Source organism: Pelobates fuscus, chromosome 2 (genome assembly GCF_036172605.1).
Source record: "Pelobates fuscus isolate aPelFus1 chromosome 2, aPelFus1.pri, whole genome shotgun sequence".
Taxonomy (NCBI): domain Eukaryota; kingdom Metazoa; phylum Chordata; class Amphibia; order Anura; family Pelobatidae; genus Pelobates; species Pelobates fuscus.
This window is the reverse complement of record NC_086318.1, coordinates 4,096,855-4,157,802: the sequence shown is the minus strand read 5'-3', so window position 1 is coordinate 4,157,802 and position 60,948 is coordinate 4,096,855. Positions and strand designations below refer to the sequence as shown.

At 41.6% G+C, this 60,948-nt stretch overlaps 1 protein-coding gene across 1 annotated transcript; it reads left to right on the top strand.

Moving 5' to 3' along the window:
- Positions 1-9,215: 9,215 nt before the first annotated feature.
- Positions 9,216-29,507, top strand: GPN1 (GPN-loop GTPase 1). Its single transcript, XM_063440761.1, has 14 exons — positions 9,216-9,356; positions 10,369-10,462; positions 10,540-10,579; positions 12,469-12,535; positions 13,057-13,094; positions 13,306-13,384; positions 14,637-14,731; positions 14,857-14,902; positions 15,614-15,760; positions 15,869-15,951; positions 17,414-17,453; positions 17,626-17,716; positions 27,368-27,478; positions 28,999-29,507. Exons 1-14 carry the CDS (start codon positions 9,231-9,233, stop codon positions 29,082-29,084), a joined length of 1,143 nt encoding a protein of 380 aa, XP_063296831.1. The 5' UTR covers positions 9,216-9,230; the 3' UTR covers positions 29,085-29,507.
- The last annotated feature ends 31,441 nt before the right edge of the window (positions 29,508-60,948 follow it).

The window sequence follows — 60,948 nt, the reverse complement described above, 5'->3', positions numbered from 1 at the left end:
AACCCTCGACAATGCTCTCGTGGCTCGTGAGAGAAGGAGAGGGCCTACTGTCGGGCTGCAGAAAGTGGAAGATAAGATATTGTAACTAAAACAGGGACTATGGCCGTTATGGTCCTCAGAGTTCTAGATGGGAGGCGTGCCAGACAACGCAATCTGACTAAGTTTATAGTAAGTTTATAAACCCCAGATAACGCAATCTGACAGTTTATAGTAAGTTTATAAACACCAGACAGCGCAATCTGACTCAGTTTATAGTAAGTTTATAAACCCCAGATAACGCAATCTGACAGTTTATAGTAAGTTTATAAACCCCAGACAGCGCAATCTGACTCAGTTTATAGTAAGTTTATAAACCCCAGACAGCGCAATCTGACTCAGTTTATAGTAAGTTTATAAACCCCAGACAGCGCAATATGACTCAGTTTATAGTAAGGATGTGAATGGGCAAAAAATTGTTTCGTCCGGTTCGGACTTCCGAAATTCAGGACTTCGGCAATTCGGGAATGTGGCAATTCGTGACTTCGGTACTTCGGTTCGGCACTTCCGAAATTCGTGACTTCGGCACTTTGGGACTTCGGCAATTCCCTAACCCTAACCCTACTCTAACCCCACCCCTATCCTAACCCCACTCCTCACCCTACCCCACCCTACCCCCAACCTTCCTCTACCCCTAACCATACCACTAAACCTAACCCTAAACTAACCCCAACCTTCCTCTACACCTAACCATACCCCTAAACCTAACCCTATCCCTACCACTAGTAGGGGTAGGTTTAGGGTTAGATTACTGTCATCATTCCCTTAATTTTCCCTTCCTCTTCTGTTTTGCCACTTTTTAGAATTCCGAAGCACTTAGGCACTTCGGAAATTCAGCACTTCAGCAATTCGGGACTACGGCAATTCGGTTCAGCACTTCTGAAATTCGCATTGATAATAAATTGATGAACATGGCTACAAAGGAGCTTGGACTGGCTGCCAACAGCCTACTGTTCGGAGAAGCATTCATTGCTGAATTGAAGAAGCACTTGTCCCTGTTCACTACGCTATATAAGGCTCAATCATTCTTATGTCAAGTGTTCCACCTACCTCCTATCCGTGGTGTTTATGGAAAGGCAGGTTGGCAGAGAGGCCGTGCTACCAGCTGGTTCTGGGCTTCCGGCCCAAGGCCTATCCCAAGCTCTACGAACTTCTACCCTGTGTCTGAAGCCCAGACACTGTCCTTATATAGAGGCCCGCACAGATCCAGAGGTTCCAGAGGACGTGGACGTTTTCCCTAAGGTGGGTTTCATGTTCCGCTCTCCCTCCATTACGTTGACTGCAGGCAGGCTCTCTCTTTTCGTTCAGAATTGGGAAGAGGTCTCGGCAGATGCATGGATTCTTCATATGGTCCAGGGTTACGTCATCATCAACCACACCTTCTGACACCACTTTGGGTTTGCGCAGAACATTGTCATACTTGTGCAAAACTTCATTTGGAACACAACTGCAGATGCAAGAATAAACTTGACACTGTCACTTTAAGAAAGTTTGATTTATTAAAATAAAGTATTATGACTTTAGCAATCCCCTGTAGCAATATGATTTGAAAATAATAAAGCATAAGCAAAGTTAAATCCTGCTTAATGAGGAAAATATAATACAGTCCATTAGACATCAATTAATGAAAAGGAGAAAGGCAATTCTTATTTTAGAAGTATGTCAGAGTCCTTTAGATTTAGTAACCCTACCCCTACCCCTACCTCTACCCCTTACCCTTACCCTAACCCTTACCCTAACGCTACCCCTTACCCTAACCCTACCCCTACCCCTACCTCTACCCCTTACCCTTACCCTAACCCTTACCCTAACGCTACCCCTTACCCTAACCCTACCCCTACCCCTACCTCTACCCCTTACCCTTACCCTAACCCTTACCCTAACGCTACCCCTTACCCTAACCCTACCCCTACCCCTACCTCTACCCCTTACCCTTACCCTAACCCTTACCCTAACGCTACCCCTTACCCTAACCCTACCCCTACCCCTACCTCTACCCCTTACCCTAACCCTAACCCTTACCCTAACGCTACCCCTTACCCTAACCCTACCCCTACCCCTACCTCTACCCCTTACCCTTACCCTAACCCTTACCCTAACGCTACCCCTTACCCTAACCCTACCCCTACCCCTACCTCTACCCCTTACCCTTACCCTAACCCTTACCCTAACGCTACCCCTTACCCTAACCCTACCCCTACCCCTACCTCTACCCCTTACCCTTACCCTAACCCTTACCCTAACGCTACCCCTTACCCTAACCCTACCCCTACCCCTACCTCTACCCCTTACCCTTACCCTAACCCTTACCCTAACGCTACCCCTTACCCTAACCCTACCCCTACCCCTACCTCTACCCCTTACCCTTACCCTAACCCTTACCCTAACGCTACCCCTTACCCTAACCCTACCCCTACCCCTACCTCTACCCCTTACCCTTACCCTAACCCTTACCCTAACGCTACCCCTTACCCTAACCCTACCCCTACCCCTACCTCTACCCCTTACCCTTACCCTAACCCTTACCCTAACGCTACCCCTTACCCTAACGCTACCCCTTACCCTAACCCTTACCCTAACGCTACCCCTTACCCTAACCCTACCCCTACCCCTACCTCTACCCCTTACCCTTACCCTAACCCTAACCCTAACGCTACCCCTTACCCTAACCCTACCCCTGAGCGCTTTTTGGATATGTTGGGCGCTCAGATCCAGGCTATCTGGGGATATAGGACTTGAGGGGGTGCCTTGTTGTTAACTGTATGTTTTGGCGTGTTATTACTGAATATGGCCTGGACCTGAGAGTTAACATAATTATGTTGTGTATTTTATCTCAGTCTACTCTACAGTGGGTCCAGTGGGAAATGACCCTGGAATGTGTGAGGGTCCCTTTAATTTATAAATATTTGATAGGAAATGAAAGCCCTGTTTCCCCTGAATAAAATTATATTTAATAAGTGAGGATCCCTTTAATATAGAAATATAATAAGTGAGGGTCCCTTTAATATAGAAATATTTGCTGTGAAATTAAATCCCTGTTTCCCCTGAATAAAATGATATTTAAAGGACTACTATAGTGCCAGGAAAACATACTGCACCCTCAGGGCCCCCTCCCGCCGGGCTCTAGGGGGTGGAAGGGGTCAAATCTACCTCTTTTTCCAGCGCCGGGTGGGGGACTCTCCTCCTCCTAACCTCCTTCTTCTCGTCGTCATTGGCTGAATGTGCATGCGCGGCAAGAGCATTCTCTGGCGTCTTCTCACTGAAAATCACATTGAGAAGCGCGGAAGCGCCTCTAGCGGCTGTCAATGAGACAGCCACTAGAGGCTGGATTAACCCTATTATAAACATAGCAGTTTTTCTGAAACTGCTTTGTTTATAGAAGAAAGGGTTAATCCTAGCTGGACCTGGCACCCAGACAACTTCATTAAGCTGAAGTTGTCTGGGTGCCTATAGTGGTCCTTTAATAAGTGTGCGTCCCTTTAATATATAAATATTTGCTGTGAAATTAAATCCCTGTTTCCCCTGAATAAAATGATATTTAATAAGAGATGGTCCCTTTAATATATTAATATAATAAGTGACGGTCCCTTTAATATATTAATATAATAAGTGAGGGTCCCTTTAATATGTTAATATAATAAGTGAGGGTAACTTTAATATATTATTATAATAGGTGTTGGTCCCTTTAATAAATTAATATAATAGGTGAGGGTCCCTTTAATATATTAATATAATAAGTGAGGGTCCCTTTAATATATTAATATAATAGGTGAGGGTCCCTTTAATATATTAATATAATAAGTGAGGGTCCCTTTAATATATTAATATAATAAGTGACGGTCCCTTTAATATATTAATATAATAGGTGACGGTCCCTTTAATATATTAATATAATAGGTGAGGGTCCCTTTAATATATTAATATAATAAGTGAGGGTCCCTTTAATATATTAATATAATAGGTGAGGGTCCCTTTAATATATTAATATAATAGGTGAGGGTCCCTTTAATATATTAATATAATAAGTGATGGTCCCTTTAATATATTAATATAATAGGTGAGGGTCCCTTTAATATATTAATATAATAAGTGATGGTCCCTTTAATATATTAATATAATAAGTGAGGGTCCCTTTAATATATTAATATAATAAGTGAGGGTCCCTTTAATATATTAATATAATAGGTGAGGGTCCCTTTAATATATTAATATAATAAGTGAGGGTCCCTTTAATATATTAATATAATAGGTGAGGGTCCCTTTAATATATTAATATAATAAGTGAGGGTCCCTTTAATATATTAATATAATAGGTGAGGGTCCCTTTAATATATTAATATAATAAGTGAGGGTCCCTTTAATATATTAATATAATAAGTGAGGGTTCCTTTAATATATTAATATAATAGGTGAGGGTCCCTTTAATATATTAATATAATAGGTGACGGTCCCTTTAATAAATTAATATAATAGGTGAAGGTCCCTTTAATATATTAATATAATAGGTGATGGTCCCTTTAATAAATTAATATAATAGGTGAAGGTCCCTTTAATATATTAATATAATAGGTGAGGGTCCCTTTAATATATTAATATAATAGGTGAGGGTCCCTTTAATATATTAATATAATAAGTGAGGGTCCCTTTAATATATTAATATAATCGGTGAGGGTCCCTTTAATATATTAATATAATAAGTGAGGGTCCCTTTAATATATTAATATAATAAGTGAGGGTCCCTTTAATATATTAATATAATAAGTGAGGGTCCCTTTAATATATTAATATAATAAGTGAGGGTCCCTTTAATATATTAATATAATAAGTGAGGGTCCCTTTAATATATAAATATAATAGGTAAGGTTCCCTTTAATATATTAATATAATAAGTGAGGGTCCCTTTAATATATTAATATAATAAGTGAGGGTCCCTTTAATATATTAATATAATAGGTGAGGGTCCCTTTAATATATTAATATAATAAGTGAGGGTCCCTTTAATATATTAATATAATAAGTGAGGGTCCCTTTAATATATTAATATAATAAGTGAGGGTCCCTTTAATATATTAATATAATAAGTGAGGGTCCCTTTAATATATTAATATAATAAGTGAGGGTCCCTTTAATATATTAATATAATAAGTGAGGGTCCCTTTAATATATTAATATAATAAGTGAGGGTCCCTTTAATATATTAATATAATAGGTGACGGTCCCTTTAATATATTAATATAATAAGTGAGGGTCCCTTTAATATATTAATATAATAGGTGAGGGTCCCTTTAATATATTAATATAATAGGTGAGGGTCCCTTTAATATATTAATATAATAGGTGAGGGTCCCTTTAATATATTAATATAATAAGTGAGGGTCCCTTTAATATATTAATATAATAGGTGAGGGTCCCTTTAATATATTAATATAATAAGTGAGGGTCCCTTTAATATATTAATATAATAAGTGAGGGTCCCTTTAATATATTAATATAATAAGTGAGGGTCCCTTTAATATATTAATATAATAGGTGAGGGTCCCTTTAATATATTAATATAATAAGTGATGGTCCCTTTAATATATTAATATAATAAGTGAGGGTCCCTTTAATATATTAATATAATAGGTGAGGGTCCCTTTTTAATATATTAATATAATAGGTGAGGGTCCCTTTAATATATTATATAAAAGGTGACGGTCCCTTTAATATATTAATATAATAGGTGAGGGTCCCTTTAATATATTAATATAATAAGTGATGGTCCCTTTAATATATTAATATAATAAGTGAGGGTCCCTTTAATATATTAATATAATAGGTGAGGGTCCCTTTAATATATTAATATAATAGGTGAGGGTCCCTTTAATATATTAATATAATAAGTGAGGGTCCCTTTAATATATTAATATAATAAGTGATGGTCCCTTTAATATATTAATATAATAAGTGATGGTCCCTTTAATATATTAATATAATAAGTGAGGGTCCCTTTAATATATTAATATAATAGGTGAGGGTCCCTTTAATATATTAATATAATAGGTGAGGGTCCCTTTAATATATTAATATAATAAGTGAGGGTCCCTTTAATATATTAATATAATAAGTGATGGTCCCTTTAATATATTAATATAATAGGAGAGGGTCCCTTTAATATATTAATATAATAGGAGAGGGTCCCTTTAATATATTAATATAATAAGTGAGGGTCCCTTTAATATATTAATATAATAAGTGATGGTCCCTTTAATATATTAATATAATAGGAGAGGGTCCCTTTAATATATTAATATAATAGGAGAGGGTCCCTTTAATATATTAATATAATAAGTGAGGGTCCCTTTAATATATTAATATAATAAGTAAGGGTCCCTTTAATATATTAATATAATAGGTGAGGATCCCTTTAATATATTAATATAATAAGTGAGGGTCCCTTTAATATATTAATATAATAAGTGAGGGTCCCTTTAATTTATTAATATAATAAGTGAGGGTCCCTTTAATATATTAATATAATAAGTGAGGGTCCCTTTAATATATTAATATAATAAGTGATGGTCCCTTTAATATATTAATATAATAAGTGAGGGTCCCTTTAATATATTAATATAATAAGTGAGGGTCCCTTTAATATATTAATATAATAGGTGACGGTCCCTTTAATATATTAATATAATAAGTGATGGTCCCTTTAATATATTAATATAATAAGTGAGGGTCCCTTTAATATATTAATATAATAGGTGAGGGTCCCTTTAATATATTAATATAATAAGTGAGGGTCCCTTTAATATATTAATATAATAGGTGAGGGTCCCTTTAATATATTAATATAATAGGTGAGGGTCCCTTTAATATATTAATATAATAGGTGAGGGTCCCTTTAATAAATTAATATAATAAGTGAGGGTCCCTTTAATTTATTAATATAATAGGTGAGGGTCCCTTTAATTTATTAATATAATAGGTGAGGGTCCCTTTAATATATTAATATAATAAGTGATGGTCCCTTTAATATATTAATATAATAGGAGAGGGTCCCTTTAATATATTAATATAATAGGAGAGGGTCCCTTTAATATATTAATATAATAAGTGATGGTCCCTTTAATATATTAATATAATAGGAGAGGGTCCCTTTAATATATTAATATAATAGGAGAGGGTCCCTTTAATATATTAATATAATAAGTGAGGGTCCCTTTAATATATTAATATAATAAGTGAGGGTCCCTTTAATATATTAATATAATAGGTGAGGGTCCCTTTAATATATTAATATAATAAGTGAGGGTCCCTTTAATATATTAATATAATAAGCGATGGTCCCTTTAATATATTAATATAATAGGTGAGGGTCCCTTTAATATATTAATATAATAAGTGAGGGTCCCTTTAATATATTAATATAATAAGTGAGGGTCCCTTTAATATATTAATATAATAAGTGAGGGTCCCTTTAATATATTAATATAATAGGTGAGGGTCCCTTTAATATATTAATATAATAAGTGATGGTCCCTTTAATATATTAATATAATAAGTGAGGGTCCCTTTAATATATTAATATAATAGGTGAGGGTCCCTTTAATATATTAATATAATAAGTGAGGGTCCCTTTAATATATTAATATAATAGGTGAGGGTCCCTTTAATATATTAATATAATAGGTGAGGGTCCCTTTAATAAATTAATATAATAAGTGAGGGTCCCTTTAATTTATTAATATAATAGGTGAGGGTCCCTTTAATAAATTAATATAATAAGTGAGGGTCCCTTTAATTTATTAATATAATAGGTGAGGGTCTCTTTAATATATTAATATAATAGGTGAGGGTCCCTTTAATATATTAATATAATAGGTGTGGGTCCCTTTAATAAATTAATATAATAAGTGAGGGTCCCTTTAATTTATTAATATAATAGGTGAGGGTCCCTTTAATATATTAATATAATAGGTGTGGGTCCCTTTAATAAATTAATATAATAAGTGAGGGTCCCTTTAATATATTAATATAATAAGTGAGGGTCCCTTTAATATATTAATATAATAAGTGAGGGTCCCTTTAATATATTAATATAATAGGTGACGGTCCCTTTAATTTATTAATATAATAGGTGAGGGTCCCTTTAATATATTAATATAATAAGTGAGGGTCCCTTTAATATATTAATATAATAAGTGAGGGTCCCTTTAATATATTAATATAATAGGTGAGGGTCCCTTTAATATAATAATATAATAGGTGTGGGTCCCTTTAATAAATTAATATAATAAGTGAGGGTCCCTTTAATTTATTAATATAATAGGTGAGGGTCCCTTTAATATATTAATATAATAAGTGAGGGTCCCTTTAATATATTAATATAATAAGTGAGGGTCCCTTTAATATATTAATATAATAAGTGAGGGTCCCTTTAATATATTAATATAATAAGTGATGGTCCCTTTAATATATTAATATAATAGGTGAGGGTCCCTTTAATATATTAATATAATAAGTGAGGGTCCCTTTAATATATTAATATAATAAGTGAGGGTCCCTTTAATATAGTAATATAATAAGTGAGGGTCCCTTTAATATATTAATATAATGGGTGAGGGTCCCTTTAATATATTAATATAATAAGTGAGGGTCCCTTTAATATATTAATATAATAGGTGACGGTCCCTTTAATTTATTAATATAATAGGTGACGGTCCCTTTAATTTATTAATATAATAAGTGAGGGTCCCTTTAATATATTAATATAATCGGTGAGGGTCCCTTTAATCTATTAATATAATAGGTGACGGTCCCTTTAATATATTAATATAATAAGTGAGGGTCCCTTTAATAACAGAGAGGTGCATTATGGGGAACAGTCACATTTCAGGGTTTGTTTTGGACACTTGGCTCTGTCCATAGGGGGTTAATCCAGGACAGCGGAGAAGGATTGTTTGTGTAGCTGGACTGGTTACTAATAAAGTTATTGTTGTTCTCAGTCTTTATAGCACTGAGCACCGCGTTACCAAGGGAACAGTCCTCCCGCCCGTCCAGCTGTGTCAGATTACAGGAGACAATCTAGCTCATAGTATCACACTTTATGGTCTGTCAGAGTCTGTTCTATCGGTGCGGAGCTCTATGGTTGGTGGAGAGGACGCTCTAGCCGCGCTGTCTATGGTTCCGCCGGAAGCTGTGTGAGCAGCATGGCGGAGAGCGGCGGAGTGATGGCGGCGGCCGGGGCCGGGGCGGAGGGAGCGCAGGCCGTGCAGGACACTCTGTGTCTGATCGTACTGGGAATGGCCGGCTCCGGGAAAACCACCCTGGTACAGGTCAGAGTCTCTAGTGTTTATACCTCGCATGTCTTATTATTATAGTAATAGTAAATATCACTAATAATAAATAATAATAATAATAAATAATATAATAATAAATAATAATAAATAATATAGTAATAGTAAATAACACTAATAATAAATAATAATAATATAAATATAATATAATAATAATATAATACAATATATAATACAACATATAGTAATAATATAATATAATAAAAAATAATTAATAAATAATAATAATAATAAATAATAATAGTAAATAACACTAATAATAAATAATAATAATATAATACATCATATAATAATATAATAATATTCATATAATAATATTATAAATATAATAATGATATAAATATAATAATATAATAAATAATATAAATATAATAATGATATAAATATAATAATAATATAATATAATAAATAATAATATAATATAATAATAGTAAATATCACTAATAATAAATAATAATAATAATATAAATATAATATAATAATATAATACAACATATAATAATAAAATAATATAATATAATAAAAAATAATTAATAAATAATAATAGTATAGTAATAAATAATAATATAATAATAGTAAATAACAATAATAATAAATAATAATAGTAAATAACAATAATAATAAATAATAATAATATAAATATAATAATATAATAAATATATAATACAACATATAATAATAATATAATATAATATAATAAAAAATAATAAATAATAGTATAGTAATAAATAATAATATAATAATAGTAAATAACAATAATAATAATAATAATAATAATAATAATAATATAAATATAATATAATACATCATATAATAATATAATAATATTAATATAATAATAGATCCATTAATACATACAGGGGTCCTACAGTAACACTCGCTGTGTGTGATGCTCTTGAACCATTAACACGTACTGTATACTGTGGCATTTTATTCAGAATAAATATGGTGTGTGGCAGCTGAATCTCTGACTCTCTTGCCTGTCTTTCAGAGACTGACTTCGTATCTACATGGGAAGAATTCCCCACCATATGTGATCAACCTGGATCCTGCAGTCCATGAGATCCCTTTCCCGGCTAATATAGGTACAGGATTCCTTTCCTGGGCCGGCTCTGAGTCGTGATTGGAGCCACCTGTAACCAATGTCGCTGTTTTGTTGTAGATGTCCGAGACACTGTGAACTACAAGGAAGTTATGAAGCAGTATCCTTAGCACTTTACAGGTTGCATTACAGTAGAGGGAGGTACAGTAAGTGCAGTAGGTATACAGTATGTATATTTTATATAGTGCTAACAGGTGTACTCAGCACTTTACAGGTTACATTACAGTAGAGGGAGGTACAGTAAGTGCAGTAGGTATACAGTGTATGTATATTATATTTATATAGCGCTAACAGGTGTACTCAGCACTTTACAGGTTACATTACAGTAGAGGGAGGTACAGTAAGTGCACTAGGTATACAGTGTATGTATATTGTATTTATATAGCGCTAACAGGTGTACTCAGCCCTTTACAGGTTACATTACAGTAGAGGGAGGTACAGTAAGTGCAGTTGGTATACAGTGTATGTATATTATATTTATATAGCGCTAACAGGTGTACTCAGCACTTTACAGGTTACATTACAGTAGAGGGAAGAACAGTAAGTGCACTAGGTATACAGTGTATGTATATTGTATTTATATAGCGCTAACAGGTGTACTCAGCCCTTTACAGGTTACATTACAGTAGAGGGAGGTACAGTAAGTGCAGTAGGTATATATTGTATTTATATAGTGCTAACAGGTGTACTCAGCACTTTACAGGTTACATTACAGTAGAGGGAGGTACAGTAAGTGCAGTTGGTATACAGTGTATGTATATTATATTTATATAGCGCTAACAGGTGTACTCAGCACTTTACAGGTTACATTACAGTAGAGGGAGGAACAGTAAGTGCACTAGGTATACAGTGTATGTATATTGTATTTATATAGCGCTAACAGGTGTACTCAGCCCTTTACAGGTTACATTACAGTAGAGGGAGGTACAGTAAGTGCAGTTGGTATACAGTGTATGTATATTTTATTTATATAGCACTTTACAGGTTACATTACAGTAGAGGGAGGTACAGTAAGTGCAGTAGGTATACAGTGTATGTATATTTTATTTATAAAGCACTTTACAGGTTACATTACAGTAGAGGGAGGTGCAGTAGGTATACAGTGTATGTATATTTTATTTATATAGCACTTTACAGGTTACATTACAGTAGAGGGATGTACAGTACGTGCAGTAGGTATACACTGTATGTATATTATATTTATATAGCAATAACCGGTGTACTCAGCACTTTACAGGTTACATTACAGTAGAGGAAGGTACAGTAAGTGCAGTAGGTATACAGTGTATGTATATTATATTTATATAGCGCTAACAGGTGTACTCAGCACTTTACAGGTTACATTACAGTAGAGGGAGGTGCAGTAGGTATACAGCGTATGTATATTATATTTATATAGCGCTAAGAGTTGAACTCATTGAGATACAGTAAGTGCAGTAGGTATACAGTGTATGTATATTTATATAGCGCTAAGAGGTGTACTCATTGAGGTACAGTGCGTGCAGTGGTTAGTGTATACATTATTCCCATTGCACATTAGTGGAGGTTTCTGGTTATATCGATCGATGTTCAGAATGTATTGCAGATCCTCGTGTCGTAGAACTTTCTAATTTGGGTGTGTAATAGGATGAAGGCCTTTATTTTACATTCATATTTTCATATTTTTTAAAATATTTTTTTGGATACACTTTTAAAATTATATTTGTAAAATATAAATATATTGCACTTGAAAAGCTTATCCAAAACTATTAAATCAAGGTATGACGTGGTAATTGTAGTGTTTACAGTGTATGGGTGGTGCTTGGGCTGTTTCTGAATTGGTTTTACATTTGCAGAGTTCACGTAAGTCATATTCAGTTAAGGGGCTTCACAATTTCCAAATCTGCCTTTTGTTTCTGGTACATGGTGGTTTGTTGACCTGGAACGTGGTCTGTCAGCTCTTGGACCATGACGCATACCCTCATTTATGTTCCTGAACTAAAGTAACAGATATGGACTGGGACCGAATGGTGGCATTGTCACTTCTCTCAATCTGTTTGCAACACGCTTTGATCAGGTGCGTACCCAGGAAGTTTCATAATATTTATATCACCTTTCTTTAACAAGTATGTACTTGGTGGTCTTGACTTTTAATTGTTCTCTCCTAAACAAACTGGTCAGCACAATTAAAATGTCCTCTCCCAATGTTGGTTTCTCCTCCTCCATAGTTTACCCGGCTGTGCCTTTTAATGAACTGGATTGGGATACTTTTTATCACATTGAATGGTTGTCATAATTTCTCTCAAACGGAGTGCTCCACCTGCTGGTCCCCTGTCAAAGCACGCTGCCTGCTGGTTTGAGGCAATAAGGACTCTAATTATTGGCAGAACGGTCCAGTTCTTTCCTGTCCGATAGCCTGATGGTGCTCTGCGTAGACTTGTAAATTGGAGGAGGGGAGAATTGGCCACTGGTTCCATTTATATGCATGATCTGTAGCCATGCAGTGTGCAAGGAATGCGCTTGTTCTGATTAATGTCAATTTGTGCGATTGGAATGTTACAAAGTTGCTGTGTAGTGATTTACTCGCTGTCCCTACAGGTGGTAAAATTCATAGAACGGCGACAGAAGGATTGTAGGTAAGGAGTCTATATTAGTGATTCCCAACATCTTTCAGTATCTCCTATCAAAACATGACTGGGTTCTCAGTACACATTGCCTCTCACTACACTGCCTCTTTTACTCTCTCTGTACTGGGTTCTCTCCTGTGGCTGTCTCTCCCCTCTCTGTACTGGGTGCTCTACTGTGTGTGTGCAGATTACCCTCTGTCACGTGGCTGTCTCTCTCTAGGTATGTCCTGATAGATACTCCAGGACAGATTGAAGTATTTACATGGTCTGCATCGGGCACCATTATAACAGAAGCTTTGGTAAGTCTCTGGGCAGAACCGGGCTAACCTTTACCTGGGTTAGAGAGGGGAGTGCTTAGGCTGGTGCAATCTGTTGGCGGGCAGTTAAACCATTCTATCATTTTATATGGGCAGGGGGGGTTATCTCTGCTATGTGTATGGGGGGGGGCGGTCATTCTATTTAGGTTATCCCTGCTATGTGTACGGGAGGGTATTATTTAGGTTATCATTGCTGTATGTATATAATGTCTGTGTGTGTGTAGTATTATTAACTGATAAGTCTGCGTTGTGACGTACCGCTTGGCACCCCAACCGGGTACCTCCGTCGATCGTTGCTTCCTAGAACTTGCGAACACCATACCTATCATAAACCCCACAAACCACCGCAGCTTGGTTGGGGTTTTGCTGTCCTCCACTCACCCTGGACCCACGACCAGGAGTGGGTAGACCTCTCCTAGTCCAGAGAGCGAAGCAGGCTGCTCTTACAAGAGCAAGTGTTGTGATCCAAGGGAGAATGGTGATTATAGCAATCCCCAGAGTGTGAATATAGCTCTCCAATTCCCCAAACATGAGCCTAGACTTCATGAAGGGTAAAACTAATCTTGTTTAATGGTAGCCACAACTGGCCTTTTATGACAGTCCCCATGCAAGGGGTACTCCGCCCTGGACCTGTGAGTAAACCACAGTAGAAATAAATACACAATCACATTGGCTCTCAGGTCCAGGACACTCCCATACATAATCAGATAATCCCTCCTCTGTGCCTGGGAGATAATTGGATTAGATTAGTACAGTTCCTGATCCAATTATCTCCAAGCACAGAAAAAACATACGTTTTTACAAACCCCCCCAAAATACCTTAACACATACAAAACCCCCAGAAATGGTACATCCCCTGATAGCCCTGATCTGGGTGACCAACATATCCAAAAATCACCCAGATCGGTTCAGGAATTTCCTGGAAGTCTTATTTTTGACCGACCGGGCACATGGCCATGGCACTTGGCCTATGCCCAAAACAGATCCAGGGAATCAGGGCTAACGGTTGGTCTCTGTCTGGGCTACAAAAGTACATAACTCACATGAACAAAGCCTTTTCAAGTAAATTGGACAAGGGATATTGCAGGGCCCATAGTCTTGAGGCTGGCCAGCTGGCCCCTCCAAGAACCCGTGATGAGGTTCAGTTCGTCAGATGTGTGATTGGGGGGGTACTATAACTGATAAGTCTGGGGATTTTCTGCTTTGAAGGGTGATGCATTCTGTATTCCTTTAGGCCTCATCCTTCCCTTCTGTGGTCGTGTATGTGATGGACACGTCTCGAAGCACAAACCCTGTGACGTTTATGTCAAACATGCTCTATGCGTGTAGGTAAGTGACAGCACCCTGGGGGTGCCAGCAGACTCCTCTAGTCGTAGTGTTCGGTGATAATGGATTGTATAGGGTGTTACTGTTCGCTCATTCTCTAAGAGCTTTCTGGTTTCTGTGTTTTTCAGCATTATGTACAAAACAAAGCTTCCCTTTATTGTCGTTATGAACAAGGTGAGTTGTAGTCCACACTCTTGCTCACCGCGGCGGCACTCGCGTTCACACTGGTTCCCCGCGTCAGCATTCCGCATGCACGCTGCTCGCTCCCCCCCCCCCCCCCTTGGCGGCAGTTTGCATGCACGCTGCCCCCCCCCCTCCTCGGCGGCAGTCCGCATGCACGCTGCCCCCCCCCCTCCTCGGCGGCAGTCCGCATGCACGCTGCCCCCCCCCCCCTCCTCGGCGGCAGTCCGCATGCACGCTGCCCCCCCCTCCTCGGCGGCAGTCCGCATGCACGCTGCCCCCCCTCCTCGGCGGCAGTCCGCATGCACGCTGCCCTCCCACCCCCTCGGCGGCAGTCCACATGCATTGGTTCACAGTTTGGTGCAGCAGAGTTAATCACACGTGCGCTGCAATGTCTTCAGCTCTTTCTGCAGTGGAATGTATATATGAAGGTAGCATGCTAAGGACCATAACAACCTCTACGGACAGTAAATGTCAGTATCCCTGCACCAACTCCCACCTTCGCCATCCAAGTTGTGCGAATGGCATGTGTCCTTACTTTCTCCCGCTATACCACTGCTGCCCGAATTTGTGATCAATGGCCTAAAGGTTGTGGCACATGTCCTTATTCAAAAAACTAAATGGAGCTGTAGAATGGCACTGAACTCCATTTCTCATAAACTCCTTCCAGATGGATTGATAATTTAGATAATCTGTGTCTTGCAGACAGATATAGTCGATCACAGCTTTGCCGTGGACTGGATGCAGGATTTTGAGAGTTTTCAAGATGCTCTGAATCAGGAGACGTCTTATGTCAGTAACCTGACTCGATCTATGAGCCTTGTTTTGGACGAGTTTTATAACGCTTTGCGGGTAAAGTATATATTTAGTTATTATGAGTGTATACATGATGTTAGTGGGCGCTGTATGTTGCTGGAGTGTGTAGTGAGTGTTCACTGAAGTTGTTATGGTCCCTGGCAGGTAGTGGGAGTGTCTGCAGTAACTGGAGCTGGGATGGAGGATTTCTTTGCCAAGGTGGCAGAAGCCGCGGAGGAATACACAAGGTGAGTGCATTGTTCTGATATCTGTGTGTCTGGGCACAATTTCTAATTTAATTTTAAATACCTCTGTGTAAAACGGAACAACATGGGAAATGCCTTGTCCTGGCAGGGACTTTTCTCCACTGGGTCACCAAGGGTAGAATTAGGAACCTAATACTGCCAAGTAAATAGCCCACCTCCTCCCCAGTAACTGGACGACACACAGTTCTAAGAGTACAACTGAAGTTTATTCTGCCTCACACGGCTTTTATGCATTGGCCCTAGCATGGAGTTTCTCGGTCAAAATTACAAGGGTCTCCTTCTCAAGAGCCTTTGTGTTTGAACTCTGTGATAACTCATTATCTCCCAAACACAGCAACTTACATATTTTACAATAATTCAAAAATATATAAAACCATACAGGAACCCCACATATTCCTGAATAGCCCCTATCTGAGCGTACAACATATCCAAAAAGTACTCAGATCGGTTTGCTAGAACGAAAGTTATTGTTGAGCGGGGTTTCGGGGGTTCCTGTTCTGCTATGGAGCGAGTGCTCCCCCTGTTCGGTAGATCCTATTTCCCGAACGCCATGTCTAGGTGGTCGGGAAGTAGAACAGGCAGTGGTACCATCTTTGCCCGTTTTCGCAGAGACGTGAGGCCGAAAAGCGTTCCAGGCGTTCGCCGACCAGCTACCGCTGCCTGCGTTCGGGATACAAAATTCAGTGGACCATGTGTGTTCGGTTATACCCACCCAGGGAAATCACTCAAGCGAAGTTGTCAGGACGTTAATTTGTGATTAACAGCCAGGAGAGGTCAGTGTTCACTGAGGCATAACAAGGGGCCACACACCAGTCATTCGGGAAACGGACAACCGAACATAGGGGAATGGAGTCTGCTACAATGTCATTCTATGGAGACGCAATGACCTGCGAAAATCCTCTCCAAGATTGATGCACATGGATTTCTATCAAAAAACTGAAAATATCCCATTCCCTTCGCCCATATTCAGCATCACGACAGCGCCCATGTTTCCTTGTATATCAAACTAGGATAAAGTAATCACGTTACATCAGGACAAAAGGTACAGATTTCATTAGAATTGGTCATTTTTAGAAATGAACCTTGTTACACCCCCCTTGGCTGGCAATCAGACACCCGGTTCTGTTACTTCCTGGTTTGTTTAGCTCACTTAAGATAAACTCAAGAGGCAGCAATTGCCCAGAGCACCTGCCGTGCAAAGACTTCTCATTGAGTGAATTCTGCAGCAATTGCTCTGGGCTGTTTCTGCACACCTGTACAGCCTCTCTATCTCCGGGTGGTTGGGTGGTCTCATTGGCAGCCTTTGAACAATACTTTTTACATTTTTTTCAATCACATTTTAGTCCTGCGACTCTCGCTGGTGTCTGGATGCGCACGGTGCTCAGTGCGTTTTGGAAACTATGATTCCATTGTAACATGGAGCATAATGTGTCTCTCTTTTCAGGGAATACCGACCGGAGTACGAACGGCTGAGGAGAGCGGCGGTAAGTTGATGTCATTCCATGGTCCATCATTGCTTTCAGCCACACTGTGGGGTTATGAAATGATGGGACCTGGCTGAGAATAGTTTACTTTCCTTTTCTCTGTGCTCTTAAACCCTGCCTCCTACACCTCTCCCAGAATGGGATTATCACCATGCCGTTCCTTACTTTGCAGGAGGAGGAGAAGAGACAGGAGCAGCAGGACCAGTTGGACAGGCTGCACCGTGACATGGGATCTGTTGCCCTGGATCGCGGACAAGGCCCAGGTAATGTGATAATTGTCCTGCTTACACTGTGTGAGATTTCCCAATATTTACACCACAAGTGAAAGGGAGGGCAGTGGGTGTCAGCCTTCCATGGATTAGAAATAATGACAAAACCACCAGAGGTGGTGCCATAACTTCCTAGCGCCATAGTAGGTAGCGTATGCTGTACTGATAAAAGCTGCAGTAGTTATGGTGCCTGGCATGGCCTCCTAAGAGCACTGTGTAGAATATTATGTTACATATAACACCCGAGGTCATTCACAGAGGTCTACTAGGGAAGATGGATTGGTTACAACAAATGTTTGTTTCATATTTAGACAATCCTACGTACCCTGATAGTGGATACTGTTTTAAATAATTATTGTAACGAGACCCTATATCCTGAGTGGTGTACCTCCTTTGTAGGTTCCGTAGAGAAGCAGTGATTATATCTTGGTATATCTTGCCTACCCAAACATCAGTTGAGACTTGATGAAGGGTACAAAATGAACTGGTTCATTCAGCCAAACGCACACACATTTATACCCAGACCCCCAGCATGGGGTTTCCATGGTATTCAATACAAGCCCCTCCCAGAGATCTATGTACCTGGCAGATAATTAGCTTACTGGTCTTTAACACAATTATCTCCCAAGAACAGAGAACCAAACACAAAAACCTAAAAGTGCCCCAAAACATCATAAAATCCTATAATAACCCCCAAACTGCCCAGATCTGAGTGCCCAATTTGTCCAAATACCGCTCAGATCCATGCAGTGTAGGGGAAACGCCACCGGGACAAAGTTCAGACCGATCGTAGATGTGGTCCTATGCCCAAAATAGTTCCAGAGCGATGTGTGCTCTGGATGGTCAACTTTCGGGAGCTCCTGAGGATGAACTACTAGGTGCTCCGCCTGGCTCACAGAAAGCGTTTGTTCCTTTTAGTCTCATGCACCTTCCTTCCAAAAAGCGCCCTCCTGACGGGTTGCAACATGGCTCAAAACCCCGGACCAAATTGCCCGGGAAGCGCAAGGTCACCTAGCCGAAAACAGTTCAATAACATTTGCAGCTAAGTACAGCTGAGGTGACCGGGAACCACAAAGTCCACAAGCAGAAATTGGTTCCATAGCAGTGGCGTTTGAGGACTGTTCGTGGGTTAGTTCAGTTCGTGAGAGGGGGAAAGTGCCTAACCAGGGGCACCGAAGGAAATCTGCTAATGACAACTGGGCAGGATAACTCCCGAACTGGGTCTCCGACAGTCGGTGGGCAGGAGGCTAGCTTCCACACTCCTCCAGGAGTTTGTGGCAAACGTACATACAAGAGCAATATAGCAGTTTTAGTGTATAGATCATTCCCCTGCAATTTCACTGCTCAATTCAGTCATTTAGGAGTTAAATCCCTTTGTTTCTGTTTATGCAGCCCTAGCCACACCTCCCCTGGCTATGATTGACAGAGCCTGCATGAAAAAAAAAACTGGTTTCACTTTCAAACAGATGTAATTTACCTTAAATAATTGTATCTCAATCTCTAAATTAAACTTTAATCACATACAGGAGGCTCTTGCAGGGTCTAGCAAGCTATTAACATAGCAGGGGATAAGAAAGTCTTAATTAAACAGAACTTGCAATAAAGAAAGCCTAAATAGGGCTCTCTTTACAGGAAGTGTTTATGGAAGGCTGTGCAAGTCACATGCAGGGAGGTGTGACTAGGGTTCATAAACAAAGGGATTTAACTCCTAAATGGCAGAGGATTGAGCAGTGAGACTTTGGGGGCATGTTCTATACACCAAAACTGCTTCATTAAGCTAAAGTTGTTCAGGTAACACAGCCTCTGTTATTGCAACCTTTGTTCAACATTTTCTAGAAGCTGCTCTGGGAATAAAGGAACACTATCTACTACCATACTTGCTCCCCTTCTACCTCCCCCCCCCCCCCCCCCCAAATGATGGGCTTAAAACCCTTTATCCACTCACCCGAATCCAATGCCGAAGTTCCTCGGCACTGGCTCCTTCTCCACCAATTCTGACGTCATAGTGATGGGGAATCTAATGCGTATGTATTAGACCTTCCCTATTGGAAAGCTCCGACTGTGCTTTCCTGTGGGGTAGTGTTATAGGTTTTAATACTTGTATATGTGACACGTCTCCCAACCATTTACCCCATCCAGTCTACAAGCAGTTCCTATAGAACTCAAATGTAGTTTACCTGAGGACTTTGTATTTGCTAAAAATCATACCGATTTTATGGGTTCACAAATGGTTGGGATGTAACAATGATATATGTAGAAGTTCTTCTTTAATACCAGTTTCTGGTATTGAGAAAAACAAACAAACCGTATTTTCCGTGTTTGTGTTCTGGTAACACACATTTATTATTTTATAAATCACAATATCCTGATTTTGTATCTTACAATGACATTACTGAACTTGAGCAGGTAGATCTTTTAGTTGCCTACATTTTGCATCCAAAAGAATGTTTAACCAAGTTGAAATTAAAATAAAAAGTTAACCCCCTACCCTACCTCTCCCCATGTTCTTACCAATCGCCGCCGTTCCCCCGCCGGCAATCGGTCTTCTTCTGAGGGGACAGCCCGGACAGTCCCCCCTCTGCAATTTAGAAGAGCGGTCACATGGCCACAATCTGTGTCCACCGTGCTGCCAGCAAGGGGACTGCCTGAACTGCTGGTGAAAAAGTTTTTAGTTTTTTTTCATTAGTATGACGTTAATAATAAAATACTTTGTGTGTGTGCGTTTCCCTTCCACCTGAAGTCTGTGGATAGTTAATACAATGTTAAACAAAAATCTGCCCACCAGTCAGGCCATAAGACTTGCATTCCCACAGAAAGCCAAAATCCGCAGTGATGTTACTAGTGCAAAGGATTCTGGGTGGGCATATGCAAATGAGTAACAAAGAATCACATTTTTGCCTCATTCCATTTTAAACATGGATTCATTTTAATCTGTGCTTGCTGTATACAACTGCTTGGAACACCATTTAGGAAAAGATGCAGAGCCAGTAAACCACTCATGGACAGCTGTTTCGTTGTTAATGCAACTCATCAGCACGAGGCTGGTTACTGGTTTGCTTATTGAGGCTTGGTAGTGTTTGGGAAGCAAAATCTGTGGGATTGCCGGTCCAGGTAAGCGGTACCTTAACGGCTGTTTTTTGTCGGATGTACCCAGTAAGTCCATGGTCGTTAGGGAGATATACATAAAATGTCATTCTATGTATATTATATATAATTAAATGTCATTCTATGTATATTATATATAATTAAATGTCATTCTATGTATATTATATATAATTAAATGTCATTCTATGTATATTATATATAATTAAATTTCATTCTATGTATATCTCCCGAACGACCATGGATGTACTGGGTACATACGACAAAAAACGGCCGTTAAGGTACCGCAGTCATACCTAGTATGCAAATAGGAGCCCTGGGCTTACCTGGACCGGCAATCCACGGCGATCACGATCGGAGGGGACTGCCCAAGACTCAAGCAGTCCCCCTGCAGCAGCTCTCGCCCTCCAGGGCCCTGTGATCACCATGATAAAATCACCGCAATAGGAGTATAGTAGCTGCCATCTGAGGGATTAAAGGAGCGGTCAGGCAGTCCCACAGGCTGCTTTAAAAAATAAATAATATAAAATGCTTTAATTATTTTATAATATATTATACAATATTGAACAGAAAAAAAATATATATATATATTACAGAATCCAGCGCACTCGCTTATTCACTAAACAATGATTTCAAATCTTAGAGATTGTAATAGTTTATTTAAAAACACCTCACCTAGGCAAAAGATAATGGAGATTACATTATATGATCATATATTGCATAAGCCTGCCACAACGTCAAAGTCAGGGCCGGATTAAGAGCACACTGGGCCTGGTGCTGACAATTATGATGGGCCTAATTACGGAATCTTATTGACCAAAAACATTAAAACAATCATACCTCCCAAGCGTCATGTATCTGATGGAGATGGTGCTGGAGGGAAACTCATAGGATGCAGCTATAAGAAAACACATACTCTATGCTAATCTCTCTCTAATTTATATCTTTCATCTTTCAATTAAATCCATAACCCTTAACAGCAGTGTCCAGTGAAGCAGGCAGTCAATGGGCAGGGTAAAAGGGTGGCCACTGGTGCGAATCACGTGACCAGACCTGCCAAAAGGCGAGAACATGCCCAAAAAGGGGGCATGTCTGTCCAAAGAATTTGAAGAACAGCCTGACATGAATGCATGTCAGGCTGCCCGCCAATCATGCAGGCTGTCCAACTAAGGGCATACTATGCAGGCAGCACCCTGAGCTTAACATAAATGCGTCTAATGATGCGCTCACTCAATGCTTTCTAAGGACTGTCCCCTAGCACTCGCTGGTCCACTTGTCTCCTTACCTTCTTACTAGCAGGCAGAAGTTCCTGGTAAATAGTCTGAGACAGATAAAAGGTGTATGTAGTGAGTGTAGATGAATGGGGACATGCCACAGTGTTAGAGAGACCAACGTCTGCATTACCTAAACTAATTTTATTGTCAGCCAGTCCACACAAGTTTTGTTCCCACACATCCCTCTTAAGCTTCCAAACTTAAAGGGACACTATAGTCACCAGAACAACTACAGCTTATTGTATTTGTTCTGGTTAGTAGAATCATTCCATTCAGGCCTTTTGCAGTAAACACTGTCTTTTCAGAGAAAATAACTCCACTGGCCACTCCTTAGATGGCTGCTAGAGGTGCTTCCTGGGGCAGTACTGCCTAGTGTGCAGCACTGCCATTCAGTGTCTCCACCCTCGGCATGCAGACACTGAACTTTCCTCATAGAGATGCATTGATTAAATTTATCTTTATGTGGAGATGCTGATTGGCCAGGGCTATAACTTGTGCTGGCTCTGCCCCTGATCTGCCTAGTTGACAGTCTCAGACAATCCTATGGGAAAGTATTGTAATTTGCTCAGACCACCACTTCTGATGATGTCAGCAGACAGTCAGTTCAGAGGCAGAGCTAGCAGCTGCAGACTTGAATACAAGTTATATTTTACTATACTTAGGGAGGCAAGAAGGGGGCAGGGTGGTGGTTTTAACATAATAGGGTCAGAAATACATGATTGCGTTCCTGACCCTATAGTGCTACTTTAAGCAAGAGTATGTGAAGAGTAGTTAAGGTTGCCACCTTTCTTGGAACAAAATACCAGCCTTAATCCTTTGTATAATCACAAGGAGTGACATCAGAGAAAATTCTGTAAAATCACCAACAAACTACTCAGTTTGATTCTGCTGTATAGATGGATTGCTCCCAGTGTCTCAGTCTCGCAAGTCACCCAGTGTCTCAGTGTCCCTATGTATCACAGTGTCAGTGTCCCCATGTCGCCCAGTCCCCTAGTCTCCCAGTGTCTCAGTGTCCCAATTTCTCCCAGTTTCTCAGTGGGTCCCCATGTCACTAGGACACTGAGAGACCCGGGGACACTGAGAGACCCGGGGACACTGAGAGACCCGGGGACACTGAGAGACCCGGGGACACTGAGAGACCCGGGGACACTGAGAGACCCGGGGACACTGAGAGACCCGGGGACACTGGGAGACATGGGGACACAGACATTTAGGGAAACTGGGAGAAATGGGGACACAGACACTAGGGACACAGACACTGGGAGACATGGGGACATTAAAACATTTGGGGACACTAAGACACTAGGGACACAGAGACATGGGAACACAGACACTGGGAGACTAGGGGACACTGGGAGACTAGGGGACACTGGGAGACTAGGGGACACTGGGAGACTAGGGGACACTGGCTGGGAGACAGACACTTGGGGACACTGGGAGACATGGGGACAGTTGTGGACTTAGACATGGTGACACTAGGCACACAGAGACATGGGACACAGACACTTGGGGACACTGAGACACTGGATGGGGGACACTGGGAGAAACAGCGTCCCCATGTGTCTCAGCATCCCCATGTGTCTCAGTGTCCCCAAGTGTCTCAGTGTTCCCAGGTCTCCCAGTGTCTGTGTCCCCGTGTGTCCTAGTGTCTGTGTCCCCATGTGTCTCCTAGTGTCTCAGTGTCCCCATATGTTCCCTAGTGTCTCAGTGTCCACATGTGTCTCAGTGTCCACATGTGTCCCCTAGTGTCTCAGTGTCCCCATGTGTCCCTGCTGCCTTTCCCCCCCATCCCTCACTTATCTGAGCTGTAGAGCTGCTTTCTGGACTCTGTGCTGTGTTGCTGGTCCCCACGGATCAGTGAGTAGTACAGAGAGGCAGGGATATGCATAGACATAAAATACTAGACGCCGCATTGACTGCTACTTCCTATTAGCGCTGATGAGCTGTGGGGCCGCCATCTTGGATCGGTCACAGTGTGATCTGCAGCATAGACATATATAGAATATATATGTCTATGATCTGCAGCGCAAGGTCCTGAAAGTAAACATGGTTAGTCTTAAAATCCACCTGGAGGGTGTATAGATCCAGTAGCATGATGTTTAATCCTGGGATATTAAATAAAATTAACTGACATTTTCTGCTTTAAGACCTCTGTGGTTATTTACGTTATCGACTAAGTTTACTCAATACATTGAAATTATTTGAATTTCCAGATTTAAACTATGCGTTGCATTTGGATTTAGGTTTGCTAAAATTATAAGTTTAGTGAACTAACCCCACAATCTATCATCTTAATATACATGTTTTAAACTGGGACTGGATCTTTGCCTGATTTGTAATGTATTTACTTTTCACCTATTTTTAACTAATATGGATTTTGGAACAGTGCAAAATAAAATGTAGATATCTACAACTCTTTATTATTGTGAGCTCTGTCTTTTGCACTTTGAAGTCCGCATGGAGATAGCATAAAGAGAATAGGAGAAATCAAACAATCACATCACTATTTACTAAAGTGAGATTTGTCACTAAGGCAAAGTAAATTAAAAAAATTAGGGACAGAAGTCCTAATATATAGACATATAATACCACACCGGGTGCCCGCATTTCATGGCCCCCCGAGGTCAATGCGGCGTCTAGGTATTATATGTCTATGGGGATATGCTGTAACTTTCTATCCCTGCCTCTCTCCACACACAGTGACCCCTACTGGCCGGTGCTGGTATTGCAGAGTAATCTCCACTTATTCTGAGAAAAATACCTGCATTTGTATTGCCAGTATTACTGCAATACCGGCACGGCCAGGCAGTCTCAAATACCGGCTGTGCCAGTAAAATACCAGTCAGGTGGCAAACCTAAGAGCAGTGTGTGTGTAAAAAAAAAAAAAAAATGTAAAAAAAAAATTTTTTTTTAAATATTTTTTTTTTTCAATGGGCCTATTCCATGGGCCTGGGCCTGGAGCTGCAGCTCCATCAGCCCCTATGTTAATCCGGCCCTGGTCAAAGTACCCCATATTCGGCAGGTCCTATCCTAGTAGCAGCCTAATGCTTGCTCTTATGAGATTAATCCACTTACTTGGGAAATACTTCCTTACTGGGACGCTCTGCAAGTCGAGGCTAAATAGGGTCCTGGAATGAGGCACCTGTGACAGGGAGGGGTGCAAAACCAAGGAGCTGGCCTGGACTCCCAAATATATAAAAGAAACCAAGAGGGATGCACTCACCTGAACATGCACTCACCTGAACAATGATTTAAAATCTTAGAGATTGTAATAGTTTCACCCAGGCAAAAAAAGAATGGGGTACTTTGACGTTGTGGCAGGCTTATGCAATATATGATCATATAATGTAACTAAACCCCCATTATTTTTTTGCCTAGGTGAGGTGTTTCTAAATAAAACTATTACAATCTCTAAGATTTGAAATCACTGTTTAGTGAATAAGCGAGTGCTCTGGATTCTGTTTTGGGCCCCAGCAGCACCCTATAATGTAGGCATGTTAAGGTGAGTGCAGCCCTTTGGATTTTGTTTAAATGTGTATATGTATCTTACATTAGATTCTGTAAGGTTGTATGTTAATGGTGCAGGAAAGATAGGTTCCAGATTTTAAAAAGTGGGTGGTCGGGTTTTTAGCAGATATCATCCTAAAATAAGAGAGAAGTACAGATACAGGCAATATTGACCTAGCTTGTACTTCTCTCTTATTTTAGGATGATATCGGCTAAAAACCCCACCACCCACTTTTTCAAATCTGGAACCTATCTTTCCTGCACCATTAACATACAACCTTACAGAATCGAATGTAAGATACTCCAATATATATATTTTTCTGTTGAATATTTGTTGGTGTGGGTTAAGGGGAACCCACACAGGCGTTAGAGTATCACATACAGGTTGTACCATGTTTGGGATTTTGCACCCCTATTGTATATGTCGTGTTATAATTTATTTCCTATATATGTATAATATAAACACACACTCACACTCACACTCACACTCACATTGTATTAGTGTTTTTTTTTTTTTGTTTTGTTTTAAACCACCTTATCTAGGCAATAATAATGTGGGTTTAGTTACATTATTTGATCATACATTGCATAAGCCTGCCACAACGTCGCCCATCTTTGGCAGGTCCTACACTAACAGCCTAATGTCTGCTCTTATGAGATTAACCCACTTACTTGGGGGAAAAATTCCATCTGGGGCTCTCTGCAGTACAAGGCTAAATAGGCCCTGGGATGAGGCACACACACACACACACACACACACGTGTATGTGTGTGTGTATAATAAATATATATATATATAATTATATTCTTAACTTGCTATGTGTGTCAAATCACCATTTTTTTTTTTTAATTTGGCATAGATTGGTGGTAAAATGGCTGCATGAAAAGAGTCAAAATACACCAAGTTTAATACCTTAGGTTGTCTTCTTTTAAAAAAATATATACATGTGAAGGGTTATTCCTGGATTCCTGACAGATATCAGTGTTACAATGTAACTTGCGTTAATTTTGAGGGAAAAAAAATGTTTTGGAAATAGCAAAGTGCTACTTGTACTTATAGCCCTATAACCTTCCCAAAAAGTACATGTTAACATTCGGTATTTCTAAACTCAGGACAACATTTAGAAACTATTTAGCATGGGTGTTTTTTGTTGGTTGTAGATGTGTAACAGATTTTGGGGTCAAAGTTAGAAAAAGTTTGTTTGTTTATTATTATTTTTTTTTTTTTTTCATCTTATATTACAATATTTTTTTATAGTAAATTATATGATGAAAATAGTGGTATCTTTAGAAAGACCATTATTGGCGAGAAACGGTATATAATATGTGTGGGTACAGTAAATGAGTAAGAGGAAAATTGCAGCTAAACACAATGTAAGAAATGTAAACACAGCCCTCGTCCCAAACAGCAAGAAAATTGGAAAGCAATCTGGTCAAGGGGTTAAACTTCTTCTTGGTGCAATAAAATGGTTAAAAGAAATAACACACCTGGTCACTGCAGGGCCTGTGATATCTAAACCAATAATGTCCAGCATCTGAATGCCAGTAGAGGCACATCTTGCATACAGCCTGTCTCATTTGCTTCTCCTGGGGGGATCTTTGCACATTCAAAAGAATAATAAAGATTAGCTGTCAACCAATTTTCGTTTACCCCTTGTGCTTTGTACTCTTTCACTGCTATGGGAACATGCCTTGTGTTTAGAGATTGACCTCAGAATACCATGCAACCTTTCCCAATTGTAAGAGAAACCACCTTCTTCCAGGTTTGGACGAAATGGCATTAGGACCTTCAGATCTGATCCTTTCACGAGGTAACGTGGATGATGATGACGACGAGGCAGAGGACAGCGATACAGACGATATAGATCACTCTGGTAGGTCTGCTATATTATTTGGGGCATTAGATGCTTAGTGGTCTGTCTCCACGCAATTTAAGGGGTGCAAGGTGTAAGACTGATTAAAGGGACATTCCACTGCCATAATGCATGCCTTTTTTTATATATAATTGGAGTAATATCCAAAAACCATGTGCACAAGCTGAAGATCTCTTGTCTGCAGCCTTTGCAAGACCTCCCCTTGTAACCCCGCCCAGACTTTGTGTCTGTCCAATCACAGGATTCCCAATGCAGCTCAATGAGAAGTCTTTCTAGAGGCAGCAATTTCCCAGAGCACCTGCCTTGTAATTTATCTCCACTGAGCTAAACAAATGAGGAAGTAAGAGGACCGGTTGTCTGATTAACAGGTGTGGGGGTGGGGATGGGGATGTAATCAGGTTAATTTCCAATTTCTATTGAAATCTGCATTGTTTTTTATTTAACAAAAAGGTCAAATTCTTAACACAGTAAATTGCTTAGGGGTCCCTTTAAGAAAATGTTGGTGTTGATTTTGTTAGACGTGAAGTCGTTACTGGGCTCGCGGACTGATCTTTTCTAGGTGTTCTGACTGAGCTGTGTGTCCCTCATTTAATTGTTGCAGGGTTAGTTTGATGCCATGCCTTTCCAAGTCCCTCCTCTTGTTTTCAGTCTCCTGTCAACAGACTGATTTGTAATGGTTACTGAGCCACCCTGCACCCTTAATTTTCATAGATAATGTTCTAGGTCATAAGTGTCCAACCTTTTGGCTTCCCTGGGCTGCATTGTGTGAAGAGGAATGGTCTTGGGCCACACATGAAATATATAATATAGTTAATGTGTATAATTAATAAAACCTTAAAAGCCATTTTCTCAAGTTTGATAGTTGTTTAGTAGATAACTCCCTTATTTGGTATCCTTAAACATATACATTTAGTAATGATGTGTATAAGAGGTCCACTCAGCTTCCCTACCTTGCTTTCTGAGGGCTGGAGTGGGTCCTCTCCATGGTGGCCATTTCTGCACAGGTCCTTTGCCCAGTAGTGATGCTGATGCCAGGATATCATATCATATCCTGGCTGCGGTCTCACTGCAGGACAAGAGGAGCACAGTATGTAAAGGGCTCCCTTGCTGCCCGGCACCCAAATGGCAACTGCGCAGCATTACTAGTGGTTCCAGGCTGCAGGTTGGACATGCCTATTCTAGTCCCTGAATGGACAATGCCCACTTTTTTGGGGAGAGGAAAGGAAGGAGTATGTCCTTGCTGACTGGAAGCTCTTTAGCCGTTCTGTGGTACCATTTTCTACTACTCTCTCCTTGTATATTTACATTTGTAGGAAGAATAAAAGCACAAAATGTCTTTGTTTTCTGACGTTTGTGTGCTAAATGTCCACTCTTTAATAAACGCTATTTTAAAACAAAGCTATTTTGAGTTTATGCTGAAACCCTGTATGGCTCCCACAGAGCACAGGCTGAGAGAAAGTTATGTGTTGGGGCCCATCCAGGTTTATACTACTCTAAATATTCTTATTGTTTGCGGACAGTGGCCGAAGCAAGACTGGAGGAACCAGCTTTCCAGAACTTTCTGCAGCAAGCACAGAGCAAGTACCGGGAGAAGCTTGGCCAGTGAGAGAGAAGGACCACCAGAACATCCACTAGTGTTTAATATGCAAGCAGAACGTCTCTAACCACGTGTGGACAATCTGTGAATCGCAGGCTTTAGAGGCATTGTATGTGGCTACAAAACGCTGACCATGAGCAGATGGTTCAAGGTCTGAACCGGTATCCTTGACATTGCACACATCGGACAAGAACTTGAGTAAGTCCTGTGACATCCTGACGTCTTTCAATCTACTAATGAGACGGGGAGAGAAACCTGAGCCAGGTTTGCAACATCTGGATGAGACCGAGGGACTCGCTGCCCCAGGTTCACATGTCCTCAACTGTATGAGTAAGGGAATCTGTATCCTGAGACTGGAGGACCCTCTGGACAGCTATTTTAAGGCATTTTCATCACTCTCAATGGCTTTAATAAAATATCAATTTCACACTAGTTTTCGGCTGTGAAATTGTAGCTTTACCCTAACTCCACAGCAAGTTCTCTATGTGCCGTAAAGCAGTGCTGCCCAACAGGTAGATCCCCTGATGTTGTACAACTACAACTCCCATGATGCTTTGTCATTCTAAAGGCATGCAAAAAGCATCATGGGAGTTGTTCTACAACATCGGGGGATCTACCTGTTGGGCAGCCCTGCCTTAACGGTATAGTAACCCTACTATACCTAGTGTAAGAGACCACCTGTGTAACTGACTACACCAGCACTCAGCCAAGACAATACAGCCAGGGTACGGGCTATGTTTTGGGAAAGCTTTTACTGCACTTATTGTGGAAAAAACACAAACTGGTTGTCTTGGTCTGTCACATTAATATGTTACTGAATGCAAGAAAAATGCCAACCATCAAGGAGATTATGGAAATATAGAATCTATAGTCTACTTTAACGTGTAGACCTGGCACCAGGCGATACAACAACATTCACGTCATAAACGTGTGTATGTGTATATACACATCTCCATCTCCTCCCTTTTCCCTGTAGGAGGAGTCATCTAACCCCTGGGAATTTTATTAGAGGGACAAGAGAACCAGGGCTCTCTCTGTTTATACGCTATATAAATCCATAGCTACTTTTTTTTAATTATTGGTTTATACTTAAAGGAACACTAGCTTAAAGGAACACTGTAGGGTCAGGAACACTAACATGTATTCCTGACCCTATAGGGTTAAAACCACCATCTAGCCACCCAGGTCCCCTCATGCCTCCCTAAATATAGTAACATCTTACTTTAATGCAAGTCTGCAGCTGCTTGCTTTGTCTCTGTTTCCTTTAGACCTGCCTGCTGATAGCAGAAGTGGTATTCTGATCCAATCACAGTGCTGCCCCATAGGATTGGCTGAGACTGACAAAGAGGCAGATCAGGGGCAGAGCCAGCATGATTCAAACACAGCCCTGGCCAATCAGCATCTCCTCATAGCGATGAATTGAATCAATGAATCTCTATGAGGAAAGTTCAGTGTCTGCATGCAGAGGGAGGAGATACTGAATGTTTGGATGCATTTTAGGCAGCCATGACCCAGGAAGGATCTCTAACAGCCATCTGAGGAGTGGCCAGTGAAGTTATCACTAGGCTGTAATGTAAACACTGCATTTTCTCTGAAAAGACTTTACTGCAAAAAGCCTGAAGGGAATGATTCTACTCACCAGAACAAATTCAATAAGCTGTAGCTGTTCTGGTGACTATAGTGTCCCTTTAATGTATTTGTTCTGGTGACTATAGTGTCCCTTTAATGTATTTTGGTAACTATAGTGTCCCTTTAATGTATTTGTTCTGGTGAGTATAATCACTCCCTTCACGCTTTTTGCAGTAAACACTCATTTCATAGAAAAGGCAGTATTTACATTACAGCCTAGGCACACCTCCACTGGTCACTCCTCAGATGGCTGCTAGAGGTGCTTCCTGGGGGCAGTGCTGCATAGTGTGACTGACATTCAGCATCTCCACCCTCTGCAGATAGACACGGATTATTTTTTTTCCTAATAGAGATGCAGATTCAAGAACGGAACTCCGGTCGGTAAGTAAAGAGTTCCTGTACTTTTCATCACAAATCTGCAGGTTTTACAGCATCCTCACATTCATACATAATCCTTCTATGTAACCAATATCGACTTGTCTTCATGTAATAAACTTGAGTGGGGGCAACAAATGAGCCCAAAGTGCAGCTCTGGTAATAGATCCACAGCTTGACTGGGGGCTCCATCAGACCAGGCAGCTGTGAATATAGCGCTGAAGGACCTCTCCTGTAGGGCAGTGATTATAGCTTTACGAGTCAGAGTATAATGTAACAGTCCAAGTCTGCCTGCAGGGGGTCTGTTACGGTTGCCTCCAGGCTGGCTGGAAGTTGGACCGCTTGGATATCCTGGTTCCCGAACTTGGAGAGAGGGAGATCCGCTCAAATCAGCATACAGTAGAAATTCCTGGAAATGTAGAACATCCCACTAGCTATAGCACAGCTAGAATACAACACGAGTCGAGGGTAAAACAAACTGATTTAATGGCACTCATGCAGTTACCGGGACAGCCCCCCTCTGGACCTGATGGAACACTGGACAATACAATGTCCCAACCAATAAGAACAAAGTGCATTCTTTGAAACACTCCCCCCTACTTTGAGATAATTAGGTTAATGTAACAGTTGGGATCAATTATCTCCAAGGACATGAAAATGACAAGTTTTATTATACACACTAAAACAGAATTTAAATGTAAAAGTTATATATTTTTAACATCAAAATATCCCTTTTGACCATTCCCTGGAGAGCTCAGATCTAATCGCACAAAATATACGAATGGCGCTCAGATCTCACAAATTGTGTGCAAAAGTCACGAAAGAGTCTGTTCGTATGGGTTTTGTACGAATAGATGGGATAACAAGCACTTCAGCGAAATTCGCATAAATCCGTAACCGATTAAAGTTCCAGGAGTGTTAGCCCTAGGCCCCGCTGAGCATTCGACGACACAAAGATGGCTGCCGCCTCGTGTTCGTCATACGAACGGCGACCACCTTGGAATAGGTACTTAAGTTGTGTTTTTTGCTGTTAACCGCACTCTGAGGACACACGCCAGTATCTAGGTGGTCGTCGTTCGACAGTTCTTTCATGCGGTGGTTCGGGTACTTTTATACGAATGGTGGCCACCCTGATGACAGTCAATTAGGCTGTGGTTAATAACAAACCGCAGCTCCCATGAGGGTAATTGTCGGCACACTCCTGGGGTAGGGTGGTCCGCTGTTTGTCGGTTCTTTCTGTGGTTTCGAGGTCAATGTGGTTAACTAGCGGCACAGGCCAAGAGCCAGATGGTCGGCCATTTGTATATACGAATGACTTGTTGCCCTTTTGATATTTTGTTTTATGCGAACCCATTCTACCAAAGTATCTGTAGGTATCCGACAGAGGGGATCTCTGTAACAGGGTCCTTCATACAAAACATTGCACAATAAAATTGTCTCTCCTGGGCGTTACTCTGTCCCAGCTTAAACAATCCGCTTCCTGCTGTGACCTTGCAGTCCTAGAGTCACAGCACACAAAATGTCGTCCATAACCCCCTTTTCCTGGACTGTACCCCTGCACAATATATATCCCTGGATAGCTTGTCACCGAGTGCCCTAGCTGTCCAAACAGTGCCCTGATCATTGAATCCGCACCCGAGTACAGCGTGTTTTTTTTTTTTTTTTTAATTCTTTATTTTTGAGTGCAGAGTTAAATACATGTTTCAGCGTTGTCACATGACATAAGAGAGAGTAACAGTATATATCACTTCGAGTATGCATGGTATGCTGCACTTTTTTTTTTTTGGAACAGGAGTAATACGAATATACAAACAGGCTTATTAACATACAGAGAAATCTTGTTTAGTCCTAGCTGGAAATGCATGTCTGTAATTATATAGGCTTGCTAAACATGTGGAAATGTGTGATTGTGAGAGTACGTCTCGTGTGCAAATCACATGGGAGGCTCTATAGTAAAAACAACAAGTAAAAGAAAACAGTACATTCTAGGTAAATTCACGTTTATAGTACTAAGACCATTATGTACCCTGAACGCTATTTTCATTTGCTGGGCTATACAATCAAACATGCTATTCTAGCTGATAGACACAGTGAGCTGGTGTAAGACTTGCTATCTTGTGTTACAGTTTACTAATAGACGACCTGTTGCAAAAAGAAAGGTCAGCTGGGTCTATAGCTTGGTCACAGCGGCTTAACATAAAAGCAGAGGCTTAGTGAGTATTCTAGATACACGTAGAAAAGAATAATAATTATTAGGGGTAAATAGGAGTCCAAACTTGAAGGGTACGTCCAAAGTTCAGCTTCCATACAGGATAGCGTCCGGGCAGACGCACAGGTCACATGGTGTGAGTGTGGGCAACGGCTGGATGCCAGATGATGAGGTAGTCCCTATGTGCCTAGCCGATACCCATTCTGGAGGCCGAGTTTGCTGATTTGGAGCAAGAGGCTAGCGAGGTGCTGGACCGCTGTGGCTCCTCCGGTCCCGGCAGTGGTAAGAGGTTGTTGCTGGCTGGGTGCTTGTCTGGTGGCTGAGCGCCTCTTCCCTTCGGATCTCTTTCAGCGGTGCTGGCTGTGCGGCGTGCGGGTGGTGTCGGCGGGTGCTTTGTCTGGCAGTGGTGCTTATTTAGTTTTTGTGGCCCATCAGGACCCCACATGGTGGTGGGCGGTTTGCTGGAGCCTCCTGCCGGCGCCTTTGCTCGGCGTCTGTGAGGCTGTTTCAGGCTAGTAGTGCCCCGACTTCGCTTCTTCCGCCGGGTCTCCTTCTTGGCTTGTGCCTGTTCTCGCGGTGGCAGCGCTGAACTTGGATGACCCGGCTGTGTGTTGATGAGTGTGCAGTGGCTCGTTGCCGGTGTTGCCAGTACCGGTGCGGGGTGCGAGCATCTAGTTTCAATGCGGTCCCAAAAGCGCTGGCAAACCGTGTCAAATTTCGCCCTGAAAGCCCTTGCCCAGTCCTCGGTATCTTGCTGTCGAGGATTTGCGGCCCTGCTGTCGGCCATCTTAGGTAGGCCTTGTGGTACCGCCCGGGCGGCATGGTTCGGGTCTACGTCCCCTATGTGAGTGCTTGTCTTTCGCTGGTGGACCGGGATGACCCCCACCGGTCCAGGGGGGGGGGGACTGGGATCTGTCCGCAGTGAGTCCCACAGGCGTAGTGGGGGGAGAGCGGCCGTCTCTCCTGCTCCCACCTGTCGAGTGGGCCTCCGACACTCATTTGGCACAAATTGCTTTTTCCTCCGTGTGAGGGGTATCATTTTGTTCTGCCCAGTGTGCCCAGTTGATTGCTGGCTCTGTCGGCCCAATTAGTCTCCGTTTGGGTCAGGAAAAGCAGGTTAATTAGCAGCTCTGTGCAGGAGCCCATGAGGTTGTCGACCAGTTGGTTCTGCAGCCAGGCCCCGCCCCCGAGTACAGCGTGTTAAACGTTTTACTGGGATGCAGCTATTCTCCGATCCGGTGAGAAGTTTGACATGCAGTTTCTACGAATATCCCTCTTATCACAGCCACGAAATTTGAAGGGACATTAATAAAATAGAACACTTGTCAAACTAACACATTTACTACATGCTTTTCAAGATGTTTGTTAAACGGCTGTTAAATTACTATAGTCCTTGCCTGCCTAGTAATCCACCCATCTTGGGTTCACTTAAAGCGTTTTTTTTTTTTTTGTTTGTCAAACCAACCTTCATTCTAAGATTCAAGTCTGTAGAAAAAAAAAAACCCCATAAATACAGCACTTTCATAGTGTAATATTGTCTGTCTTTCTGTGATAAATTCGAAATTGCACAGAATCCCTCGTATAGACAGCTCTGGTTGAAGTTAAATGTCTTTTTACAGCTTTAACCCTTAATAGGGAGCACATGGGATGGGCGGCAGCATTGTAACCAGGCTGTGTGATACAAAGTAAAGGAGAGAGCGCAGGTAACTTTTTCTTTTCTTTGGTTTTTACTATATATTGGGGCTGATGTGTACTGTGGTCCTTGCTGCCGGCCCAGAAGTGATGGCAGTGAGTGCATCTCATTTTGTATTTGTATTTACTTTGTATCACACAGCCTGGTTACAATGCTGCCGCCCATCCCATGTGTTCCCTATTAAGGGTTAATAAGTATATAGGGGTGTATATAAAAAATACCCCTCTCTGACTCATTAGAGATATCTTTGCCAGAAGCTCAAGGAAGCAGGCTGAAGGGTCAGTGTTAGGACCCGCTTAGGGGGGTCTGCCTTGACGTTGGCAGGCGGGCATTCCCTCCAATGGCTATTGGAGCAACTAAATGACCTCCATTTGTCTAAATATACATTGGGATTAAGGAGAGAGCACAGGTAACTTTTTCATTGCTTTGGTTTTTACTATATATTGGGGCTGATGTGTACTGTAGTCATTGCTGCCGGCCCAGTAGTGATGGGAGTGAGCGCAGGACTTCTCTTTTTGTATTTATATTTAACGATTTGCCTGCTAGCGCTGTCAAATAATTTTAATTTCTCCACAGACTAGGTTTTTTGCCATCTTTGGGATCAACAGCAAAAACATATGAGAGGAAGGCTGAACTATGGACGCATGTCTCTTTTCATGCCTATGTAACTATGTTCCTTGAATAAAAGCAAGTGAATAATTTGCAAACCCTGCATCCTGCTACATGCATTTAATTTGATTAAAATTGTTGCTTTGTGTATATTCTGAATTTGTGTAGAATTCTGATGTGAAAGCACAGGTTTTAGTTGTGACACCAAAAGCAGCCAGATAATTGCTTCAGATTCGCTCGGGCCAACTGAATTCTAACTCTGAGTTTGGTAAACATGAGAATTGTCATTGCATTCGAAATGTGGTCAGCTGTGCTGGATTTTGTCCAGCTGGACAGTAATAACCCTCTGTGGCGAAACCGACCTCACCACGTGTCCTTGGAGGGGGCTGCTTGCCCGCCTCTTGCCTTCTGACTATGGCCCGGGAAGATGTGGCCCTTTAATTACAAGTTTTGGGCTTAATTGATATTTGGTGTGCTGCTGTTGGCCCTTTAACTCCCAGAGAAAGGGTTTGTACTTTTAAATTGGCACTTCGAATGCCGTCGAAGTGCCTAAATAGTCGAAGTGGCCACCATTCGAAAAACGAACACGTGGCTGCGGCCATCTTGGTTCCTTCCATGCGGTCAGCGGTATGTGTAGCCAAATTCATGGAACTGAAATCGGCTACACAGTAACGTGAACACCGCTAAGCCTTACCTTCTCCCACGGTGATTTTGCAGCCGCAGAGACAAAGTCCCGTTTGAAGATTCAAACGCTCGTTCGAATGGGACTTAGTCATTTTTTCAGCCTGAAATAGACCGACTGCACAGCCCAAATCTATGGAACTGTTTTGGGCAGGAAAATGTGCTTGCGGTCGGTCCTAAAGGACTTCCATATAACTTTTTAACCCCTGAACCGATTGCCCTGATTTTTGAGTATGTGCTTATTTCCCACATGCTGATTATGAAAATGTATGTTTTATGTTTGTGACATGTATATTTTAGAAGTCATAAATATTGTGTAAAAACTGTATTCCTCTGCCTGTGATAATGAGATTACCAATTGTGTTCAGTAATCATATCACAGGCAGAGGGGAGGATTTTGTGTGGGAGTGTCTGCGTGTATTGTACGGATTCATTGGTTGTTCTGTAATACCCTGTGGGCTGTACTGTGGTTGCGGATTGGGAATAAAAAAGACTGTATGTGCCAGGACAGTGAGATTCTGCTTAACCCTCAAAACGAAGTGTCGTCTCGTTATTGGGGGAATTGGATTGTATGCTGACTGCCAGGAGTATGGTTTTCCTGTTCGGCTGTTTCCAGGATTCGTAGAGTTTGCAGTTCGGGAGATTGGTGCTTAAAGTTGCTGCCTGTGCATCTGGAAAGGGGAATATCGCCTAAATAGTTTTTAACCTCTGGTGAGCAAAATGGTCCATTACACCCTCCATCAGTTGGAAATTCTGAAGTATGAATGGACAAACTGTCCTTGGAGGTGACATCTCATATGTGCGAAGTTGGAAGAACCTATTTGTAAATCATTACTATTCACACAAAAGGTCTTTATCCAAAAAAATATATAATTTACACTCTCTCCCTTAAGGTCTTCCCTATGGTGGTTATGTCCCTCATAAATATATTTAAATCAATGATTATATTATACAAATTAAAATGGACGGAAGGGACAAAAAGGCCTTTCCCCATAAGATTAATGTATGACGATTCAGACACCAGCAGACCTGAAATATTAACCCCTTAAAACCGGAGGGTGTACTACTACACCCTATTCTAAGTGGCTCTAAACGCCGCAGGGCGTAATCGTACGCCCTCCGTTGTTTTTTTTTTTTACTTACCCGGTCGCCGGCGATCGCGGTTGGGGGGACTCCCAGGGAGCCCCCCGCGGCACATCCAACATCCTTTTTGTATTTTAATTTTTTTTTATTTGCATATACCTCGATACAAATGTAAGTGTGGCGCATTTATATAAAAACACAGGATATCGGTCGCAGTACCAGACATTTAAACCTTGTAGGTAGTACAAATCAGATCTAAAAAAGACATTTTAAAATAAAATAAGGAGTTTGTAATATTGCTTTATCCAAATCAAGCAATCCTGCTGTCATGGACACATATCAGACACACCGTGTGAAAGCAGGTTATGGGGAGCGTTCAAGTGGTATCCCAAAGAAATTCTCTCATCTCAGCCGCTTTATTATTTACCCCATTGGAAACCCTGGAGTGCTGCCTAGTCCGCAGTCTTAAAGTGAACTTTTTGTAAAAAACATTTTTTTATTTTTTTTAACTAGATAATTGGGATATTTTTATTTTTTTTTTTATTTTTTTTTAATTCTTTATTTTGATGTGCAATAAAATAAATAACATATTGCGAAGCCACGACAGCTTCAACAGGCGTAATATATTCAAACATGTGTATATAATGCCATGACATGAAAAACAATTGCACTTTTTTATGAGTTAAAGAAAAACAAGCGTAGAACATATTTTAAACGAGATTATGGAAAATACTTATGTTCATTGCAATAGACTATATTTCTCAGCCTACAGTGGTCTGCTATGCTAACAAGTATGTGGTACTGAGTATGCGCTCTGTTTTACAAGTAACATCATGCTTAGTGGTAAAAACTATACGCTTTAAATGTAGAAAAAAAGACTAGTCAGATATGTGGTTAAACAAAGTAAATTCTGCTATAAAGCTGACTGTGATATATTGTGCTATGACTGTATGGATAGTCCAGGTGGGTCTGTTTAGCCAATGCCTCTACGCAAGGCCGGTTCCATTGGGGCCTTCGAGGGCGCCGATGGGGTCTGTTTCCAGGCGTACCAGGGGTGCAGCCCGCGGGAGAGTCGTGCGGGTGAGTGCCCGTTAGTGGAGAGCGCTTGTGTGACTGTCCCTGTAGTGGATAATTGGTTTAGGTTAGGTCGAGGTTGGTCTTGGTGCATTTTGCCTTTTGGGTGCTTTGTTCTTCTCCCTCCCTGAGCATATTTGCGCCGCTTATACAGGGTTTTTCCATGGTGTGCTTTGTACGCCCTGAGGGAGTATGGCGGTCTCTGCAGCTGGCCAGGTTTGGCAGCTCTCGTGGGACCTTGTGGTCTTTTCAGCAGGGCGCACATGGTAGCACTGTTGGGCCCAGCCTCGTGGTCAGCGCTTGTTCCCCCCTGTTGTTGTCTGCCCCCGGGAGGTGAGTATCCCTGCTGTACCTGCTTTGTTTGTTGTGCGTTGTGTCGGAGCTTTCGCCAGAATCTTTTGAACAGGTCGTCCAGACGCTGTTCCAGCGTTGTGTGCTGCTCGTCTGCCTCCGTTTCGTGGTCAGCTGCCGCCATCTTGGTCTCTGTGGCTCGACAGAGTGTGCAGCGCTGGCCGACCAGTAGAGAGGTGTGGATGCGTGCGGCTGCTGTGCGGTGACCGGGATAACCCCCACCGGTCGGGGGGGGGGGGAAGTACTGCGCTACGGTCCCTGTTACTGTTGATATGCCCGGAGAGCGGCCGTCTCTCCGTGGCTCAGTCCCATGAAGGCCGCAAGCCTCGTCGTGTCAGGTCGGCTGTGCAGAGGATTGCAAGAGGTACCAAACGATTCGGTAGCCTTCCCTGAGTACGGGTACCGAGGTCTGCAGTCTGTGGGAGTCAGTGTGCAGGCGCTGTGCCCCGTTTTTTGTCCCCAGACGTGGGAGCTCTTGCTGGGCACGTCTGGGCTGCTTGCCTGCTTGGCTCCGCCCCCCACATCCAACATCCTTAAGCCTCCCCCCCCCCCCCCACCCGGCCATGTGAGAGTGAGGTCCTTGCGAGGACCTCACAATCATGTGGCCGGGTTAGCTGCCTGATGCATTGCCAGCAGGGGGACTAACTGTAATGACAGTTATCTCTACTGCTGGCTGAATTCAAATCAAATAAATTAAATAAGTGTAAAAAAAAAAAAATAATAATTGTGTATATATATTTTTTTATTTGTATTTATAATATAAAAAAAATGTAAATACGTTAAATAAAATTAAAATAATTAAAAAAAATATATAGAAGTGTTATTTCGTTCTAACTGTATTGTGATATATATACACACACATCAAAATACACGTAGAATGAAATGTATATCTATATACATAAATATGCGTATATATTTATTTATTTATTTATTTATTTATTATTGCCATTTATATAGCGCCAACAGATTCCGTAGCGCTTTACAATATTATGAGAGGGGGATTTAACTATAAATAGGACAGTTACAAATAAACTTACAGGAACAATAGGTTGAAGAGGACCCTGCTCAAACGAGCTTACATTCTATATATATATATATATATATTTATGTAATATTTTTACATAATTGGGTATCTTAATTATTTACAATTAGCGGGACCTGCCTGACAACCCATGCCGAAAGTATAGGGAATTTAATTTGCTAGCACTATATTTAACCCTATAACTTTCCAAGACACCATAAAACCTGTACATGGGGGGTACTGTTTTACTCGGGAGACTTCGCTGAACACAAATATTAGTGTTTCAAAACAGTAAAATGTATTACAACCATGATATCGCCAGTAAAAGTGACGTTTTTTGCATTTTTCACGCACAAACAGCACTTACACGGGCGATATTATTGCTGTGATCCTTTTTACTGTTTTGAAACACTAATATTTGTGTTCAGCGAAGTCTCCTGAGTACAACAGTACCCCCCATGTACAGGTTTTTTATGGTGTTTTCAAAAGTTACAGCGTCAAATATAAGGCTTGTTTCAGTTTTTTCACATTAAAATTCACCAGATTGGTTACGTTGCCTTTGAGACCCTATGGTAGCCCAAGAATGAAAATGACCCCTATGATGGCATACTATTTGCAATAGTAGACACCCCATTTGCAATACCTTGGGGTATGTCCAGTCTTTTTTTAGAAGAGCAGACCTGGAGGGTCAAAGAAGAAAGGGCGCCCCCTAGTGAATAATCATATGTATACAAACATAAAATATAACCTTTAATAGTAACTGCAATAAAATATCTATACTAGATAAACTAGATTAAAAAAGAAAGGTAAATATATATGCCTGGAAGGTATGTTCATAAAAATCATAAAAGGTGAGTACGTAGATGTTCTGTCCCTGGTCTCTCCGGACCGGGAGTCAGTGGATAGACCGCGACGGGGGGAGTTGGCGGACGGCGAGAAGGGTAAGCAGCTGCCGCGTACTTTTGGCAACTGGCTTCAAGGGTTCTCCATATTTGCGAGCGTGTTGACGCGGGCCTTCCCTGAGAAGGCACCGGCGTTGTTTGGGTACTTAGATTTGATATGGGGGGCATACAAGGTTTATGGGGGTCAATGTTGGTTCCGCTATGACCAACAATTTCGCCAGAAGTTGGCGTTGTGTCCGGGTATGGACTTTGGGGTACAGGACGGGAGCCTTTGGCTCTTGTTGATGACCCCCAGTCGTCCGTCCCCCTTTCCTGGTGCAGCCGGCGCACCGTCCAGTGCGCCGGCTGGGCAGCGCAGGGGCGTCTGTTGGCTCTACAATGAGAGCCAGTGCAAATGGTTTGGATCGTGTCGATTCAGACACGAATGCTCGCATTGTGGAGGGTCCCACCCGGCCCTGCGCTGCTTTAAGAAGGGTAGGCAAGGAGGGAGGCCCGCTAGGGAGGATCTCCCTAGAGGGGAGGACTCCGGTGAGCGCCCTAAGGATGCGCCCTTGGCTCGCCAAGTACCCCAAGCGTAAGGACGCAGAGGTCCTACTGGAGGGGTTTTCGGTGGGGTTTTGGATTCCGTTTGTTCATTCGGATTCCCCTTCATTAGCGGACAATCTGCGTTCGGTTGTGGGTAAAGAAGAGATCTTAGAGGGGAAGTTGCGGAAAGAAGTTCAGTTGGGCAGGATGGCTGGCCCATTTGAGGCACCGCCATTTCCCAATTTGCGGGTCTCCCCGTTGGGATTAGTCCCTAAGAAGGAGCCTGGATCCTTTTGTCTCATTCACCACCTGTCCTACCCGTCAGGTGGATCGGTGAATGATGACATTGACAGGGAGGTGTCGCATGTTCGCTATGCCTCCTTTGATCGGGCTCTGGAGTTGGTCCGGGAGGCAGGGAGCGGTGCTCAGTTGGCTAAGTCGGACATCAAGTCCGCTTTTCGACTGCTCCCGGTCCACCCGGACTGCTTTCACCTGTTGGGTTGCCGATTTCTGGGTTCCTTCTTCGTAGATATGTGTTTGCCAATGGGCTGCGCCATCTCCTGTTCTTATTTTGAGATGTTCGCGTCCTTTTTGGAATGGGTGGTTGCTCAGGTATCCGGGTTGGCGTCGCTGACGCACTATTTGAACGATTTTTTGTTTGTGGGCCCACGGAAGTCGGATGACTGCGTGGGGCTCTTAGATTCATTCCGAGCTGTCGCGTCGGATTTTGGTGTGCCCATAGCAGAGGAAAAGACGGTTGGGCCGGTGGGGGTTCTCTCCTACCTGGGGATTGAGGTGGACTCGCGGTGTATGGTTTTCCGGTTGCCGGAAGAGAAACTGCATCACCTGCTGGGTCTGGTGGATTTGGTTAAGGGTGCAAAGAAGGTACAACTCCGGCAGTTACAGGCACTACTAGGGCATTTGAACTTTGCCTGCCGGGTGCTGCCGATGGGTAGAGCTTTTAGCCGGCGCCTTTCCTTAGCGACGGTCGGAGTCAAACAGCCGTTTCACTTTATTCGGATCACCCACAGACATCGGGAGGATCTGCAAGTGTGGAGCTCATTCTTGGGTAGGTACAACGGTCAATCTTGCTGGTTGCGCCCGGCGGCTTCCAACATGGATTTGGAGTTGTACACCGACGCGTATGGGGCAGTAGGCTTTGGGGCCTACTTTCAAGGTCGATGGTGCGCTGAGGCTTGGCCCCGCCACTGGTTGGAGACCGAATTGGCAGGCAACCTAACGTTCCTGGAGCTCTTTCCAATAGTCGTGGCAGTGGAACTATGGGGTTCAGAACTGGCAAATCGGAAGGTGGTGGTGCACACGGACAACATGAGTGTTGTCCATGTGATCAACCGGTCGTCATCTTCATCCCCTCCGGTCTTATCGCTGCTTCGGCGCCTAGTCTTGCTTAGCTTAGAGTGTAATTTGTGGTTGGTTGCGCGGCACGTGCCTGGGGAGCGGAACGTTATAACCGACTCTCTATCGGTTTCAGTGGGACCGGTTTCGAGAGGCGGCTCCCGAGGCGGACCGGACTGGAACCTCGTGCCCGGCGGGCGTCTGGGACCTGGTTTCCACAATCTGAGCCGGTTGGTGAGGGGGTCGTTGGCTGCGTCCACTTGGAGATCGTACTCGGCAGTGTGGCAGAGATGGTCGGATGTTTGCAAGGGTAGGGAAGTGTCCTCGGAGGAAGGTAGGTTGTCGGCTACGCTGGCTTTGTTGGAGTTGCTATGTGAGGAGGGTAAGTCAGCTGCGGCGGCCGAGAAGACGTTGTCGGCCTTGTCCTTCCTGTTCCAGTGGTGTGGGTGGCAGGATGCTACTAAGGCGTTCTGCGTGGCGCGGGTCATGAAGGGATGGAAGAGAGATCGCAGGCCGGACGCGCGCCGTCCTATTTCTTATGAGAACCTGTGCAAACTATTGGAGCGGTTGCCGCAGATCTGCGTGTCGCACTACGAGGTGCTCCTGTTTCGGGCCGCGTTTGCTATTTGTTTTTTTTTTGCCGCCCTGCGGGTCGGTGAATTGGTGGCCCCAAGTACCAGGGCGCCAGCTGCCTTACAAATGGCGGATATTCAGGTTTCTATGGGGGACGTCGTGTTGTGCATCCGGGGGTCGAAGACGGACCAGATGGGGGTTGGCGCTTCGGTTCGGATTCAGGCTACTGGTCAGCGGTTTTGCCCGGTTAGGTTGTTGCGGGAGTTCTTGGAGGTACGTGGGAGGACGGCAGGGTCGTTGTTTAGGCACCAGGATGGGTCCGCGCTCAGTCGATTTCAATTCGCCAGAGTGCTTCGGACGAGCATGCTAAACATTGGCTTGTCTCCCGGATGTTACACAACGCACTCCTTCAGGATTGGGGCGGCTACGCAGGCTAGTATGCTGGGTCTTCCATCAGAGGCTCTCAAGAGGTTGGGACGATGGCAATCGGGCCGGTTCCAGCTCTATGTGCGCCCGCACTTGCTTTAGGCCAGCGGCGCAGCGTAGGTATGGTTTGTTTTTCGTTGTAGGTTCTTCCCCGCGTTTCGTATGGATCATTGGACATTCTTTTGTGTATTGGGCAGCTAGACGGGCAGAGAATAGACCCTATGGCCGGAACCTTGGTTTTCCATACGAAATAGCGAGGGTACGTTGGAGGGGTATTCGGGGGCTGTCTTGGGACGGATTATATGCTGAGCTGGTTCAGCTCAGGCGCTACGTGTCAGGGCAGATTACCCTGGTTGTTCACGTCGGCGGGAACGATGACGGTCGGTGGACCTGGTGCATGCGATGCGGCATGACGTGGCCCGCTGTGTCGCGTTGTTCAGGGACCTGACCCTCGTCTGGTCTGAGATTGTGCCCCGCCCGGTCTGGCGAGCCGAGGGAAAGGGCAAGGCATTGGAGCGCTATAGGCGGAAGGTCAATATGACCATGGCCCGGTTCGTACGCCGCCTGGGTGGGTTTGTAGTGAGGCACGTTGAATTGGAAGGGGACAATGATGCACTCATGAGGCGGGATGGGGTGCATCTGTCCCCCATTGGGCTGGACATTTTTAACACGGGCCTGCAAACAGGAATTGAGGAGGCGCTGTCGGTGGGGGGGCGCGATGCCCGCGCAGTGTAGTGCGCGAGGAGGGGCATCGCGGTGGCGGTTTCCCTGGACAGCGCAGAGGAAGAAAGGACATTGGGGAGACGACAGCTGGCACGGAGCTGATGGCGAGGAGCTGGCTGTCGAGGCTCATGGTATCGAAGGTGTGAGAACTGCCTGTTGGGCAAACACCCAACAGCTGGCAGGTTTTGGACTGAGCAAATTGTTAAGTAAAATAAAGCTGTGGCCGTTGCCCTTATCCACAAGAATCAGGTGTCACGTGTGTTATTGGGGGGCAACGGCTTGATGGTTTGGTATGGTTGGGTCAGCAGTCAAGCCTTTCACATCGGGGTGTGGTGCCCTCCATGCTCCAATTAGCCCTGTTTGTCTAATGAATTGGTGAAACAGTTTGTCCTGTCCACCCAATCCGTGTGATCTCAAAGACCCTTGCCTGAGGCTCCTGTCGGCGGCCGGGCACTGCGTTGAATTTGGAGCGTAAATATTGATCAAGTGGTGGGTTTGGTTGTGGATTTTCCCAGATACCAAAACATATCTTACATCTGTTTCTCGGACAACTTTGGTTACCTGAAGCGGGCAACATTTATGGATGAGTATGGCCAATCTATTATGTTTGCGGCGAGCACTAGCTTCATGTACTACAGTGTATATGTGGTCTTTAAGTGTGAAGTTTGCCGTCACTGGTAGGAGAAAAAACGAATAGCGATTTGCAATGCTGCACGCCAGTGGGATATTCAGCAAAACAGAGTTCCCTCACTTGCTTCAGATCTAGAAAGTCTTGACTGTGCAAGTCCTTCTCATAAACCTTGCCAGATAAACGGGACTACGTCTTATGAATTTCCTAAAGAAGAAAGATCAATTGACACAGTTCTCAGCAGTGCAGTGCAAGCTCTTTCTGTCATAGATTCCCACCTTGTGGAACTTGAAGGAGATACACTTTGCCTTTATGGGTCAGGGGCCCTGGAGCCATTGGATAGGACTTGGAGTGTTCAGTCTGCACCGTCTCTTTTACTTTGATGATATAGTACAAGTTCTTCCAAAGCTGAGAATCAAATTTCCAAACGCTACGAAAGAAACCGTTCAATCAATTTCTGGAGGGGAAATCTAAGAAGTATCCAGCAGCAGGCGACGAAAGTAATGACTACCGGAAGTTAGGAGGAGATATCCCAAGCAGAGCGCCGTTGCATTACCTTCCTCAAGATCTGCTCAACGAGAAACTGGAGGAAATCAAAGAAAAGAAGGCCTTTTGCCATATCTACGTGCAGGACCTTGCAAATGAAGCTGCTGACATCAATATGAAAAATGAATCACCAGCCAGTCCTGTTTCTCTAGCGAGCTAGCTAGTCAGTTTAGACTTTATTCGTCTCTATCTATTTATAGAACTACCTGTCATTTTTTGGGGGGGGACCGGGGACGAAGTGATATCTCTAGAAAATCGTCAGACATACTGACTTATTCGTCAGATAATTCCTAGATACATGTATTGATTTATCTCACGGACGCTCGTTCCTCACCCCAAAAGACTGTGATTAACACAGCAATAGGGGTACTAGCAACACTGTATCCAAGATAATACTGTTTCATTCGTCAGACAGCTCTTAGAAACCAGTATTGATTTCTCTAATGGACACTCATGGCTCCTTCTAAGAGACTGTTATTTACACAGTAATAGGGTTGCTAGCAACAGTGTATCTAAGAAGTGTAACTTTAGACTAGCAATTTAGCCACTGAGTAATAGACCTTGTGCACTACCTATACTCTGTATCTATCCTCCACCACTGCTTTTCTCCCCTGTAGTTAGCCACAGTGCCACTACTTTTTATTCCATCAGACTTTCTGTTTGGTCGTTAATAGGGGAATTTGCTGGGAGGTTTCATATAAGTGCTAGGGGATTCTAGCACTTCTAGGATACAGATACTGTATAGAGGCACTATTACCATTCAGAGACGGACTCGACATGGTGGGGGAATTTTAATCCTTTTGGATATCCCTTAGGTGCCTATACATACATTGAGCTATACATACCTTCCAGGCATATATATTTACCTTTCTTTTTTAATCTAGTTTATCTAGTATAGATATTTTATTGCAGTTACTATTAAAGGTTATATTTTATGTTTGTATACATATTATTCACTAGGGGGCGCCCTTTCTTCTTTGACCCTCCAGGTCTGCTCTTCTACTTATACACATATGTGAGGGTTATCCCCTGTTGGTGGCCCCAGACACACACTCAGTTGTTTCCCTGTTGGGTATCCAACTTTACGCAAGTCTTTTTTTAATAGCCACTTAGTCACAAACACTGGCCAAAATTGAATTTTTCACACACAAATACGAACGCTAACTTTGGCCAGTGTTTGTGACCAAATGGCTACTAAAAAAGACTGGACATACCTCATTTGCAATACCTTGGGTTGTCTACTAATGCAAATGGTATGCCATTATGGGGGTAAATTGAATTCCTGGGCTACTATACAGTCTCAAATGCAACGTAACCAATCTGGCGAATTTCAAATGTAACGTGCTATATTTGACCCTGTAACTTCCCAAAACACCATAAAACCTGTACATAGGGGGTACTGTTTTACATGTGAGACTTTGCTGAATACAAATGTGTATTTTATTGCAGTAAAAGCAAACAGTATTATGACATTGACAGTTAAAATGTTATGTAGAACTAAAAAAAAACAATTTTATTTTCTCCAATTTTTTCCATATTAAATTATGTTTCATAGCTAAATATTTGATATTAAATGAAAGCCCTGTTTCCCCTGAATAAAATGATATATGATGGGAGGGGGGGGGGGGGGGTTAAAAGCAGTTTAGTAGATCTTCCCTTCCAGAGACACGGGCACCTCTACTGTAGACACCAATACACCGAACTGGAGAAGCATATGAATGCTCTCAAACATACGAATGCTGTAAACAGCCGAATAGGAAAAACCATACGAAAGGTTTACACTCCTAGCAGTCGAACTGGAACAGCATACAATAAATCCCCCCCAAGAACGAGACAAGGCTCTGTGTTGAGGGTCAAGCAGTGAACAGACAGAGCTGTGGGTTTATTGTTCTTATATACACATTAGTACCACCCACAGGGTTTTGGAAAACAACCAATAAACACGTACAATACACTCAGACACAAAATCCTCCCCTCTGCCTGTGATACAATTACCTTACACAATGGGTAATGTAATTATCACAAGCAGAGAAATAGTTTTTCCACATTATTCATAACTTTAAAAGTATGCATTACATTTTCAGAATCAGCATACTCCAAATACAAACATACATCAAAATCATACAAATTGGTCCAGTTGTTCAAAAGATAGATCGTAATCCTTTGTGACCAAATGAAGCATGGCTTTTCTGCCCAAAACCAGTTCCACAGAGTCTTCTATCCTGGAGATAATTGGGAAGTAATCCAATTATCTCCAAGGGCAGAGGCAAAACTCCATTGAACACATGGCAGCAAAAGACAATAAAATACATAAAAATATATAACTGTGCAGCCATTGCATAAAACAGGTACATTCAACATATCCCCAGATAGCTTAGATCTGAGCACACATTATTACTGAATGGCGCTCGGATCACACACATACAGTTCAATTGCCATGGAGCCAAAGTCTTTCCCATAGTCTTTCATTATACGAATGGGCTCCATGGCATAGCTATCTGGGGTATCACCGCTCACAAGGGCAAGCACCGAATGACCCGGCTTTCATTTCTTTGCATGGGGAAAATCAAACGTTTCAACATGGGGCCATAGTCTAAAGGCAGCAGGCGGGCAACCAGGCTCCTCCAATGCAATGTGGCGAGATTGGTCTCGTCACATTCATTTAATATGAAAGAGGTGAATTACGGTTGGTCAGACATATAGCGCAAATGCCAGGTTTTGTTTACGTTTTGTTTACAATGTGTACAGTTGGCTCAGTCCTTAACGGGTCAAGGACGGAGGTACCCACATTCTAAATCAAAACAAATCCTGGCATTTGAGCTTTAGGTTTGTTGGTCAATAATTTAAAGGAACACTAATTTAAATTACTTTAGCTAAATAAAGCCGTTTTAGTGTATAGATCATTCCCCTGCAATTTCACTGCTCAATTCACTGTCATTTAGGAGTTAAATCACTGTTTCTGTTTATGCAGCCCTAGCCACACCTCCCCTGGCTATGATTGACAGAGCCTGCATGAAAAAAAAAACTGGTTTCATTTTCACACTGTAACGGATCACCTGGCACCCCGACTGGGTACCTCCGTTAATGGATGCTCCTAGCGCTCCTGAGGACTTCAAGCACTGCAGCAGACACCACAACCACTGAATCTGAGAAGCATAGGAATCCTCTCTAGCATATGAATGCTGTATACAGCTGAATAGGAAAAACCATGCGAATAGGCTTACACTCCTAGCAGTCAACTGGAACAGCATGCAATCAATCCTTCCCCCAATAATGAGACGACACTTCACTTTGAGGGTAAAACAGGAACTCTGGACTGGCTCATCCAGCCTGGCTTTTATTTCCAACTCACACATACAGGCCACACCCAGGGGGAGGCATAAAAGAACCAATGACATAGATGTTACCTCCCACACACCCCCTCCCCTTAGTGTGACACATAATCCCATTATTCATACAGTTTTTAAAATATATTTTTTACACAATATTTATAACTTCAAAACCATACATCACATTCACACAAAATTACATATCCACAATCAATCCATTCAGGGGAACAACATATTAAAAAATGGCACGAATCAGACCAGGGGTTCAAAAGTTACTAAAAGTATCTTTTAAAACCCCTAGCTTTCCAGGGCCTTCTCTGTGCTGGAGAAGTAATCCAATTATCTCCCAGCACAGAGACAGACTCCATAAAGCACATGGGGACACAAAGACAGTAAAACACTTTAAAATACATAAATTCACCTTTTACACATAACACACAGACATTTCACCTATCCCCAGATAGCTGGGATCTGCGCGCACAAAACTACCGAATAGCGCGCAGATCCTACTCACACAGTACAATTGCCATGGAGCTAAAGTCTTTCCCATAGTCTTTCATTATGAATAGGCTCCATGGTATGGCTATCTGGGGTATCACATTCCCATAAAGTCTGGTCCATAGTCCAAAGGCGGGCTATCGGCCCCCTCCAAGGACACGTGGCGAGGTCGGTTTCGCCACAATCCCAAAAAGTCCCAATATGTCCATCGATGATTTTAAAAGGGCCAGTTGCAGCAATATAAAGTACAATATGCCCCAAATAACCCAGGGGCCATAGTCAGCAGGTAGGAGGCTAGCAAACAGGCTTCTCCAGGGCCCAGTGGCGAGGTTGGTTTCGCCACACACACATATGTAATTTACCTGAAATAATTGTATCTCAATCTCTAAATTGAACTTTAATCACATACAGGAGGCTCTTGCAGGGTCTAACAAGCTATTAACATAGCAGGGGGTAAGAAAATCTTAATTAAACAGAACTTGCAATAGAGAAAGCCTAAATAGGGCTCTCTTTACAGGAAGTGTTTATGGAAGGCTGTGCAAGTCACATGCAGGGAGGTGTTACTAGGGTTCATAAACAAAGGGATTTAACTCCTAAATGGCAGAGGGTTGAGCAGTGAGGCTGCAGGGGCATGTTCTATACACCAAAACTGCTTCATTAAGCTAAAGTTGTTCAGGTAACTATAGTGTCCCTTTAAGAGTTTCTCTTCATGTGCCTCCATGCATATTATACAGTTGTGCTCAAAGGTTTGCAAACCCTGGCAGAAATTGTGAAATATCAGCATTGATTTTTAAAAATATGACTGATCATATTTATTTTATTAAAGGATACGGATCATATGAAGCCATTTATTATCAGATTTTTGTTATGATTTAAAAAGGAGCCAAACAACTATCACCCAACTGGCCCTGATGGAAAGTTTACATACCCGTGAATGTTTGGCCTTGTTACAGACACGCAAGGTAACACACAGGTTAACATGGCAATTAAAGGTTGATTTTTATATCATTTTCCATCTTTTATAAAGATATCCAAAGCCTTGAAAATGTCAGTACTGTTCAATCACTTATTAAGAAGTGGTAAATTCGGGATCTCTTCATACCAAGCCAAGGTCAGGTAGACCATGAAAGATGCCAGAAGAATTGTTCGATATACAAAAAAAAAAAAAACACAGGTAACCTTTAAAGGCACGGGGAACTTGTGAAAATTGATGGCAAGATAAATGCAGCATGTTATCAGAAAATACTGGCAGACAATTTGCATTCTTCTGCACATGGGATGCCCTTGGCAATGACCCTAAGCACAAGGCCAAGTTGACCCTCCAGTGGTTACAGCAGAAAGAAATGAAGGTTCTGTAGTGGCCATCAGTCTCCTGACCTTAATATCATCGAGTTAGTCTGCAGAGATCTCAAAACATGTGGTTCATGCAAGACAACCAAAGACTGCATGACCTGGAAGCATTTTGCCAAGACGAATGGGCAGCTATTATTATTATTATATTATTTATATAGCGCCATCAGATTCCGTAGTGCTGTACAAAGGGTGAACTAACAGACATTTAATTGTAACCAGACAACTCGACGTACAGGAACAGAGAGGTGGAGGGCCCTGCTCAATGAGCTTACAATCTATACCACCTGCAAGAATTAGGGGCCTCATGGACAACTATTACAAAACACTGCACGCTGTCATTAATGCTAAAGGGGTAATACACCGTATTAAAAACTAAGGGTATGCAGACTTTTGAACAGGGGTCATTTCATTCTTTTTATTTTTTGTTGTTGCCATATTTTGGTTTATAATTGTGCCATTCTGTTATAACCTACAGTTGAATATGAATCGCATAATAAATAAAAGATTATGGAAAATTTAATTACATACATACCTAGTAATTTTATTTTCCTGGCTATTTATCATGGCAGCATCACTAATGGGCCCAAGCTGAAAATCTTAAAGGGGAGGGAAGACAAATTGAATAGACACAGATTCAGATTGCTGCAAACTATATCTAATTTTTATTATGCATGTTAACTGCAGATAAGACTCCTCTCCCAATGGAAGTAGACTTAGAGTGAAGGTCCAGTTTGTAGTGCTTAATAAAGGTTGTTGGAGTGGGCCAAGTAGCTGCCCTGCAGATGTCATCCGGAGGAACCTCAGCCCAATTAGCCCAAGACGTAGCCAGGGATCTGGTAGAGTGAGCCCTGATCTTGGCCGGAGGAGTCACCTTGTTCTGAAGGTAGGAGTCTGTTATGACAGAAGCTATCCATCCCCCAAGGGTAGAGGAAGAGGCCGCTTCACCCTTACAAATGTGCCATGGAGTCAATGGGAAGTGTAGTACATTTCGCAATTTATATTACAGCCGCATCTATTTTTGGGATTGCAATCCTTGGAGGCAAAGGGATGTATCCTCGGATTCTTATTTTTTAGGGTAAATTTCTTCTCTGGTCTGGCCCATTCATTAAGGATCATCTAAAATGGCAGATGAATTTAACGTAGAGAAATGCAAAGTCATGCACTACGGTGTTAAGAATGCACAAGCAATTTACACCCTAAATGGTAGTGAATTAGGGATAACCACACACGAGAAGGATTTGGGAATTGTTATAGACAACAAATTAGCATTGGAATGCAAAATAAGAAGGGCCATGTAAGTATGGGGCCAGTATGGCACTCTTTTAATCCCCTTATATGCATAAAAATGTTAGCTCACCTATGTTTCTTTGAACAAGGTTGTGAAATTAGAAGATCAGTACCCTACAGGATATATTAACCACTAATATGCCACCGGAAGGTTATTCGTCCATGGTTGAAAATATCCAGACTAATATAGATAAAATGGAAAAAACAAACCGCGATAGAAACCAAAAAAAGAAAATATATAATGGACAAGACCGATTATGCCCGGAACCAAGTGCATACATATGCAAAGTCACAATCCAAATCTAGATATGTAAATCAAGGGTACTATCCAAGTCAAAGACAAAACCAATTAGAAAGAAATAATATAACACCACCATTCAATAGGTATCCACAACGCTTAACACCACAACATGAAAGACAGAATAGCAATACGACATACACCAATCATTCTACACAACAACATCCTTTCACTCAAAAACATGGTCAGTATATTTATATCGGTAGACATTTTGTGCTAAAATAGAAATTAAAAGTGTCTACTGCCAGTCACACTCAAAACAGAACGGACTCCATTTTGGATTTCAGGCAGACAGACACATTTCTTTCTTATCTGTAACTCTAGTCACAAGCCTGAGCTATGGAATGTGTTATGTAAACAAGACATGTGATAAGGCAATGCAGTCTCACAGCAAGAAGGGAGATGGAATACTCTTCTTAAAATTGAATGTAATAGAAATAATTTTAAACACAGACACTAGTTCCAGATACCACTTAGTAATTAATTGTACTTTCTACATCTTACAAGGTCCCATTGTAAGAAATAGGGTGAATTAAGGTTAGGAGGTGTCAATTTAGAAATTACGATTGAAATTATAGACATGAAGTCTGGTTAAGAGAGAAAGAAATGCTTTGATGTGACACGTCTTGCGATTTACGCAGGCAATTTAGATCAGCCAAAATTACGTCAAAATCATCATCATTTCAAGTTAACCCTTTTCAGGACAAGAAATTTTGGTGATGTAAGGGCGCCATCTACTGACCAAAATCTAGATGGTGGTCTGTGGGTTAGACGCACCTACAGCTCCCTATAGGTCCGATCAACTACTGACGTACAGAAAGTTTTGCCCTTTAAAAAGTGAGAACAAAGGGAAGATTGGGACATTCCGAGACATTCAGGACACTCTGGGACTAAACACTCAACTCTCAAACTCTCTTGGACACAACGCAAGAAACACTTCCTGGACACTTAGAATTTTACTATTACTTTCTAACCAACGCCACTTTCTCTATCACATGCACACCTCCATACAATCATCAATCATACTCGCATTCAAATTCCTGGGACTATCTAATCATCGGATAAGATCATCTGATGAGAACATCTACAACATAACTGGTAATTATGCTGGTTTTATTTAATGAATTTAAATTAATTAAGATTTTACTCATAGCAGGATATATGCCTGGATAAATCTCGGTCAGATTTCAATAATTAGAAATCTTAGTTAACTAAAGAATATATAGTTATAAACATTCCATTCTGCAGGTGGAATCAAGATAATTATATATTAATGATATATTTATCACGTGTTAGCATACCGCTGTTTTTATCCAGATGTATTGATTTGCTCTGAAATAAGAGTGTATCTTACGTAGGGTTAAAATTTGGCTAATGTAAAATCTGGTAGATTATTTCTTATTGGATGGTTAAGGAATGGTGTGATATGAATATTGGTGAATTGAAAATTGCAATATAATAAGATATTATATACCTAGGAGGATTCTAGCCAGCATTGGAAGAGTTAATCAGTGTGGGCTATCAGCCGCAATTTGTATGTCTTCTGGCTGCACTGTTGTATTCTGTGGAATTCTGTGTGAAGTCGTTTGCTAAGCGGTCAGAAATCTTGCCAAGTTCTTGACAACTGGATTGCTGTAGCCGTTGTACTGTGTTTAGCCATTGCCATTGCATAGGATGTTATACCTAAATATTCACTGATTATTATTATCACGTAATTACATATTATTATTATTTTATTATAGAAATTAATTTATTGTGATTTATTGTATGGAGTAAAAATCCTCATAATGATCGTTCTCTAGGATCTAAGAGAATTAAATAGTGGGCAATTCTCAATATCAATTTTTGATATAATAAAATTGTAATTAATTTGATAATTTTAATGAAAATGTTATTTTAATATTTAATCACCCCATAAATAACCCCACACCATACACATACCCCAAACATGGTAGTGAGAAGGAAACAACCTTCCAATCATGAAGACCAACTGTGGCGAAACCGACCTCGCCACGTGTCCTTGGAGGGGGCTGATTGCCCGCCTCTTGCCTTTGGACTATGGACCAGACTTTATGGGAATGTGATACCCCAGATAGCCATACCATGGAGCCTATTCATATAATGAAAGACTATGGGAAAGACTTTAGCTCCATGGCAATTGTACTGTGTGAGTAGGATCTGCGCGCTATTCGGTAGTTTTGTGCGTGCAGATCCCAGCTATCAGGGGATAGGTGAAATGTCTGTGTGTTATGTGTAAATGTGATGTATGGTTTTAAAGTTATGAAAGTTGTGTAAAAGTATATTTTACACTGTATGCATAATGGGATTATGTGTCACACTAAGGGGAGGGGATGTGTGGGAGGTAACATCTATGTCATTGGTTATTTTATGCCTCCCCCTGGGTGTGGCCTGTATGTGTGAGTTGGAAATAAAAGCCAGGCTGGATGAGCCAGTCGAGAGTTCCTGTTTTACCCTCAAAGTGATGTGTCGTCTCATTATTGGGGGGGAAGGATTTATTGCATGCTGTTCCAGTTGACTGCTAGGAGTACAAGCCTATTCGTATGGTTCCTATTCAATGGTCTACAGCATTCATATGCTTGGGAGAATTTAAAGGTTTCTCGGATTCGGTGATTGTGGTGTCTGCCAGAGTGCTTGGAGTCCTCAGGAAGCACTAGGAGCATCCATTAACGGAGGTACTCAGTCGGGGTGCCAGGTGATCCGTTACACCAACTATCCACCACACAGAACCATAGGAGAGACTCCAGTAAGACCAATCATTCTTTGAGGTACAATATTCCCCTTTCCAACAGATTTAACTGCCTTGAAAGATCCCCAGAATGTTTTTTTTCCCAAGGGGTGTATACCAAGGACAGGCACAAAGATATCCAGACGAGACCACTAGGGAAGAAGGGGAAGTAGAGGAGGAGCGAGAATACAGAAAAGAGAGACAGAGCAGGTGGGAGGAACCTTAGAATCAAAAGGCATCTTCAACCTGACTACACGTACACTATCCACATCTCAAATCAGACTTTTGGGGTCTAAAATATGCCCCTACCCATCCTATAGATAAATTCAACATATATGTGGATCTCCAGAAATTTAAGAGAAAACTAAGTTGTGGTGGAACCAGCCTCGCCACAGGCCATTGGAGAAGACTGATTGCCAGCCTCCTGCCATGTGACTATGGCCCCTGGGATGTATTGCCTGCTCTCCTGTACTGCTGAGGATTGCTACCAACTAGGTGGATTTGGCTATGGAGCTTGTGTAGTGCCCTCTGTTGGTAGCAACAGTAATATGCACTAACTGAATAGCAAGACTGGTAATTTGCATATTCGGGTAGATTTGCATATCACTAATTCTGCATGCAGGAGAGACATTTTGTGTTAATTATGGTCTTCCCCATAAATATGTAATTATGTTATAATAAGTCACTGTATGTTGCCTGCTATGATTTGACTGTAATTTTATTAAGTTTTCACAGCAATGTTAATGTAATGACCATATGGGCTAGTCCCAAGTAAAATAAAGTTTTAGATAGTTCTTCTTCACCCTTAATCTAGAGTCTTGTCTCTTATTGGGGGTAACCGGCTATATCACTACAAGGGATTGCTATGCTCTGCATGCTCCCTTGAATATTCACTTCTAAGCTCTTGTAAGAGCTTGTTGCTGGTTTGCTCTCTGATGGAGTCTACAGTGGTTATGGTGTCTGCTGGAGTGCTTGGAGCCCTCAGGAAGCGCTAGGAGCATCCTTCAACGGAGGTACCCAGTCGGGGTGCCAGGTGATCTGTTACATAAGTCTTAAAACATTTTTTCTTAAACATCCAGTTAATAATACTGAGCCTCACTCATTCATTTCAGATGAAATTACTTCTTTCATTACCATCTTCTCAAAAGTAGTTAATAGCCTTAAAAAACCTCTGGTGTGTGAATATAATCTAAACAAAGAGGATAGAACCACTTTGAACAATTAAAAAAAAAAAAAAAGACAATACCTTGGTAATCAAACCAGCAGATAAGGGGGGATAGCCCTGCTGGATAAGGAGTTCCATAGATTACTGGCGGAGGAGAATACTTATAAGAAACTTAAAGGTGACCCTATTAAGCTAGGCAACAAGGAACACAAATTTGTTAATGTTTTATATCCAAAATCCACAAAGATAGACACAACCCTCCAGGGAGACCTATTGTGTCGGGTATAGGTTCCATATCAAGTCGTCTTTCACAGTACATGATGCAGATGCCTTCAATCTGCAGTGCCACAATGTCCTAGCCATTTAAAGGAGACATTAAGTATCTTAAACATTTTAAAAGAACACACATGGGAAGAGGGTGACTTTTTAGTCACCGCTGATGTGAGTTCGTTGTACACAATTATTTCCCATTAACGGGGCTGCAAGGCAACCACATTTTTTATGGAAGACGTCAAGGAGTTTCCCCGAGATCAGATAGATTTTGTTATTGAGGGGATCCAGTGGATGCTCACTAACAATTACTTTTGGTTCGGAGGTGACTTCTTCCTTCAGGTAAGTGGAACAGCGATGTGCACCAGGTTCGCCCCCAGCTACGCCAATTTATTCAAGTCATCATGGGAACACGAGTATGTGTATGCCAGGCGTGACTGGAGGGCGAACCTGGTGCTCTATCGACCCTATATGGACAACTTTTTTTTTTTTTTTTTTAAATTTGGAGGGGTGATGAATCGTCCTCGAATAACTTTTTATTGGAACTAAATAATAACTCATGGGGCATTAAACTTGATAGCCATTATAGCCACAATACCGTGAATTTTCTGGACCTCCAGATATGTGTAGAGGGAGGCTCAATTAAAACAAAGACATATTTTAAACAAGTGGACGTCAATAATTATATTGAAGAAACATGCTGCCACTTTTCACCTTGGCTGACAAATGCCCCTAAAGCACAACTAATGAGGATAAATAGAAATTGTAACGACAATGACGTTTACAAAATACAATCAAGTAAAATCATTGATGATTTTAGAAAAAAAGGATATAAAGCTCAAGTGTTGGCTCAAGCTCAGCATGAAGTCACTTTAAAAGACTGCAACTCCCTATTGAAATATAAAAACCCAACAAATCCAATAGAAGGATGCAACCTTTCTTTTATATGCGATTTTAATTGTCAAAGTTACAAATTAAAAATAATTTTTAAAAAGTATTAGCCCATTCTACAAAATGATGCACTTTTAAATAAAATGTTGCCAGCTGAACCTATGTTCACATATAGGGGAGTACCCAGTCTAAACGATAATCTAGTACGGAACCATATAAAAGACCCAACGAATAATGGGAATGTTTTTAATCAAAAAAATCATTTATGGGTGCGGTGTATGTGGTGCCTGCAAAAACAGTGGATCAAACAAAAGACATGTCACTTCATTCTCTAACCCTCAACAGTACAATAATGAAAAAAAAAAACACTCATCAGATAAAACAATTGAATACCTGTTACTCCAAAAGAGTAATTTATCTAATAATTTGTAAATGTGGGTTGGGGTATGTAGGCAGAACTACTAGAGTGCTGCAAATACGAATACAAGAACACATTCACAACATCAAAAAGGGGTTCAAGAAGCATAGCCTCTCAGCACATTTCAACCACCACCACAACTGTGATCCAACCCAATGATCATTCATAGGTATACAGTTAGTACAAACAAACTGGAGAGGGGAAGATGGGGCAACAACTAATGAAGCGGATCTTCAATCTTAACACTATGATCCCTGTGGGTTTAACCCCTTAAGGACGAAACTTCTGGAATAAAAGGGAATCATGACATGTCACACATGTCGTGTGTCCTTAAGGGTTTAAACAGTGCTTTTGAGATGTGCCATTTTCTGTAGACTCTCCCTTCATCTTTTATAATTCTTTAAATTTGTTTCGCATTTTTTAAATGTTTTAATCTTTTTAAAGAGATTAAAGACATTGCAATATAATGATCACTATTTAAGACATTTTGCACATCTAATCACTATTTGATCCAGTTTGGGAACTTCACTAATATATATTTTACTTTAAATAGGATGATGAATGCAATATGTTATTTTTATTGTATACATTTCTTTATATCCATATGTCACATCATTTAATAGTATGTGTTTTATATGTATGTTTATATACTAATGTACTGTTATTTAAAACATTTAGATCCTTTTTTTTCCCATACAAACAATCATGACGTTCTTTTCTCCTTCTCTTCATATGTCCTTGATGTACACCACCAACTAATAATGAGGAATTTACTTGATGTGCCACTTAAGAACGATGTGCAATGATCTACTTAAATGAAAGATACTGGGTAATGGCAAACCCGTTCAGTGGTGTTATGCCATTCCCCACAATAACAGCTATTTTGCCCATACATAACATGGCGATCGTAACACCGGAAGGGACGCATCAGAGTGCACAACGTCACTTCCGGTACGGACTAAATGAATTAAATCACCACACCGGAATACTTAACACACCTCCGAGAAGGTGAGCCTGATTGGCTGAAGAGCAACGAATTCCACCAACCAGAGATTAGACCGGCATATTTAAACAAGGAAGTTATTGGAGCAGAGTATACCGATTGAGAAGCCCTGAGTAAGGGCAAAACGCGTCTTGGAAGAGGAAGGCTGCTGGACTATTTTATATCTATTTACTATCCATTTGTTATTTGTTTTTATTTTCTAGAATAAATATATATTTTATTTAAGTCCTTTCTTGCAACTCTTTACCTGCTCTAAGAAGGGCGGTGTCCCCTTTACAAACAACTATGCTGTTACAACCCAGAGCCAGGTACTTAGGCTCTGGATAAGGTGAGCACACATTTAAAGGTACTTCTTAACTGTATTTTATACATACTACACTAGTTGGCTCTCCACTATGTCACCTTTTGTTTCCCTATACTGAGGAAAAAGTTACGTCCATTTAAAGGGGAATGTGCCACCAGCCGGCACACAAGCGAAAGTGATCTGAGCCTATCCTACTTAGGGCTCTGTTACATGTGAGTGGACACTCCATACAATCACGTTTAAATACAAATTGACTATATGGATTCACACTATTTTCTTTCTATGTATTTTTGGTATGTATACATTGGTTTGAATTGGATGCAACAAACAAGTTACGGAAAAAAAAAAAAAAACCAAACAACCCTTATATAGGGTAGGTGTTCAATTGATTTATTTCAACGGTCCACTCTTGAGGTGATCTGCGTTTGGCGGTTATCCTTTTCTTGGTTGCATATGTTTTAGGTGGGTGAGAGGGATCCCCCACTAGAGTGTTGAAGCGCTATATCTTCTACATTCACTATAGATCCGCTTATATCACACAGTTTTCTTTGTATTTCTGTGAAGTCAGAAGACTTACATTCCCGGGAATTTTATTATAACCTAAGATTTTTCAGAAATTAGAAGATGAGAATATAACTTACCTTAAGTCGAGTAAGAAATTACCCAGTCAGTACTGAAGATAATTCTTTAGGAACAGAAGCGCTTGTCACTTTAAGATACGTTAGGAAACCTGTAACTTTAAGAAGGGCAATCTGCGCATGCGCAGATCGTTCAGGAGTACGCCGAGGCATTTGCACTCTCTCTCTAATTCAGTTTGCGTTAAAATTAGTGAACAGGTATAAACTAACTGAAATTAGCCGAGGAGTCCCTTTGAAAGGAAACGAACGCCGCATTCGTACGGCAGAATTAGACAGACAGGGAAACACTTACCCGAATGCGAGCTGAGCTATAAGAACATGAAAAACTCCCGAGCAAGGCATTCCGCCGACCCGTGAGTACACAAATGAAAAGGAGAAAGGTCTATCTCCCAGATTGCCTCTAGGTTCTGTAAGGGGAATATCTATAGGCTTCTGAATTTCCAATGGAGCCATAGTCCTCAGCATGTTGTACGTTCATCCACATGGCAGATTCAAATAACTACGGTAATTTGAATCTGACCCAGTTAGTCTGCTCATGCAGGCGGTTTACTGGGTCCTTCAGGCTGAACTGTGCCTGGGAGACCCATGTTGAACATGGGAAGGTGGCCAAAAAGACAATTGTTACGGTATAAATATAAACCTGTCTTGTTCGGTATAAATATAAACCTGTCTTGTTCGGTATAAATATAAACCTGTCTTGTTCGGTATAAATATAAACCTGTCTTGTTCGGTATAAATATAAACCTGTCTTGTTCGGTATAAATATAAACCTGTCTTGTTCGGTATAAATATAAACCTGTCTTGTTCGGTATAAATATAAACCTGTCTTGTTCGGTATAAATATAAACCTGTCTTGTTCGGTATAAATATAAACCTGTCTTGTTCGGTATAAATATAAACCTGTCTTGTTCGGTATAAATATAAACCTGTCTTGTTCGGTATAAATATAAACCTGTCTTGTTCGGTATAAATATAAACCTGTCTTGTTCGGTATAAATATAAACCTGTCTTGTTCGGTATAAATATAAACCTGTCTTGTTCGGTATAAATATAAACCTGTCTTGTTCGGTATAAATATAAACCTGTCTTGTTCGGTATAAATATAAACCTGTCTTGTTCGGTATAAATATAAACCTGTCTTGTTCGGTATAAATATAAACCTGTCTTGTTCGGTATAAATATAAACCTGTCTTGTTCGGTATAAATATAAACCTGTCTTGTTCGGTATAAATATAAACCTGTCTTGTTCGGTATAAATATAAACCTGTC

Bases quoted from the DNA above. Each gene is read 5' to 3' on its own strand.
- GPN1 (XM_063440761.1), top strand. From the start codon at position 9,231: ATGGCGGAGAGCGGCGGAGTGATGGCGGCGGCCGGGGCCGGGGCGGAG. The intron at 12,536-13,056 runs GTGCGTACCCAG...CTGTCCCTACAG, and splicing joins TTGCAACACGCTTTGATCAG to GTGGTAAAATTCATAGAACG. The intron at 14,903-15,613 runs GTGAGTTGTAGT...TGTGTCTTGCAG, and splicing joins TTATTGTCGTTATGAACAAG to ACAGATATAGTCGATCACAG.